Below are 72,089 nucleotides of genomic sequence, written 5' to 3' on the forward strand. Positions count from 1 at the left end.
GAGGCCTATGGAAGGGGAATGAGAGAAAGGAAGAAGAAAACGGTAAATAAATACATTTGGGTTAACTGGCTATGACAACCTCTCAAGGAGACTAAGGTAATTAGCTAAAGCAAGAGGTGAAGAGGTAAAGCTGCTGTCGTGTAGTGGCTTGGCCACTTACAGAAATTTTATGCCTTTTAGTTGTCAAGGTCACTTCAGCAGAGATCTCTGAAGCAAATAGTGCACACAAGAAAACAAGGAAGAGAACCATAGAACCATTTGGCTTGGAAAAGACCCTTAAGATCATTGGTCCAACCATAAACCTAACACTGCCAAGTCCATGACTAAACCATGTCCCTAAGTACCACATCTACACACCTTTTAAATACCTCCAGGGGTGGGGACTCAACCACTTCCCTGGGCAACCTGTTCCAATGTTTGACAACCTTTTCCGTGAGAAATTTTTCCTAATACAAGTGGTGGTCCACACACACATGTACATAAATTCCTTTAAACTCACTTTGCTTGTGATTCTTCTCTTCCGTTCTACAAACAATTTTAATGGCACCTCCTAGACTTAAAGGGGACCTTCCTATATTTGTCCAAGGTTCCTTTAGAATGTGAAAACTGTTCCTTGCTGATTTCTGTCCTGAAAAGAAACTGAAGTTTTATTAAAAAAAGACTGAAGTTCTCTATTGTATTTCTGTGACAAAGAATCTAGTGAAAAGCTGTAATTTTTACACTACCTAATGCTTCTGAAGTTAGGGAAGATATTTGAAAAGTTATAGGGCACAAAAAGGAAAGACAAATGGAAAAAGTCAGGAAGGCATGAAATTGATGCTACCAGATTTTTTTCTATTTCATAATAAAAAGGGGGGAAAAAAGAAAGAAATTTAAATCAGAGTTTGATTTAAAAAATTTGATTTTTTAGAGTTTGATTTAACAGAGTTTGATTTAAAAAAATCACACAGTATTTAGAAGACAAAAATAGATCCACTTTTACAGCAAAAGAAACTGACATGAATTGCAGAGGTTTTTTTATCAATATAAGTAGTGCTTTTTGTGATTCTCCTTCACATGCCCTGACTATTCTGAGCTCTAACTTACTTCTGCCTGTAATCACTTCCTTGGGAGTAACGAACTCCTGCAATCAGCTCCCTTTGTCTCTAACTTCTTTTTCTGCTTTCCTGAATGGGGTACTACATCTTCTTGACTGAGTAGCTTCCTTTTCTCTTCTGGCAGAGAATGAGACATAAAAGGAGTTTTGCTGACTACAAATAGGAACTGGTAATCTGTCAACTTCTTTGCTGCTACTCAAGGCAACAATGAAGGTTACAGGATCTTTAAAAACAAACTTCCTGATTTTTTGTGCAAGTGATAGAATTAGCATGCTGACAATGAGACCAGGAAAGACACACAAGTTACTCCTCCTCCATCACAGGCTTTACATGTTAGTTTATTTTTATGTTAAAGCAGCCATGAGACCTACTCAGGTTCTCATACCTTGTCAATACTTATCAAGTATTAGACAAGTTAACATATTGGCATGTGGCAGAACAGAAAGTGTAGGGATCTTCAGAAGTTTTCAATGGAATATATCAGATTCGAACAAGAAAAAAAAATCTGTAAAACCATCATTCTGTATCAAACATTGCTTAATGCTGATTCCTGTGATATTCCTTTCATGGGATCAACTGGGGTGGAGGGAAGGCAATTTCTACTTGGATATTGGTGTAAGTAAGCAAGAGAGGTCTCAAGACCTGGTGGCAAAGATGAGTTACACAGCAGCAGTAGAAAGAAAGGTTGCACCTCTACATGAAATCTGAGAAGCTGGTAGGATTTTATAGGCCCTGTCACCTAAGTTTCCAGCTGTTTCTGATCAAACTTTAGGAACATCAGCACAATACTCTCTGCATATTTCCACTCACTTTGGGGAAGAACATTTTTGACATTGAGACAACACTGTGCTCTTTACACTGACCAAGCTCATATATGGATAATGCAGTCCCTGTATTAAAGCTAAATTTGCTGGTGTAATTTCTTTTGCCAGACCTTTAGGTTTTAAGTGTATTGAGATCTCATGTTTACTGTGAGGTTCATTTATTTAACCACTTCTTCAATTAGTAATATATTAACATTGTGATAGATTTTGTGGTTTGTGAAATCCATTTGCTTGATTTTGCTTTAGGCAAAGATCAATACTGTACTGTAATGGTATATGGATTCTCAAGAAAGCAAAAACTAAAAAAAAAACTAGTCAATACTGTTAACTGTTATTCTCACATATTAAAATTTATATGCAGAGAAGATCAAACAGGATTTTGAAATAGATGGGGTTTTGGGAAAAAAAATAAATATTTTTTTGTCTTGATGGTGCATATCATTCTCATTATGGCATTATTCCAGACAGACCATCTCTGGTAAGATATGAAATGCAATTGTTCTGAAACTATTGGTTGGTGAGAAACTATAATTTTCTAAATGTCAAGAGAGGGTCCAATGATCATGAATGAAAGAGAGGAAATAGGAAAAACTTCTCATCTTCCAAAGAGATTAGAGATTTTCTTCTCATGAAGTCACACAATATTATTGAAAATTGCTAAATTGGACTAACTTTTCAAAGTGAAATAAAAACAACTTTATGTTGTTGGTACTGTTCACTTCCTGCAAAAATTCAACCTATCTCCTCTCAAGAGTATGTAATATGAAATATTGAATGTTTCACCTATAATGTCAGAAATTAAAATAACGTCATAATGAAATACACAAGAGTGGAGGAAAGTAATAGCTCATTTTTCCCCAAAGGAATTAAAAACTTTCAGTGACAACCACTGAAAGTAACCTGAAAATAACCTTCAACTGGTAGTTTCAGTCTATATCCATAAAATTATTAAGCAAAGAACTTCTATTTGTGTACTCTGCTGAAAAGAAATTGTTAGGAGAATAAATAAGAATTTATGACAAAATACCTTTGTTTAATTGAGCAACCTGGATAATGAATCATTGACCAGGAACATGCTATGGGAAGTGACAATATGACTTCTGACATATCGAATCATAGAATCATAGAATCATAGAATCATAGAATGCTTTGGGTTGGAAGGGACCTTTAGAGGTCACCTAGCCCAACCCCCCTGCAGTGAGCAGGGACAGCTTTAACCAGATCAGGGTGCTCAGAGCCCCATCCAACCTGGCCTTGAATGTTGCCAGGGATGGGGCCTCCACTACCTCTCTGGGCAACCTGTTCCAGTGCTTGACCACCCCCACTGTAAAAAATTCCTTTCTTATGTCTAGTCTAAATCTATTCTTCTTTAGTTTAAATCCATTATTCCTTGTTCTGTCACAACAGGCCTTGCTAAAAAGATTGTCCCCATCCTTCCTGTAGGCCCCCTTTAAGTACTGGAAGGTCGCAATAAGGTCTGCTTGCAGCCTTCTCTTCTCTAGGCTGAACAACACCAACTCTCTCAGCCTGGCCTCGTAAGAGAGGTGCTCCAGCCCTCCAATCATTTTGGTGGCCCTCCTCTGGACCTGCTCCAGCAGGTCCATGTCCTTCTTGTGCTGATGGCCCCAGAGCTGGACGCAGTACTCCAGGTGAGGTCTCACCAGAGCAGAGCAGAGGGGCAGAATCACCTCCCTCAACCTGCTGGCCACACTGCTTTTGATGCAGCCCAGGATACGGTTGGCTTTCTGGGCTGCAAGCGCACATTGCCAGCTCATGTCCAGCTTTTCATCCACCAGTACTCCCAAGTCCTTCTCTGCAGGGCTGCTCTCAATCCCTTCATCCCCCAGCCTGTATTGATCTTGGGGGTTGCCCTGTCCCAGGTGCAGGACCTTGCACTTGGCCTTGTTGAACCTCATGAGGTTCACACAGGCCCACCTCTCCAGCTTGTCCAGGTCCCTCTGGATGACATCTCATCCTCCTGGCGTGTCAACTGCACCACTCAGCTTGGTGTTGTCTGCAAAGTTGCTGAGGGTGCACTCGATCCCACTGTCTATGTCATTGATGAAGATGTTAAATAACACCGGTCCTAGTACAGACCCCTGAGGGACCCCATTTGTCACTGGTCTCCATGTGGACATCGAGCCATTGACCACGACCCTCTGGATGCGACCATCTATCCAATTCCTTATCCACCGAACAGTCCACCCATCAAACCCATATCTCTCCAATTTAGAGAGAAGGATGTTGTTTGGGACTGTGTCAAATGCTTTACAGAAGTCCAGATAGATGACATTCATTGCTTTTCCCTTGTCCACTGATGCAGTCACTCCTTCACAGGAAGCCACTAGGTTGGGCAACTGGACTAACTTTTCAAAGTGAAGTAAAAACAACTTTATGTTGTTGGTACTGTTCACTTCCTGCAAAAATTCAACCTATCTCTTCTCAAGAGTATGTAATATGAAATAGTGAATCCTTTTAACTGACCTAGAAATAAAAAAAATATTATATTTTTTTCCTATAGAAACACAGATTTGGTCTACAGAGATTAGGAGTAGAGGCATTTCATCTTTAAAATAGATATTATCAAAGGTGAGGATGAAGAAAACAACAACACCTTTAATATTTTATGCTTTAAGTAATGGGCATGTAATGCTTTAATCTAAATAAACAATAAATACAAAGAAAAGTACACCCTCCCTCCTGATCACTAACCACTAGTTGTTAACCACTATAACTACTACAGAGACTATCTTGTGGTAGTTTCCACAGTTTACAATTATGGAACAGTACAATTCTTCTGAATGACTTGTTGTCTGAAGTATGCTTTTCACAAGACACTGGGAAAATGCAGTCTCAGTGACAGTTGTTGGCTTTCCTTAGATTTCAGTCTGTGAAAACTGAACCATTTGGAACAAATATTTTTAAACAATAGCTTTAAGCATCTCTCATTAAATTGAACTATTATTTCCCAGCCGTACAAACAATCTTTTCAGTGCATTGGCTATACAAACAGCTATTGAACATGTGTCTGTGTGACTGATTCTGTCATAAGGCATAAAATTAATCCAGTGATTCCTGCATGTGGCCTAAGAACTGCAGCTGAAATAAACGGTATATTCAGAGAGACATAATTTCTCAATTTAACAACATCAACAAGGGGAGGGGAGGGCGGGACGGGAATCAGGGAGAGGCTTTACTACACCCTTTGATAAAGTGCTTCACTTACTGAAGTCAATTTTTGTTAAAATTTTATGATATTTTCCCATTTGTGCTTGCTTACTTCAATCTCCAGCCCCCTTTTATCTTGTTATCTGACACTCTAAGGTAACTGTCGGCTCTGACTTCATGACTTTGCATCACTATATCCATACATAATGTCAGACATTTTTGCCATGACATCACGTGAGCAGATCACACTAACTGGTTAACTGTGAAGATGGTCCAAGTCTTTTCCCGTATGTGCTACTGTGACTGATTTTTCATGCTTAAAACCAATATTTTTCTTTTGCTCTTGCTTTGATATTAAAAGTAGATAATCTAGATCAATTATTTCATTTGAATCATGGAAATAAAGCCATCTGTCTTCGTCCCCTATAAACTCTCAGTTGTTATTGTTAGAAACCATCAAATAGCATTGAACAGAGGGAACTGTCCTTTCATCTTAAAAAGTTAAGTTTTCATTCATATTGTTCTATTTACACTTTTCATTCTAACCTATTTTACAATGCTTATAGGTATTTTAAGTTTACAATATTCACCTCATTAAATACAAGGTAAACACTTTTCTGCAACTGAGTTTCAAACTACACACCTTTTTGTATCCTCCCTAGTTTTATCTATTAGAGTTACTTCTGCTAGCTGCCATCTGAGCAGACACTTTTTATTCCCTATCATTTAATGAATATTCTGTGTATTCCCTATCCTTTCACTTTTCTTTCTTTCCCTGTCCTAAGCCATGGTCATTTACCCTCTTCTTCAGCCTGCAGCTTTTCCTGTTTGGTAACAGTGATACATTCCTTTTCTCTTCATCATAGTGACAAGTTCTTCATCCCTATAAAAAAAGAATGAATCCCTTAAGGGATTCTAAAATTTATGCCTCAGGTACATCAATACATACATATTTTTCCATGAAAAGCAAACACTCAAGTTCAAATGGTAACTAGAAAGACCAGCCAAGAGCAGTCAGAATTAAGTGAACTAGCAAATCATAGATGGGACAGTAAAGACACTAAAACCTTATCTCACAACCAACAGAAAGAGAAATGTTTCATTCAGCTAGACATCCTAAATCAACCTCCCTCCCTAATCAAAGAAATCCATCAAAGATGTGCTGGATCAGGCACAGCTCACTATGAGTAAAGGTTTCCTGCTTTTCATTTTTTCCCACTACTCTGCTTTTCACACCTGGGCATAATATTTTAATGTTTAATTATATTGATGTTTTTTCTCCATTCGAATAATTCCATTTGAATAATGGTCTGTGTGATACAAAATGGAGTATGCTAATGTTGCTTTCTCACCTGAGGCAGTAGAGTTAACTTCTACAAAGAAAGAAATTATCATTGGACAGGAAACATAATAAAGTAAAGGTTATTCTGAATTCCTGCAGGGCATTTGTATCTTTTACACTCATGACATTTTAACTGAAAGTGTGTAAAGCTAATTAGTCAGAAGCAGAATTGTAATCAATACTGATTTATGAATATTTCCCACATGTAACACTACTTGTTTGGACAGAATAAATTGTTACTTGTATCACTTAATCTCTGTGATTCCTTAGTGTTCTTTGTTGATAAAAATGATAACCCTATTTGATTAGAACTGAAAATTTCCAGCCATAGTCATCTGAAACACACATTTTTTCTGCATGTGTATGTACAGATGCCTACGGCTGCTTTGGGACCGTGAAACTGGGCTCAGGGGTCTTTTAATATAAGAGGAAAGAAACCAGATCAGCGTCTGACTGAAGATTGCTTGTGAAGTTATGAAAATTAATGCTAGCTAGTTGCCAGTCATTCATCTGTTGTTTTGCAGATTACTTTGTGTGATCTCTAGCCCCAAGCAAGCCTGAGAGTATTACAAGCATCACAGTCTTATAGGCTGGCATCTCTTTGAAAGCAAGATATTTCTAACCATTTTAATTGCCTTCCCCTTGACCTTTCAATTTCTGCCATAGCTGTCTTGAAACACGTCAATCTTTAATCAGTATTCCATGTGATGGTACATCATTATTTTTATTCTGTCATCTCTTTATTGATAACTTGATTTATTTTTCTGGTTAAAGCTTGCAAGATTTCCATTTGTACTGTTCTATGACTATGCCAGCACGACCACTGATGTCTAAATGGCTTTGCCTGAGTTATCACCACAGAAGATGGATCATACTGTCAAACAGGGGAAAAAAAGCATCTGTAAGAAGAATCATAGAATCATTTAGGTTGGAAAAGACCTTTAAGATCATCCAGCCCAACCATTAACCTAATACTACCAAGTCCACCACTAAACCAATTCAGGGTAGAGTAATAATTAATTTCGTCTTTCCTGGCTTGGTGGCTGGATTATTTTTAATGAAAGTAAAACTTAATGATTATTAAGGTTGGAAAGGACCTCTAAGATCATCAGTCCAACCATCAACCCAACACCACCATGCCCACTAAACCATGTCCCAAAGTGCCAGGCCTACCCATTTTTTGAACACTTCCAGGGATGGTGACTCCACCACCTCTCTGGGCAGCCTCTTCCAATGCTTGACTACCCTTTCCGTGAAGAAATTTTTCCTAATATCCAATCTAAACCTCCCCTGGAGCAACTTGAGGCCATTTGCTCTTGTCCTATCACTTGCTACTTGGGAAAATAGACTGACACCCACCTTGCTACAACTTCCTTTCAGTTAGCTGTAGAGAGACATGAGGTCTCCCCTCAGCCTCCTCTTCTCCAGGCTAAACAACCCCAGTTCCCTCAGCCGCTCCTCATAAGGCCTGTGCTCCAGACCCTTCACCAGCTTTGTTGCCCTTCTCTGGACATGCTCCAGCACCCCAATGTCTTTTTTGTATTGAGGGGCCCAAAAGTGGACACAGTGTTCCAGGTGCGGCCTCACCAGTGCCGAGTACAGGGGGACAATCACTTCCCTGCTCCTGCTGGCCACAGCATTCCTGATACAAGCCAGGATGCTGTTGGCCTTCTTGGCCACCTGGGCACACTGCTGGCTCATGTTCAGCCGGTTGTCAACCAACACCCCCAGGTCCTTTTCAGCCAGGCAGCTTTCCAGCCACTCTTCCCCAAGCCTGTAGCGTTGCATGGGGTTGTTGTGACCCAAGTGCAGGACCCAGCACTTGGCCTTGTTGAACCTCATACAGTTGGCCTTGGCCCATCGATCCAGCCTGTCCAGATCCCTCTGCAGGGCCATCCTACCCTCCAGCCGATCAACACTCCCACCCAATTTGGTGTCATCTGCAAACTTAGTGAGGGCACATTCAATCCCTCATCCAGATTGTTGATAAAGATATCAAACAAGACTAGTCCCAAAACAGAGCCCTGGGGAACACTGCCTGTGACCGGTCACCAACTGGATTTAATTCCATTCACCACAACTCTCTGGGGTCAGCCACCCAGCCAGTTTTTTACCCAGCAACGAGTACAGCTTCCTAGGCCATGAGCCACCAGCTTCCCTAGAAGAATGCTGTGGGAGACAGTGTCGAAGAAAGAGGTCAGAAGATGACTGCTTTTGGTCACACTAGAAATCTAGAGGAACTGTTATATACTTTTCCCAAGTAGCATGTGATAGGACAAGAGGAAATGGTCTCAAGTTGCACCAGGGAATGTTAAGATTGGACATTAGGAAAAATTTCTTCACCAAAAGGCTCTTTCAGCATTGGAACAGGCTGCCCAGGGAAGTAGATGAGTCACCATCCCTGGAGGTTTTTAAAAGACGTGGTGTTTAGGGATATGGTTTAGAGGTGGACTTGGCAGTGTTAGGTTAACAGTTGGACTTGATGATCTTGGGGGTCTTTTCCAAACTAAATAATTCTATGATTCTATGATTCTATACACATGGCTTCTATAAGAGGAATTTTTTCTTGTTGTCTGCTTGTTGGGTAGACAGTACTCTAAGAATTAGTCAAATTCATTCAACTTTGCCATGAATGACAAATTTATGTGTTTGCCATTTCTCACTTTCACTTCATCTGGTCCTTCTAAAGACTTCAAAAATTTTGGGGTACTGTGATCTGTATCTCCAGTCTTCAGTTTGGAACAGAAATATCTATGAGTACAATGCTTCCTAATTTTATATTTGGAGAACAAAAAAAATCCCCCCAAATTTCTGCCATGCTACCATTTCAGTATAAGTGATCCAACAGTTTCCATTCCGTAGATGTAATGGCTTTAGTACACAGCATCACTTTCTGAAAAAATCCTGTGTCTTCATGTTACTCAATCTGTCAGAGGACTTTTCTCCTTAAACTCTAGCGAGTAACTATGAAGGCACTCTAGTTCTTCAGCACCCCTATTTCTGTCTCTTGTAGCTACATGAGATGCCTTTTCACATCATGAATAATCTTAAAGAATCTAAATTTATTCTTTCTTTCCATTACAGGAAGAAACTTTCATGTAATAGCTGACTCGTCAGATCAACCTGCTAAGTTTTCTAGTCCTATGCAGTAGAAAACTGCTTATCAGGAAGTTGCTAAGGAACTTCCTTGAGGCATTCACCTCACCATATTCAATGACACCTTTTTATCAAAAATGTGAAAGTATTTGTCCTGTCCATTATGAAATGCATAATCCCTACATGACATCTAAGATACTTCCTCATATGGACATAGTTATTCTTATTAGATTAATTTCTTGCTTGTCTGTCTTCATGTTCAGAAACATAATGCAAAGCCCACACACTTGATATTGTCATAGCAAAGAACTGGTATTTCACCTGCTTGGGGATGTAAACCTTTGTGTTTACTGTCCGTAAGCACAATCACCTCTGAGATATTGCATGGGATACTGTTTTACACTGGAAGGTACTGCTCCATTATTATTCCAGTGAGGAAAGTTTCCAGACTCTGCCAAGTATCATTTAAAATGCTATTTACTAGGAAGAAAGAGACAATAAGGTAGACAATCTTATAACCCTTTAGATAGGGTGAATGCCAAGTTGTGCAGCATTGAGCAGACCTCCAGTCCACACAGCATGCTGTGTAGAGCCCATCCATGGAAGATAGAGGTTCTCCATTTTGGTCATTTGAGCTACTATAGGATTTTCATACAATAAGTCAGCTCTATTCATCATTTCTACTGTCAAACAAAAAGGATGTTTACACGAGAACTTGTTGCTGCACTCTTAGACAAAGGCAAGACCCCACAGGTGATGTAATTGACAGTACCTGCAGGCACCTCTGATACCATTAACCAGCCAAGTTCATCCTCTGGTCAAGTGATGTGTGCAGCGCAACATGGGTCTGAAGGGCATGCTGTATGTGCAGCGCAGTGTGGCACAGCACAGCACCAGATGCCTGCGCACCTACTCAGGTTACCAGTTAGGTGAATCACTAAATCCTCTGAACTCAAGAGCCTTCCAGTTAGAACTATTGCAGATGCACATTTAGATTTTATTTTTGTTTTTTGTAGTTTTTTCAACTCTATTTCTGTAGCTATTGTAGGTTTCTTTATTGCTTTATTATCTTTATTTTTATTCCATTTATTTTTAAACTTTGGTCTTGTATTTTCTTCAAGGATCTTTCTGCAAGGATCTATGCTTGGCCATCATTCAAGAACAAAACCAGAAAAAGGACATAGAATCATAGAATCGTTTAGGTTGGAAAAGACCTTTAAGATCATCCAGTCCAACCATTAACCTAACATTACCAAGTCCACCACTAAACCAATTCAGGGTAGAGTAGCAATTTCATGTTTCCTGGCTTGGTGGCTGGATTATTTTTAATGAAAGTAAAAACTAAGAATCATTAAGATTGGAAAAGACCTCTAAGATCATCATTCCAATCATCAACCCAACACCACCATGCCCACTAAACATGTCCCCAAGTGTCACGTCTACCCGTTTTTTGAACAGTTCCAGGGATGGTGAATCTATGCATTGGTGATGATGAACATGCATCTAGATGTCTTCCTGCAAACTGTTTACTGACTTATATGCGATTTTTTTTAACATTAACAAAAGATCCCAAAGAAGTGTGTTGCTTTCTTGTGGAGAGTGTGTCTGGAAGAGATTCTTGAGAACACAAGTGGCTTTATTTCAAAAATAGATGTGGAGACTCTTAATGTAAACCTGTTCACTTCTTACTTTATGTCTCTATTTTAGGAACATAGGACTGAAAAAGTCCTCCTGGTTCATCAAACCAAATCCCTTGTTACTGCAGGAACCATTTCATCTGATTCTGTTTATAAGCTTACAAAAACATAAATTACTTTGATTTATAAATGTCTCTGTGACTAAAGAAACCAAAGTGCCCCAGAAGCTCAATTTTACTCATGTTCCTAAATTATACAGGTACTTCAAATGTCTCACTGCCAATTATACTTTCCCCTGTTTATATCTCAAGGGTGAGAGAGCTATAAATGAACCATCATATGCTTAATTCTGGAAATAGGTACCAACAGAGATGAGGAGAAAGATGCTTGTGGGTGGGGTGGGGTAGAAGGTAAATGTTTTCACTGCAGAATGCAGTTTAGAATAAGTATACTTAAACTAGCTTTAAATTACAATGGACAAGAAGACTTACTTAGTGGGTAGACTTACTTTCCCACAAAAGTGGGAAAGAAGAAAAAAATATAGCCTGGAAGCCAATTAATAGAAATATTACAGAATTTAATTGAATTATTATTGGAAGAAAGAAAAAAAAATGTAATAACATCTTCACTGTTACAACCATGGGGTTTTTTTTGTTAGTTGGGTGGGTTTTTTTAATTTTCACATGAAAGTTGGGTGAAGTCATATTGCTGAGGTCTTGAGATAGCTGAAAGGAGCCCTCATGGGCAGTTGCATAGAAAGTGTCAAGGTGGATGGTGCGAAAGGAAATGCAGAGCCTGAGACAGTTAGTGTTGCTGTTAGTCCTTTATGGGTCCAGTTTGATAAGCAGTGAACCTTTTGTTTTACCTTTTCCAGCTTTTCTTGGAACAGTAAACCAGAATATTCTGATTTTGTCTGATAAGACTGTGTCATTGACTTCTTTTTGGGTCAATCTACCAATTGACAGGTGTAGAATAAAAGGTAACATATAACCTATTGTGCAGTAGATGTATTGCATGTGGACTGATATACTATCAGTGTAATATTCTCTCTGTAAATGGCATGTTACAGACAAGCAAAGAGTTTGTCACAGTAGTTATAACATCAGCATTTTCCCTTACTGTCTTATGTCTTCCAAAAGCATCATTAGTTGGTTGAATTAAGAGAAAGACTGCATAGAAACACAAGTAGACTTATGTTGTATTCTTATTTTGACCCAAGAATGACTGTAAATTGTATTCAGGTAATAAGATGTTATAAACAAAACAGAAGAATTTATCCTCAGTAAGAAACAAATAGGAATACTATACAGAATTAACATACAACTGAGACTATAGAGGTTCAGAAAGGATTCTCACTCTGATTGACATTAGAAAACATTGGCTTCCTGAACTTTGAGTATCATTTTCTTCAGGATATGTACCAAGTTATTGTGCCTGTTAAAATCAAAATGCCTTGGAAGGCTTTTAACCAAAATCTTTCATTCTAGATATTTATTTAAGACTGTCTGGATTCATGGGACATTGTTATATTAAAAAAAAAAAAAACCAAACCAAAAAAAAACCACCAGTTACCTTAAAAATCATTACCAAATACTCATTACAAAATCTCATTACAAAATATTCTCTTGAGAAAGAAAACTTTTAAAGTGGATTTATGGACACAGATTTTTGGACAACCTGTATATCCAAGAACACAGAACAAGAGTACTGAAGTATGGAGTCCCTCTCTTAAGAGTATTAGACACAAGAGTTTTGATTTATTCAAATGACTTTTCTATTTCTTCTTTAAAGAATATTTTTCTGTTTCTGTGATTGGAACATATCACCTACCTCCTCTTAGCTCCAGGTATGGTAGTAAATTACAGCAAATTTATTGCAAATCAAACAGAATAATTCATGAGATAGATCTCCCTAGCTCACTCCAAAGAGAAAATTTGGGAAAATTAAGGACTTTCATGACACAGAAATTTACTTTCTACTTATATAAATTTAGGGAATATTTAATTTTCTTTTTTTTTCTTTTTTCCTTTTAAATTTAATCTCATTTTTAATATATATTTAGCCTTTATAACATATAGCAGTTTTTGTGTACCTCAGAATTTCAAAACATGCAGATATTTGGATTAATATAGTGGTAAAACTGAAGCAGAACCAGCCTGTCTGATTAACTAAGCCTCTTTCTATATGAGATAATTACTTCTACAGACATCTGTGAAAAGTACTCTGAGGCAGAATAATTTAGGAACACATTTTGTAAAATATGAGAATAGCAACTGAACATGTTCTGCCCTGGTGACTCTGAAAAAATCAAAGTGCAGCCTTTAAAAATGCTAAATTACAAACAAGGGAGCACAAATAAGAGGTTACAATGGAATAATGAAGGATAATGGAAAAAGCGACATACAAAGCAATCAGTGCAGAAGCAAATACGGTCTTCAGGAACTCCACAATTAAAAGGGGATAGAATGGTAAAATATACTCATTAGTAAATCTAGAAAGACAGAACTTGAGTTGCATGTTTGAGGTTGTCTTCCCTGTCATTCTGTCACTCAGTAACAACTGTCTGTTTAGTGAGAGTCTCAAAGGTGAATAAAGCTGACAATAGCTCACTCCTAGAAAAAAAGAAAAACAATCACAATTAGGATCATATGAAATGGATAGTCAGTTAGCTCTTTAAAAGCATATAGCATCAATTTAAAGCCAAACTGACACTTTACAAGTGGCAACAAATTTTCACTGAGTTTTCACTGAGTTTTCATTGTCATTCACATTGATTGTTGTTTCATACTGAATAAAATATAACCTGTGTTTCAAGCCTGCTGAATGCCCCACACTAATTCATTTTAAGACCACGAGGCTGTGAACTGTCACACATTAACTCTTACTTTTTCTGATTTTCATATAGTTGAACATGATCTATTATCTCTAAAGAAACTTTATCCCCAAGTGGACATATGAAAAGTATCCGGGTGTAAGCTGTGTGATAAAAAATGCCTGGAAAAGTAGTTAAGGCAATTTTGTCTTAGCAACCGTAAGGAAGAGAATTTTCTCTTCTCATTTTTTTTCCCTCTAAAACAATATATACCTTTCCAAGACACTGTAGACCTACTAGAGAATCTAGTCTGAGAGCATAATTCACTTCCTGTCCACACTGCTCAGTGAATGCATCAAAAGTCCCAGAGCCTAGATATTAAGAGGCTTATTCAAACTTTACATATTATTGCGTGTATGCACTTGTGAAAACAGCTGACTCCAGCAAGTGTATTTTGGCTATAGCCAGGACCAATGTATCACTAAATTAGATTACATTTGTGATGCATTTTCATGGCGTTTTTGCATTTGAGATGGCATTGCTTTTTGATTGCCACTATGTAAAGCAGTAGAAACCAAGTGATTTTCAAAGTGAAGAAGCAAAGATTCATATAGCAATATATGTCCTGATATCTCAAGTGAAGAAACCCATCTTTATATGAAAACAAATTTACTTACACTGAGATTTCTAGTTTTGTCAAATTATAGGGGCAGTGGTTTATTATTGATTCATTTGACGTATTCAATGTAACATCAGAAAAGATACTTCTCAATCCAGCAGAGTGCCATTTGAGAGCTTAAAGTAAAACACACAACTATTTCTTTTTCCTGGAAACGTACTACAGAAATTAATCTGACAAAATTGTTTTGTCATACTTAAACAAACAAACAAAAACAATGGTTCCTGTATTTGACTGGAATAATTTCCCTAATTCTCTTAAATTCCTTAGGGAAAATAATAAAAATAAATCAGTGTACATTGTTTTTTAACTTTCATTATGAGATCATTGAAATATTAGCATAATATTTTTCTTCTACTTTTAAAACAGTAGCTGGACTTTTCAATACTTAGATTTAGAAGAGAATATATTACTAAACATTTTTGATTTATGAACAGCATTAAGCATTGACTTCTATTTTTCCCAAATGCAATAAAGGTTTTGAACAGAGATGCTTTTCCACTTATAACAACAAGATCACACAGAGACAAAGAATAATGAAACCAATAGGATAGATGATAACCTGGCCTGGCTATTTGAAATCATAATTTTCTGTAGATGATCTTTCTGTGTAGGATCACGGTCTCTTAAATAAGAATTGTAACTTCCTATGTGGGAAAATTTAAGATTCTCCAGAAAAATGCATTCATATAATGCAAGTCATACTGAGGGAGACCATGCCCTATTGAAACCACTTAGCCTAATAACAAGCATAGCATTCTCCTATGTTTTCTTTGCTCAACCATTTTTTAAAACTCCCATTTGGAATAAAAAAAAAAAGATCTTTGCTGGAGAAAACATGGTTTCCTGGCCCTCAATAGAGAAGATTACATGTATGGCATCCTTTGATGGCTAACTCCTGTAAATATCCATATTGCTATGACAAGTCGTGCTTATGTGAGAAGTGATGACGATGCAGTGCACAGTCTGCTTCTGCTCTTGCTTTCCCTGCTGCTTCTTTGACTCCACTGAGAATACTGGACACTGACGGAGTGTGTTATGGGCAGCGGGAACACTAAATCGTGGCAGCTAGAGAGATGACAAATGATACAATGTTGACATACTCTAAGCTCTCATGTAGTCAGTAACTTTAAAACAAAATTTCAGTTTATTCTGAAACTCGAATTATTCTGAAGCTCACAGATACGACATTCTCTGTTCAGCCCAACATCAGGAAAAAGACCCATATATGTCTGAGCTGTCATGTTCCACTCTGCTTCTCACTTCTCTTGCACCCAAATCAGTTACACATGAGAGCACCTTACAAACCATGCCTTAGTAACATTATTCATTATTTTCTGCTTTGATATGCCTTTTGGGGCACTTCTCTGAGGAAAACAGCACATGCATGCATATGTCCAGGGTTTATTGTCTGAAAAAGGCAACTTCAGCTCAGCAAGATATTATAACTCACATCCTGCAGAGAAAACATTTGCTGCAGACAGAATGAACCTTAAAACTCTCACACATAGATGGCTTTATTTAAAGAGAAAAAGAAATGTCACTATACTTTGAAATCCTTCTGTTTCAGCTTATGTATTTAATTACTTACAAGTCTGAGTTAAGAATGTATTTAAAAGAGTTCTTGGTAACACTCTTCCCAGAAATGACAGATAGATAAAGGTACTGGGTGTTTTTTGAATTGTAAAATATGGAAAGAAAGGGAAAAAAACCCAAACCTTTATGAAGCCTGTCAGTGATAGCACGTTTTGTTAGCTTGATACCTGTGTCCGAAAATCAAAGTCCCAGTGGATAAAGGTAAAAGTCACTTAACTGACAAAATTCCTGAGTGATTGAAAACGGGCATCTGTTCTTTATAGGTTCATCTTTGAGAATTCTCACTAGAAAACAGCAGTTGAAAAGATTATCTTATAGCAGTACTAAATAATAGACTGTTCTGCGACATTCAAAGGTCTGGAGCTCCCTGTGGAACTAATGACATTTGTACAGCAACTCAGGCTGCTTCGGCAAAGGAGGATGGTGGGAGCGGGAAAATGATAGTTTTTTGACAGAATGTTAACCCCAGGTTGCCAGCTTTTCTGAAAGATAACTGCAAAAAAGAGAGCTCTAATAATACTTCCAATAAAAGGCCAGACTCTTAGATGAATTTTAAACTGATACACTTCCACTGATTTTGATGTTCACAGCTGATGCTCTGTCCCTAACACTTTAGAGAGAGGAAATAAATGCTGTGTTGCTGTGCTCGGGTGACAGATCAGTAGGGTATTTTCTCCAGAAGTTATAATGCAGCATTTTATTAAGGGCAGCTCCTTTCGCTTGTCATTGCAACATTTGAAATGGTTTCTTTGCCTTTTGGGGCTTTTTTCCCCGCCCCCAGTTGACTTACCCAAAAGTTTAAAAAGTTTCTCCAGACTTATTTGAAGTAAATATGGCTAATTCAGCCATTAAGCAGGGTCATTGCCTCCAAATGAGGTCTCTTCCTATATTTAATCCACTGCTATACTGGAAAAATATCAAGGAAGAACTAGATCGTAGGCTTTCCTCACCCAGGAGGTGATTTGATGTGTCCTGCATGCCCTTAGTACAAGGCTGTAACACATGAAGGAAAAAATGGAGACGACTTCATCTCTCTGAATCTGAGCAAAATTACAGCTGGGAATTTAAGAGTCACAGAGAAAGAAGGCAAGTAGGCAAGGACAACTTGCTTTTCTCCTGGAAGAGAGAACTCCTCAGCTCCAGACCTCATGCCTGGTTGTATTTGACATCTGCACCTCTTTGGCTCGCCTTCCTTACTTGGGACCTACTTTCTTCAATCTATGACAGTGTAACTTCAACACAAGGATTGTGAATTTACATGTCTATGATATCCCACAATCCTGATGCTGAAGCCTTTCTCCTGGTGTATGGGAGTCAAATTCTTTCAGAACAAGAAGGGTCTGCTGGGGAATAATGGCAGTAGAATATTTGTCACTTTTTTCTGCTGCTTTCTACCACCCACTGTCTGATGCAGCTCTCTGTATGGATCAGCACAATGACCTGTAGTCTTCTTTAGGGATTTAAGCAGAATCGGGCAGCTATCTGTCTGAAGTCATACAGCAAAAGAACTCAGCTGGAAGATAAACCTCTCCTCAACAGGACAGCTAAATCCATGTTTAGGCACTCAGACAATTTCCGCCTCAAGGAACTAGAAACCTAGGCAGTGTTAGACGTAGATGCTCTTGATTAATGTCTGAATCTTGAATTGAAAGCCCAAATTCCCAATTGAGATGGGTTTCCCAGGGTCATATTTAGTCCCATGGGCAGGTAGTGTTGCCTACCTGCATTTGCTAGGTCTGTCACCTCAAAACCTGCTCAGGCTTTCTCACCCTGAACATGGTCAGGCAGAGAAACTGAGACTTACACCACAGAAGGTTTCAGAGAGGTTTTTAATTCTTGTAAGTACTAGCAATATTTCTCACTAGAATTACAAAAGAGATAATAGCAGGGTTTATTGTGCATTAGTAAGAATTTGGCACTTCAGGCTTAGCCTGTACTCCAAAAACTTTTTTATTAAATACTGCACACTTTAGCTAACAGAGTAACAAAGTGTGTGTGTGCAGGGGTCTGGCATTTCAACCAAACAGCTGTTAGATATCTCCAACTATACATTCATGTTATATATGTTAGCTAAAATACAGCCTGAGAATAAAAGCTTCCTGAGGCATAATATGTTACATATATATAGGATACATACATTTTCTCTTCCTACTTGTTTACATGCTCAAAATATTTGGTGTACACAAACAGCTTTTCAGAGATATTGGCCTAACTGATTTACTACGCTGAAACCATCCATGCCCCTCTCTTCTCTCAACTGTCACATGTGAAAATGGTTTCTAACAGTGTAAACTTCCTGAACAAACTTTAAAATTTAACTTTTGTATCTTCTGGTACAGAGAGAACTAGAAATTCAGCAATGCCTTGTACTGCTTAAGTTTTAAAGACCCTTTTTTAGCTTTTCTCTTTTTTCTTTGTGATTCCAGATTGACAGATGGGGTTGTTCTTATGTTGCTGAGATATTTAAAATTAAAAATAGTAAACACTTACTACAATTTTAAAACAAAGCAACCCAAACATTCTGCCCTACATTCCTCTTCCTTTAACAATAACTGAAGAAATCTTTCTTTCCACATGGAAGTATCTGAAAAAGACATGCTGCTTCTCCTTTCCTGTTAAACACTCTTCCTGTATTGCTTCTGCTCAATACATCACTAATTAAATTAAAGCATAAAAGGCAGGAAAAGGTTAATTATTAAATTTAAAAAATCTTAATTCTTCTCTCTCACCAAACAAAAGCTAGAAGCTAATATTATGCAAGGCAAAGTGAAAAGTAGCAAAGTGGATCCACCCATCTTCAGTTCTATTATAACAATATTTTCTTAAAAAATGTACCTATGGTTTCAGTGTTCTACCTGAAAGGTGGGTGGTTCCAGAAGCAAAACTTTATTACAACTATTCTGCACCTCCAAGACTGTGACAAACCAATTTGCTCCTTTAGCTTTACTGGTGGTTACCACATCCCATTAGTCTGCATTGCCTGGATTTGCCTTAAGAGTACAGAAAATGCGGAAATGCAGAGGCTCTTTTCACTTCAGATTGCATCATCAGCTCTTGTAAAACCAGTAGTACCCCCCAAATTCTAATGGTTCAGCACTGATTTCTATTACATACAGAGGTGGCCCTGCAGTTTATTGCCTTTTTCCACCCCCCCACCTTCAGTGTTTTCATTATTTGGGAAATGAAAATTAGACTTTGTGAAGTTTAATCCACAAAAGTTTTAAGCAAATTTCCTTATTCTGTGTTGACTTCCTAATTTCAATAAAGCCCTCTGAAACTGAATCCCAATGTTTTGTTTTGGCAGTTTATAAAAACAATTCTTGGAAATTGTCCTAAAGATAAAGGCCAAAACCCAACAAATTATGTCCTGAGGTTCTTCCAAGCCTCCTACCTCTCTTGATAAATACTGCATCAAAGCTTCTCCCTGTAAGACAAACAGTTCCCCTGCTCTTGAGTGTTGGGTTTTTTGTTTGTTGTTAACAGTTTCTCAATTGAGTCTGCCAGCAGGCCCATGATCTATCCAGCAGCGATAACAGTGTGCAATATTCAATTCTTCTCTATCCAGCTTCCCTGCCTCTGTTTGTCTGTCATAGCTGGCTCTTTATATCATTGGGCAGAGATCCCAAGTCCAGGACCTTAATCAGCTCCAAATTTCAGATGTCTTTGCTGCACCCTTAAAAAACTTTCTGAATTTCAATTCTCAAATAGCTTCAGCGTAAAAGACTGCATACTCTATCTCCATCTTTTCTGCTAGTCTTTTCCCTTTTATGCCCTCTAATAAATTACTCACAGCCACAGAGTTCCCTTTTCTAAAGTGCAGTATACTCTTCTAATTAATTGTAAAAATAAAAAGACCACTTAATTATCACTATATTCTACACAGCTTTAAAATTAGCACTCATTTGCATTGTAGCAGAACATGATGGGCCCCACTGGGACCAGGGCCTTATTGTGCTTAGTGCTGTAGGAACAGAGAGCAAGGATCAGTCTCAGCCCTAAATAGCTATTAGCTGCGACAGGCAAAAAGATTGTTCTATCTTGTTTAACAGATGAGGTACCAAAGTACAGAGATTAAACAATTTGCTCAAGGAAATCCATGGCAGAACTGAACCCAGGTCTCTTAAATCTGAGCCAGATGTCCAGTTCACAAGGCCATTTGTCTTTCTAAGGTTAATTCACATTCTGTAAACATCTGTGTCTTATCTGCTGCCTCAGTGCACCTTGGCTCAGCAGAGATTTCCTATAGCTATCAATAAGAAAATCTTTCCTTTCTGCTCTCTTCTTCACAAAAAACTTTGAAACTTCAGAACAATCAAAACTGTTGAGTTTTATTTAAAAAAATGCAGACTATTCCCATTGCCAAAGCCAATGTTTCATGCCTCACAGAACAACTGGCACAAGCACAATTCATGTTCATTGCTGTAAACAAGACGTAATGGAGCAGCATAGCAGCAGCCACGACTGTCACATATTATCATTGCTCTACTTGCATATAATTAATTCCTTGTGAAAGACACCATTATAATAAAACAATTCAAAACAATCTCCCAACCAGTGTTTCTGCCCTGGAAACAACACATCACAGTCAGGAGAATGGTTTGGGCGAACAACACTCCTCTTGTTCTGTACCAAAGCCAACAAGCTCCATATCCATCAGCACTGCAACCAGCCAACCCACAATAATGAGCTTACTGGAAACGTCTATAGTGGAAACTGAACCTATCATTTCAAGATACTTTAGTAATTAAGCAAGGAAAGAATAGCGCACAATGGAATGTAGAATATTTGTGACAAAGATACTTGTGGGGTGGTCCGTATCTCAGTGTTAATAAGCAAAGCAGTTTCTTAACTCTTCCTGGGGATGGCAGCAGACTGCAACTTCTGTTATGAAACACTAACTACTTGTAAAAACTAGTAATGCTGTTCACAAGTCAATACCTAAAAAATGGAGCATTCATTATACTTCGCAATTATTCCACTTATGTAGGTTCCATGAAATGCAGGAAAAGAGAGGAGAAATGAAAGGCAAAAGGTTCTGGCTATAAAAATATTCAGTGCCTTCTGTATGAAGGTGATATGTCAAACTTTCATCACAACAACAAAAAAAACCCAAAATATTTAATAGGTTGAAGAACTTTGCATTGTTAGATTTAATGTGTTCTTTCCTCCTTATGTATCTTGTCCCCTTATAAGGTACCCACCAGAGAGAGCACCAAAAAAAACTTCTGGAAAGAGATCACTTTCATCATAGTGCTTTTTTATCAGGAGATGGCCATCACTCAGACTCTGCACTGCTTAGTACTGCTGCAAGATGTCCTACACACCTCCATCAACAGTTTTACTATGCAACTAAAATGTGGTTTAAAGATATATTAATAAAAAAAGAAAAAACATCCCACCTCAGAAATTATTCCTGACAGAAAGTCTTTTGCTTTGACTTGCTAACCCCCTGCTACTCCGAATTAATCCAATACTAGATTCAAAGCTGACAACACATTTTCCTTTAGGACAGACTGAAGGATGTTTTTCTGATGCTTGTTGGTGAGGTTTTTGCCATTAACTGCAATACAATATTTAGCCTACTCTGTTGGACTATTTGAGAACAGAAGACTTATAGGCAATTCCAGATTAGATCTCATATTTCTATCTTACTTCTTATTGAAGAAATCTGGACTCTGTTAACCAATTGGTTTTATCCAATCCTGAACAGACAACATTATTGGTCATTGTGGGCATTCAAGAGTTTTTAAGGAAAACCTGGACTATGAGACTATTTTCTGAATTCATACTACCTGGAAAGTGAGCTCCTCAGAGACAGGAAGATCAATATTTTCAATTTGCTTATGCTGTTTTGGATAAAAACCTCTTCTTTGATACCTCAACATAACCGGGAATAACATTATGTTTAAAGTTTTCTTCTCTGACAGTGGTGTTTTAAAAATAGCTTGGACAGAAGTAGACACATCAATAGAGCTATACTGCTGCTTCTACAAATGGTAGTATATTTCTCTGTGCTCAGTGCTGTATTGAACCATCTAGACACATCCTGAAAGCTCCTGGGGTGTCAGAGGGTTGAGGCATGAAATAACGGATGAATAAGGTCAGTTAGGTCAATCCTCTCCTTTACAAGTCATAGAACAGGAAAAAGTGATGCTTGCAGACCTGTAGGGTCTTGAGTAAAATTTCTAAATTGAAGTGTGGTAAATCAGTTTTGAATCCTTCCTGCCTGAAGCAGCCTGAGCCCATGTCATCCAGAAGGATGCTTTACTGCAATTAATTTTGGACTGTGGCATTTAACTGGGAAAGTCCATCTGGAAGAAGTAAAATATTCAGTGGGCAGAATGGCAAACAGGTACAAGCACAAGACTGCAATTTGTTTTGTCAGCCACAAGGAAGAACAGAAGGGGGACGTACTTCTGCTGCAATTATGACAGAGTATCCCCCACAAAATTAAGGCAACTTAAAGAAAGATTTAGAGTATATTCATGCTTCCTTGTGCAAAGCCACATTAGGAATTTCCAAGTAGCTCTGAAAAAAATACAATAGACTTGATTATGCTCTTCCGTGTAATTAGCTTTGGTGCAACTCCCGTGACTAGAGGGTCCTGTTTTGAAATCTTTGTGGTTCTCTCTAACAGCCCAGACAGCAGGATGGTCTGAATGTTAAAACGCTCCCTGGGAAGGTGAAAGAATGCCTCAAGCAGAAGCTGCATTTGAACCTCAACCTCCATTACCGCAGATCATGCTCTCACTGTGATCCACTGGGGAAAGAGCCCCACACTGTTGTGTCTCACAACTTTCCATAGCACCTGAGTGAAGAAAATGTTTTAAAAGGTTGTGCTCAAACTCTGGGAGTCTAATGTATTTCTTGACTGTCTACATCGGTGAACATGCACACATATATTTCTTTTCAGCCTATATTTAGCCTGGAAAGACTGGCTTAGGAAATTTCAAAACTCTGAAATCCTAATACTACTAAGGTAAATGAGAGGTTTACAACTGAATTCCACTGAGTCAGGATTTAACAACCCAGAAGAAGCCAACATTTTGCTCATCTGTGGTTTTGATGAAATGTCAAGATTAAGTATTCGGTACCACAAATAGGAAAATGTGCTTTTATGAAAAGGGAGAACAAACAAAATATAGAGCAATGCATTTTCCTAACTTAGCAGTGTAGAAAACTCAACAATATTTCATGACTATGAAGTTATAAATTTACAAGTACAGTGAAATTGGATTCATTAATGTAGACACTATTACTGAATTCTGTTTGACCACATAAGGCTAGATGGTGCATCATTCGTTTGGTGATTTAAAAAAAAATTGAATATTATTTGCTGATTTCTACTACTCAGTCAAATATACATAAACCTTCATTAGTGAAAATAACAGGAAAACCTACCATATCTTTTATTAGTGATTATTGAATGCTGGAATTTTTCTGGACCTTAACTATTTATTTGCTTTATAATTAATACTTTTCTTTCTTTTTTAATCTTTCCCCAGTGCCTCTCAACCGCATCTAGGACTAGAAACAGAGTTACCTCTCTTGAGAGAGGCTGTACTGATAAAAAAATGCTGGATAAGTAAAAATTTCTAAAAGAGCTGTCCAGATAAGGTCCAGAAGGATCATATAGGCACTGCATAACTCATCACCCAAGTTTTCTTCTCACAATGTATTCAGTAATAATCTTCTCTTATCCCGCTATCTAGAAAATTTAAAAATAAAAATAAAACAGTTCCTAATATCTTTATTCTTTGTAGTAATAACAAGCCATGTTTCTGATTTTTTTGCTATACACTGACAGATAGGATTTCTCCTCTACACAGGATCCAGCCAGAAACAATGGCTCATGTAGTGTCATGGGAAGTAAGGTTGCGATTCTCACATCTGTTTGCAACTTCACAGAAAAGGATGATTGAAGGAAAATAAAAATTTCTTATCTTTTTCAGCTTATAACTGGATTTCAGTAGCCTTTTTTATAGTAGTAATGCCACTGAAGCTGAAATATGAGTTCGGCTTTGCTAACATGGAAGTTATGGTCCAGCAGATTTCTGCGTTGCAAGACCATGCCTTTCAAACTCTCCATAGGAAACCAAGCATTAAACATGGAGTGCCTGACATTCAAAGCTACACTGAGTAAATAAATTTGTAGTTTAAAATGCTGCACATACTTCCATGTAGTATTAAGAGCAATACATCTTAAATGAAAAGTGGGTGTTCATGAATAAAAGGTAACATTCATTTCTCTTGTTGCTAATTTTTTCTGTAGCCATAAAACCCGTATAGAATACGGACAGAGTAAGGCAAGCTCCTTCAAGCTTGTGTAAACATGTAAACACGAGGAGACTGTGGAGAAGATGAACAATGTAAAATTGCACGTAATTGCATATGTATAAAGTACATGTAAATACCAAAACTACCTAGCTCCAAAAGCAATTCTGTCTGAGACAAAGAAAAAAAATAAAATGCATCTGTTAGCTAGGTTGCGGCTTCCTGAAGTCTCAGCCCTGTCCCTGCTTACTCACAGACAGGAAAAAAGACAAGTACAACAAAAGCAAATGCTTTGTTTTTCAGTATATTCCTGGATTGATGTTTGTGATGATAAACCAAGTAATTTCACTTTTCATTTTTATTCAGCCTTTGACTTGTTCTGCCCCTCAACACACCAGTTAATACCAAAGTTTTTTGCAATTTCTTTATTGCAGAGATGAATGCAACATGTTCATGGGTATCAAATACTCTTCATAAAATTCAGTAAAGTGACAGCAAGTTGAAAGCTTCTGCTAAGCTTAAGGTGGAAGAGTCCATATTTCATTACCATATTCCCAAATCACCCAATTCTCTTCTATGCAGCTTCTTAAACTATCCATTCCTACCATTCATTATTTTGCATTATTTTGTGAATGTGTGTGTATATATGAAAGCTCAGTGTGAAAGTAAAATCATGCCGTAGATAACCAGCTATACCTACATTAGTAAATATTGCAGGACAATCAAAGCAGTTCCGTAGACCAAAACAGTTGCTGCCAACAACCAAATGTCCATACTATCTGCATTTCAGGCATGTTACTTCACACTGGCTGCAATCTGGTCCTGTGGACTAAAAGCCCATTAACACCACATTAATTCTTTGAGTACATTTTCTGGTTCAATTTCATCTGAAAGCGATCCATTTTGCACACTTTAAGCTTTTAATGCGATTGAGCCAAACTCAGTCAGCAGACAGAATCAGGAGATTTGCTGCAAAAATGTAATTCTAATCCAAACCAAAACACTAACATAGCTGAAGCCAGTTTCACCTCTTATATTTTGTGCATGATGTGGCTTCCTATAGTAAGGTTGGTGATTAGTGTTATATTTTAATAAAATATATCAATATAAACATCATTATCAAGGAAAGTAGTAAGTTTCAAAACTTGAGTAATGTTTTCTTTTTTGTTTATTAATATTTCAATTCTATCTTCTTTCTCTCAACAGACATATTGATCACATATTCCTGAACACATAAAAAAAGTTCCCTAAGAAGTATGTCTGCCTAGTAAAATATATTTACAATGAGCTAATGCTGAAAATGGCCAACCTGATCTAAAATTCAGCGTTAGCTTGCTTCTATAACAAGCTTAAATTTCTAACATTCAGAGAAACACAATTTTGACAAACTTTACCTAATAAAAATGTTTAGACTAGGAAATTAAAAAATAAGCCAATTGCAAAAAATTGGTTTAACATTGCTAAGTGTAATTTATAATTATTAATCTGGAGCAAGACACAAACTGAAATTCTACAAACGTTTTCACGATTTTCCTTGAATTTTCTTGTTTTCCAAATTGGTGTGTTTGGGGGTTTTTTTGGGGGGGGGGGGGGGGGGGGGGGGGAGGTGTCCTTAAACAAGCCAAATGCAAACTTTGACAACTGCTTTCTACGTTTGTGGAGTCCCATACATTTTGGAAGAACTATCAGAAGACCTGTTCTACACATAACTTCAAAACTTGCTCCATGTCTTCTACCTCTGAGGAACCAAGGCCTATGAATCAGAGATAATAATTTTTTAACAGAACAGGAAAGTTAACTTTGTTGAGTGAGGATGTAATCTGCAGGAGAGGGAGGAAAGATCTGCATCTTTTGAGTATGTAGGACTTCACAAGCAAAAACTGATCTGATCCAGAATCTTCCAAAGTTATATTACATTTTAGCCTTCTTTCTTTCCAATCACTGTTTGATATAACTGTTTAAGAACGAGACGGTCTCAGAATTGGCTCTTCCTCCTCTACTCAGTTCTTAATATCACGTCTATTCATATGTTTTGTATTCTACCTGTAGGAACATTTAAATGGGAAAAAAAACAACCAACCAACCAACCAACCAAATAGAAAGAACCCCATATTAATGTGTTTGACTTCAAACTGCAAAGGAGTTTTAACAATGTTCATTTACACACACACTGAAGTTTAAATTAAGTCAAAAAACCCCTTATATTTTGCCAATAGACTTTTCAGCTTTAAAACTAACAGCTCTAGGCCTTGGTTGGAGTGGGTTTAAAAACAAGCAGCCCACTTCATATTTGGATGTAAATTTACATCAGGGATGATTGCACAGCAAGAAGCACAAAAGCATAAATAATTATGGGCAACTGGTTTACTGCAGATCACTTCATAACACTAGTGTCACAGAGCCTTCCCATAATAAGTAATTCTGCTTTTATGTTATTATTAATACTGTTGTGGATAGTTACATGAATTGCAGGAAGATTTTGTTTGTCATTCTTGGAAACTGTGACTAATATGACTAATTTGTAGGCTTAAAAGAAGCTGATACATCTTTTAAAGGGTTCTTAATTTGTTCAAAATTTTAATTGAACTTTGTTAAATATGGCTTTTTAAAAACTAGCCCTAGAATTTAATACCTTTCAGGTATATAGTATACTAGTCATTATTTAATATCAAATCTATTTAAGCCTTGGAATATATTATCTTATGGCAGTATAGCATGCTCTGCGTCATTGAACTGTAACAATAGAGCAGAAGCAATTCCCAAATTGGCATTTTACCAAGTTCATGCTTTGATTTTTGAATATTTCACCTAATTTTAGTGATGGATGCATGTTTAGGATTATCATGGAAAAAAATAGCACAACAAAAATCACTTTCATGGATTTCCCCTCAGTTTTTTAAGGTTAGAAATAAAATGCTGTTGCTTCTTCAGCACTATCACACAAGCATTTGGTGAGGAGTGGTCCTTCTAGGGGACTAAACAGACTGGAGACATCTTCCAAATCCATTCATTCTAAACAAAAAGGCATTTTCCACCCCTATTTCAGTTTGCTACCGAAGTTCAACTTGCTTTATGCAGCAATTAAGAACCAACACAATATCCACTTTTAAACAGTAGGCAGTAGAGAACTTAGAGTGCAGATTAATTACTAGAGAAAATAAGGTGGAGGGGACAAGATAGAACAGCAATATAATTTTCTATATGGTCAGAAGTGAGTGAACAGAGATCTGATTCAAACTGAAGGGCTGTATAATGATACCACTATTAACCTGAGTACATGTAAATTACTTCTATGCCATATGGACAACAGAGAGTATAAAAGCCTCATTCATCCCCAAGATATGTAGTCCTCTTTACTGTCTGTTACTACAGAATATGAAATATGAATGCCTTACTAGGAGATTAGCAGGTTGAGTTAGTATTTCTTTACCCACAGTCACAGTGTCTCCACACCCATTCTTGATAAAAAGTGGAAGTCTTGTCATGTTTCAAAACCTCTTGTCATGTTTCAAAACCTTCAGTAGATATCCAGCTAGTGGAGAATTCTCATGGACAGCCATGAAGTGACAAACAAAAGCCACTAAGTGTGTATCACTGTATTTAGGTTCATTATCCCACATCTGTTTACTCTGAAATAGACTGTAGTGTATGAAAGACAATAAAAACTGGTCTTAAAAATATGTTAAAATAATTAGTACATTAAAGCCTAAGCACCTTAAAAAAATAGCGAGCCAGCACAAAACATATTCTGTTTGTTAATTCACTCATCTTTTGGCCACAGTTTAAAATTCCTAAAATGCAGTGTAGATAACACAGCTGGTAATGTAATTAACACTTTTCTTCTGCTTTGGTGAAACTTAATTCTCTATTGAATCATATTCAGAAATATCTCCTTTGCTAAGAAACAATCAGCAAAGGCAGCATTCCCAAGTGTGCCTCCTCTTCCCCATACCTAGAAAAACATCAGAGACTATCTCAGTTTTATTGTCAGCAAATACCACCACAGAAACAGAAGACTAGAAAGCAGAACAATCAGAGAAGTAATTCCTTTCCTCATGAGCCCTTCAGAAGGACGTGCTCAACTTACTGTAGAATCTTCAATCAGTCCCCAAAACACCACTGGGATGAGAATGCAGGAACAACCAAGTATTTTAAAAGAATCAGAAAACTTCAGTAACTTAATTTGGGTAACTAACAGAACTGCAAAAACAGATTCTGTGAAGTCACTCAGACCACCAAAAGTTTTCCAAGCTTACCATTCACTACATGCTTACATGCATACAGAGGATTTGTTGCACAAATAGGTGAAGGTGACCTTTTGTGGAAATCTGTTGAGACCAGAAAATACTACCTGAATGAACTGACTGTTCCCTTCATATGAGAACATGAAGAGTAGACAGTAGTTCCTGAACATGCTACAGGACAGACTTTGATCATCCAACAATATTTGCACAACACTAGCAACTAGTACAACCAGAGTTCAACCTTTTCCAAAAATGACCTGATCTGTGCAGGCTGTTCTTCTTGCAGTGAAAAATTCCGTCATCTCCTGCCCACTTAATAAGAAACAAAAGACGTGCAGCTCTGCTTTTGCCAAACACATACAAATGTTTTGACATATTACCTTGCACAAGTACAAGCAGCGCAGAGACCATCTCCTCATATTGTGGCTCCTTAACATTACAGCAAATTACTGCTGCAAAATGATTTATCTCTCCACAGAGAGAGAAACTAGATAGAAAGACAGTTGATGCAACAGAAGCCTAGAAACCTTAAAAACGAATTAGATTTGGAGTCTTTGTAAGATCAAACTCAATGTTATATCAGCTCAAAATAACATTTGTGCAATAGGCTTCTCAAAATCTAATGAAAAATGAGCTGCAAGTTTCATTTTCTTGCTATCCCCATCTTAAGTATCATAATTCTAGATCTTGTGCAATGTTAGCTTATAGCAAGCTAACATCTATCTTTTAAAAAAGGCCTTGCATATGACCTTTAAAATGACCTTGCAACTAATGCTGTTACTAGTCTGTAAACAGAAAGCAGCCTACAACCCATCTTGACTTGAAAAAGCATAATGATTTAGAAACTATTTAAGAACCTACAGAAAATTGTCAGAGCAGAGAAACAGATGCCAGAGAGTAGGTGGCAATCACTTCTGTTGTACATTATAACTTTCAGCCAATACTGCTCAAGCTGCTTAAAATGCAAGCAAAATTATTTTCAAAGAGCAAAACATGTCCTTGATAAAGATTCAGTTTTGTCCCTGTCAGCATTTTCCAAATCAATACGCTACAGAAACTGAAAGTTCTTGCTCTCTCTTCTTCACCAGTTACATGTTATCATTTGCTGAATGAAATCCATTTCCCACTAGCAAGTTTTGCAGGTGAAACACTGTCAGCCACGGGATGAAGACGTTTGAAGCACAATCAGCATAAGCAGAAATCTTTATCATAGATACAATTGTTTCAGAAAAACTACATGTGCCCTGACATAAACTAGACTAGCAAAATTATATTGTGCGCTGTGTTTACAGTGCAATGCTTTATCATTGCAGCACATGGCTTGACTTAATCAAAAAAGTATGCAGTCTTAGTATGTCATATAAAAACAACCTTGAAACAGCATTCAGTTTGCAATTTCCATACAGAAAGGATACATGAGAGAGTGCTTGGTATACCACAGCCTATGTACAAGAGCACACAACAACTAGAACACAGCTTTCTTGATGATGCATTAGCGCAAGAACAAAAGACAAATCCCAGAACCAGACCTTGAGAGGAGACAGAAGCTGAGAATTAGAGATGGTGGAACATGGGAGAAGGAGGCATGAAGAGCTTTAAATCTGCAACTAGATTTCAGGTTTACTGTTGGGTAAGGAGGATAATTAAACATGCAATCTCTGCAGAAATGAAATGAGGATTGCAATAAAGGAAGAGGAAGCAGGAGAGTCTAGTCTGATGTCGTGAAACAAAGAACTGCTTTGAGTTAGGTTGAATAGAAGAGAGAAGTAGGATTGATTACAGAGGGGAAAACAAGAGTTGCTTAAACAGATTGACCGCACACTCATTTTGCAAACACATTGTAAACAACTCAATTCTTACAAGCCCTAATAACTTATGACGTACTCAAGGATGATTTCTGTACAAAGTCTAGCTCTGTAACAGAATAGCACATCTGTTGTCTTGTAGTTCCTTACAGTGATCCATATTGTCTGTATATTGGAAATACTGGAATCACACCTAATACCTGGTTATGCAAATACTCCATTGTTGATGTGATCATTGCTTGTCTTCAAGTTAGAATATTAGTCTTACACATGTTTCAGAATTTGGGTCACTTCCCTTTTCTTTCTTTAAAAGAGATATTAGACTGTCATCATTCTTCCTTGAAACACTTGGAAAGCCTTTCTGTAAAATGTGAAGATTATAACAAGTTCATTTTTCCCAGTGCTTATCAAAATGTGATTTGTTTCTGCTTAGGCTTCTATAGTTACAACAACTACCTATATTTTCTACATTAGAATTTGAGAACTACGTATCTTAAATCTTCAAAGTATACAGGAGCATACCAGTCATCTTGGCTAATTCTACAAATATTTCCAGATTCTCTTGTTATTAATAGTGCAGAATTGCAGAGAGGCCTGTCTTTTGCCTGTAGCCAAAACATGAACTGTTGAAATGTCTTTTTAACTGGGGTGCATCTCATTCCAATAACCAGCTTTAGGTGTTTCTGAAAGCTGGTGAATGGCAGGAGAGGAGATTAGTTACCTTTGAGACATATGGGGAACAAAAAAATAACCTCAGATTTCACTTTCTAGTTGTTGCTTAAGTACAGTACCTCAGTATAGGCATTAATCAAATACTATTCATAAAGTAAAACATAATCTTTGATTGTTCTACCAGAGGAATGCACACCGCTCTAATTTCTGGGTTGCAGATGCATGTATGCTGGGCATGAGAATACAGGTCTAGTGATAAACTCTTGCAGGTTAACAAAGAAACATTTTAACACTGCTGAGGTATCTTAAACTTGCTCAAGGCAGTATGTCATCCCAAAAATAGCTGAGAGCAAGCTAGGTATATCCCCTTTCCTGAGAGTGGAGGAGGCAGACTTTATTTGATTAGAATCATCTTTATTAGGAAAAAAAAAGAATTAACTGTTTTCTTTAATTTAGGTAAGAGATTAAAAAAAAAACAAACTGAGAAATGGGAACAGCTATAGAAGGAAAACATACAACAAAAAAAGGTAATTTTAGTTTATGAGATTTTTTTTTTCTGTATTAAGTTCTGCACGTTATCTAGCCTCTGAGACTGGCACTAAGCTTCCCCACCTCCACCCAGGACTGACTGATTCAGAGAATACTGAAAACTGTTTTTCACACATTACTAAAAGATGGATACCCCTTCTGGAGCAGAAGGCAGTGATGAGAACATTACTTGTTTGGTCCTTCCCTGCCTAGGAATTTCCATTTTTTTGCTTTACTCACTGTTTGTAAAAGTTGTCATCTTTCACAATTGGTGGCAATGCTTCACATAATAACATTGTGATTTTAAGTAATATGCTTCCTTTCCCCAGTCCTCTGAGATAAACATTTTTGATAGGCGGACAAACTTGAGCATTCATTTTCTTGAAGTCCACAATAATAAAACTGTATATACCTTGACATTCTTACAGTTTTATAATGACCCAGCTAAACTCATTTCATTATTGTTATTATTAGGTTGTGCAAAGATTAAAAAATAAAACAACAGATTGTGAAATTAGGAATGAGGTCCTTATAAGGACGGATCTTCCTCTGCGTCTGTTTTAGGGGAACTCATCACAATACTGTTTCTGAAAACACCAGCCATTCCTGTTATTCCCATTTGAAATGATTGGCTTTTCTTCACCTCAATATCTGAGAATAAAGAAGCATCATATCAAGAAAACTAAACTGCAGTTTGAGATGAGATAAAATTCTCCCAGTGCTGTAACACAGAGATGTAAAGTCACTCAAAGAATTTTATTAGAAATGCTGGTTTCGGAAATATAAATCTTGGCTGAAATGTAAAATGAGATTTCCTCATTAAAAGAATAGTTTTATTTTAGATGGACTAAGTAGTTTTAATTAATAAACATAATATTTAAAGACATTCAAATGAGGATTTTACTGAAATAATTATGAAAGTAGCATTCAGTCTTCTGGCTTTAAGAGAAGTGTTAGTCATACTGAATAGCAACTGAGTAATTAGATGTGGTGGCTTATGAGGATTTCTGCACAGAATGGAGAAAAAGCAAGACTGGATCAGTTTTGTGCAAGACCTGATATAAGCAGATTTTGGGTAAATGTTTAACTTCATCTAATTTATGGATTTATTTATTTAACTGAGAGGATACCAAGCTTCAGTTTCAAATTCAGGTGGAATAGGGAAAGTAGCTATCGTATTCACAGAACTTAAACCCTCCTGCTGATTGGAAAAACCCAGTGTCTTCTCTTTAAACCACCCATTTGGTGAATTGTTAAATGAGAGCATCAGTGCACGTTAGCGCTCTCAAACTGAGATTCAAGACAGCAATTGCGAAGAGCTCTTAAGGGAACATCTTAGAATTTGCTGGAAGTTCATCCCTACCTTTCTCACTTTGATGGTATATTATTCCATTTTCTTTCATCCAATCTCTGTGTTTTCAGAGCACAAAACCTTTTATGGAGGAGACCAGTCACTGTAAGATTAAAGCCCAGAAAATTCTGTGCACAACCTGACAAATAACAACGGCTGCTCAGCATCCTCCTTTATCTGAATTAAAACATCTGATACAGCCCTCATGCTTTATTTATTCACACAGTTTCTCATCACCTGGCTGAACAAAAGGATTCTGGTAACATGAACAATTTAAGGTTTAAGGACAAAGAAGGTGCAGCATTGCATTAGTAATTTGAGAATAAAAAGTAGCCTTAACAAAAATTCAGTCAGCTGTCCATTCTCCAGAGAAGCATTGCAGCTTCTTTATTCTTGACTTTGCTGCTACTATTGAATATTGAAAGAAATTCTTTTAGCTTTCTCACTACAGAACTATAAAGCTAAGTAGTCATGTGTGACTCCTTCTTTACTGCCAAACAACTAAAACAGCAAAATCAATACTGGGATTACAAAAGTTTATGTACATACTTTCCCTGAAAGGGAGTAAGACTAGCTAGCGTAACCAGTTTTCTGCATACCTGAACAATCATGGAAAGAAGACACAAAAAAAGAGGACAAGCCTGTTCCACCTCCCATCCAGCAATTAATTCACTCTCTTGGCAAGCAGTCTACTGTATGTCAGTACAGTGTTACATTCTTCTTGGGTCCAGAAGATAAACAAATGCCTAAGAAATGTAAAAAGGAGACATATAAGGAATAACAAGGAAAGAAGTAAGGGAACAATGGAGAAATTTTAGAAAAGAAGAGGAAATTAGTGGAAGGTAGAGATGACAGTCAGAAGTAAAACCAGAAACCATGTTACGCCAGCATCTAAGGAGTCTTGCAGCAGCAGAACCACGCTGAGCTATTCTCAGCTTGGATATTTTAGGTCAGGGGATTCAACCAAGCATAGGTTTGTCAGGAATCTTGTAAGATAACATGTTTTCAACTGTGTGTTATTGTCTATGTCTTAATAAGTCTGTCTGTTAATGGAGCTAAAAAGAAAGCATGTGAAACATCCTCAGTTTTCCTTCTTTTCTAGGCAAACTAGGATTTGTATTTTCACCTGAGCAGAGGGCAATACGTTGCAAGGCTATCAGGATGTTTTTGCAAAGATCCCAATGACCTTGCCACAGTCATTTGTTCAAAATCCCTAAATCAAAATCTGAATCTAGATTTAGAGAAGGTAGGTAATATAGAATACAATTATGCTCCCCCTGTGACAATGAGAAAAATGTTGCCCATTAGACTAAATCTTTAATCTCTCTATCACTGAAAGTATTTTTCTCCATAATTCAATTACAGATTCTTAAGTGAAATAATGTTCAGATTCAGCAAGAAGTCAGATAGCCTTTCTGCTTCCCCACATCTACCTAGTACTTGCTCTTAAATGTTCCTGCTTACAACTTTTCTAGCTTGGATATGGCAAGTTGCTTACTGTACCATTCATTGTTGTTCAGAACTACATTCTCAAGTAGTCTCTACATGAACAAATACATAATTTATGAAAAAAATATTTAAAGCAACTATAGAAATCTCCATAATGGAAAGGATACCTATAGGCACTTGTAGAAAGATGCTGCTTTCTGATCAAATGTGAAGTATTTAAGAGCAGACACATAGGGATTTTTTATTACAATTGGTTTTGACTTCAAATGCATATTGCTGCAAACCATAGAAAATAATTTCTTTTAAGAATTGTTTTCAGCTGCTCCTTAGTACCAGACAAGTGTTTTATTCTCTTTCTTTTTTTTTTTTTTTTTTTGCCTCACATTCATCTGCCTGATCAGGAAGGTCTGGAATTAGGTACTGAAAGATGGCTGCCATTCTTGTGTAGAAATATGGAAAGTGGAGAACAGTCTCAATTCCTGTATTACTTTAGGCACTTTCTGCAAGTACACCCTTCTAAGAGCAATATCCTGGTGCCCAAAAAGTTAATCAGCTATCAATAATGTGTCAACTTCCACTGCTTTGTGAGCTTTCTCTACGTGTTTGATGCCATAAAGGGCTTTATCAGGGCTATATGGGAGCATCTGGTGGAAGTTTTCCCATGTTACCATCTCAGCAACTGCTTTGGTACCAGTATGATGACTAGACACAACAGGATTACAAAGACCTTCCTTTAGAGACCATTTCTGTCTGGAAGATGAATAGACTTGCAGAAGCTTAAGCTGAGTACCCAGTAACATTTTCCTCTCCACCCTCTGAGTCTGCTGTAATGGGAGCTGCACAGTAAGTCCCTCAGAGACCCGCAGCTGGCAATAAGAGCATGTGGCTGCACCGGAGCCAGCACACCGTCTGAGCTCTGGCTGTGCTGGCTCCCCAAGGGTTTGTCACCCTTTGACTTCCAGGCAATGCTTGTTCCAGCCTTTGCTCTGCAGTCGCTTAGCCCTTGTCGTGGTTTAGCCCCAGCCAGCAACTAAGCACCACACAGCCGCTCGCTCACTCCCCCTACCCCGATGGGATGGGGGAGAGAATCGGAGGAGTAAAAGTGAGAAACACTCCTGGGTTGAGATAACAACAGTTTAATAATTGAAATAAAATAAAGTAAAATAATAATAATAACAACATAATAATAATAGTAATAATAATATACAAAGCAAGTGATGCACAGTGCAATTGCTCACCACCCGCCGACTGATACCCAGACAGTTCCCGAGCAGCAATCGCTGCTCCCCGGCCAACCTCCCCCGCCAGTTTCTATACTGAGCATGACGTCATATGGTATGGAATAGCCCTTTGGTCAGTTTGGATCAACTCTTCTGGCTGTGCCCCCTCCCAGTTTCTTGTGTACCTGGCAGAGCATGGGAAGCTGAAAAGTCCTTGACTAGCATAAGCAGTACTCAGCAACAACTAAACCATCGGTGTGTTATCAACATTCTTCTCCTACTAAATCCAAACCACAGCACTATGCCAGCTACTAGGAAGGAAATTAACTCTATCCCAGCCAAAACCAGGACAGCCCTGTAACACGGTGCTGCAATGGCTGCGAACTTTGTGCTGGGTTTGCAAGTCCCGGAGCAGGGACACTTGCCAGGACCCCTCTGCCTCACCAGCTCTTGACCTGCCTGCGGCTTCCTTTTACCTGTAACAGCCATTTCTCTAGTTGACTAGGTCCTGTAGCTCATGCATTTTAATTAAAAAAAAAAAAAAAAAAATCCTTGTATGGTAACATTATGATTTTAAGACTAACATAATTATGTAGGACAGAGAAATACAGGCCAGATGTAATAGTGGAGGCCCTGAAAAGTAGAAATACAGTGTGCAGGAGAGAGGAGTATGGACATGGGATCTTAAGAGATGAGAGATGAGGTACTACCTTGTGCCCACAGCTATAAACCATTTACTAATGACTGAGGAGGTTTTGTTTGGGGTCTTTTTGGTTTTGTGGGTTTTTAAAAAAAAGAAGACCCAGAAGTGGACAAAAACAGTTCTCAGGGTAACAAAGAATAAATAGTATCTAACATACAAAAAAGGCACTATATATAGTAAATTCTGATATAGCCTGGAGCTATAGACCAATGAAGGAATAGAGAGGTGTACAAGCATGTTAGGAAACATGAAAGTGACCCCAAGTAGAAGCTAGAGAGACGAAGAAGAAAAGAGCAACAACGATGTCCATCATATTCCTGACAACAAAGAACTCCAGAGGCTGCTGACCTACAGTGTTGCCCTTTCCAGCAGTGTGAAGCTACCAACTGAAGCTACTAACAACAAGCTACTGAAACAGGCTATCTTTTCATCATTACCAATAAGTTTTATTTTTATTTGTGTGGTTATCACCATTCTCAATTCAATGCAATCAATACAGTCATCTTATTAAACATATCATCTCTCAGTTTGACTAATTCTACCTACCCTATTCAGCACAAGTCAGGGGATTGACACTCAGCTTGGGCTATATATGAGTATCTTGGTGAGGTGGGGTGAAATCACCAAATTAACAAATACCAAGAGTTCAAGCCCCTGGAGGAGATTTTGCTTTGTACAACATTATTTTCCTTCCATTTTGTGTAAATTTTTGTGCATTCACAAAAAAATAGGAAACATCTTTCACTTCAGTTTTGAAAAAGGGGATTTGTTCATTCTAATCTTCAGTGATAGCAAACACCAATGACCAACTGACATTAACTGAAATGTATCCTCACTTCAGACATATTTATAAATTAAAGCTAGAGAAGAGAAATTTCACAATACATGGTCTAGAGATATTTGAAAGGTATAACCTTATTGTCATATTTGCATGTGCACAAACTTCTGTCACAGAAACTTGTCTGCATTTAAAGGCAAATTTTCTAATAACGTATTACACCAAACATTTTGGAGTTGATATCCTACTTAAGTAGAGATGGCCAGCTTTCTCCCTTGAAGGTTTTTATTTCACATTATCCACAGTTTTGTAAAACATGGCATTGCCTAATTTATACAAATATCAGTCTTGTATTTAAAAAAAAAAAGTGTAGCAGCATCTTCATTTTGATTTGAAGTCAAACGTAAATTCACAATATATGGATGTGGTATGGTAACAGGAAAAATTTGTCTTTGCAAATGGAACCAGCTGCCCAGTACTTGCAGCAGAGTAGCTGAATGTACAAGATACAGTTTAGAAAGCTACAGCAAGTAGTTCCTGCACTCCTGAGACAAATGGCACTTTTGAGTTCTACAAATACTACTACAAACAGCCTTATTGAAAAGTCAGAGGGGAGAACTTGCATATATATCTTTTCACTTTATGAAAAATAAAGCCATCTCGTTTTATTTTCCCCAAAAGACAAGAAGGGTGTATTTGTTTTTCTTTCTCAATTAGAAATGTCAGTTCTATCTAGACAGATACAAGTGTCATGAGAAACAAAACAAAACAACAAAAAAAAAACAAGAAAAGAAAAAACATAATCTACTTATTCGAAATTCTTCTTTTGCCTTTGGTTTTGTTGCTGTTTAATGTCAATAGGTATCATACTGTGCTCACAGTGAAGAGATCAGTGAAGAGTCCAGAATGGCAAGGAAATATTATGGCAGAGTTTGAGGAAAAGAACAGAATTCCTCACTGTTTGATGGGCTAAGCACATGTTGTAAGGGGGAGGTGGAAAAAGAAAGAAAAAAATAGTCTTTAAAAATCCTTTCAAGGCTAGTTAAAAGGAAATTTCAGATGAAGTAAGAACAATTTGTAATTTCCATTGCAAGTGTCACCAAGATGACAGAGTTCCAAATATTTTCTCATTTTCAAATTTTATTTTAAGAAATATCATCCTTCATATGCTACCCCAAGAGAAAAAAATGTTATTGTATTCTAAGGTACATTTAGAATCTCTGAATGCAAAAGATCACTTTTGTGCAGGGTATCTAAAAGTAACTCATTTTTACTCAATGGATTTCCTTTTACAATTCCTAATTTACCCCCAAATCTGTGTCTAATTAATCTGAAAGAGGAAAAAATGGAACAGGTTGAAGATGGAAAGAAATAGAATGAAAATAAGCAAGCAAAACCTGGAGACAGCTGAAGCTTTTGTAGCATCCTGATCTCACACAATTAAACTCAATAACAATTGGCTGCCAGACTAAGAAAAGAAAGAAAGGAATTGGCCTAATGTTTCTGAAGGAAATTACTACTTTGGGTTTAAAGCTGAGTACATTTTTTATATTATAGAGATTAGAAGTCAGAGTTAAACAGGTTATAAATTTGTATTTAATTGGGCATATACGATCTATTCTGACCAATTTTTTTTTTTACTTTAATTTTTTTAAAATCTTCTTATACCAACAGTAGAACTGTTGAGACCACATACTTCTGGTATTCATGCGTATGAATGCATTGCCCCACATTGTACTATGGTAAAGAGTGAAAAGTCTGACAAAGGAATTGGTGAATCTCCTAGCACCATTAGTCCATGGGAGCGAAACCAGCCACCCCACCAGTCACCTTCACTGTGAAGAAAAACATGTAAAGAACCAAAAAATGGAAGTCTGTTAAGATATATTACAATCATGTATTCCATTATAATGTATGAAAGAAAAAACAATACTAAATCTGAAATAACTCTCAGCACAAGAGCAAATATGGAATGACTAAAATTGTATGCAGCAGCAGAGGTACGCTCTAAGAGGCTGGCACTTATTTCTTGAATGCAAACACGGACCCTCATCCTTCCAGATTTGCTGCATACTACAAGAAATTTTATTACCTAAGTAAGTGTCGGAGTATAACCTTCAATTAAAGGCAGAACTGTAAATCATGACCCTACACAAAATAGAATGATTAAAAGCTAAAAAGGAAATAAGATGTTATTTTTTGTTTATATCTTATTTTTGAATGAGTTACATAGTGTTATGGAATCTGACTCATCATTTTTTAAATCTTTATATTAGCAATATGTTATATGTCATGGAATGGTTGTAAAAATAGCTGTTAAATATGGGAAAATATTTGAAAAATAATAAAAAACACTTAGCAAGCTGTAAGTCAAAGTTTTTTGTAAGTATGTTTTTAATTACATTACAGATAATTTTTTCCCCTACAGATTTATTTGTATCACTCATTGTCCTCACTAAACAGTGTTCACATACTGAGTTACCATTTGTTTTTTGTAGCACAACACAGTGTGGCTCCTAAAGATTTTATACTAGTCACATTCATCTTTGAAAATTAAGTAATTAATTTCCTCTCAATTTCTTTAGTAGTGCTCCCCACCCTAACACTGAAAGGTTTCTCAGGCATCAGCTTCACACTGTACCAACCAAATTACAGGGGAAATAGTTATTTCATTTTATAAAGGGGGGAAAAAACCCAACAAACCCACCATAGTTGGAATCAAATCAGAAGTATTTACAAATATCTAAAATGAAACACTTAAACACTCTATGGCACCTTATATGATAACAGCTCAGATGTCACTGACCGTAGAAGCAGCTGTAAGTGTTTAGCATTTCTGCAAAACAGATCCTAATATCTTAAATTAGGTATCAGGAAAATAAATGGTATGTAATTAGCAACCACCTGTCTGGTTTAAGAAACAGGTATTTCTTAGGAAGAAGCAGTAATAAGTGGTCTCTAGACCGATATCACTGTTGACTAGGTGACTTTTAGCAAGCTACTTCCTTGCCTCTGTTTCATTATCTCTTTCTTGTAAAGCAGGTGAAGTGTCTTGGTTAAAATTTTTTGGGGGGGGGGGAGGAAAAAAATCAAAAAAAAAAGCCCCACAAAAAAGCTCTACGGTTGATAGTGAGTTACTTCTGGCTTTGCCCATACTCATACAGCATCAGTCAGGTACATGTGTGACTTCTATGTATAAATGAGGTTTACAATGTAATCCTTCAAGTAAAGATACAGTCATATCTTCTGAACCAGTCCTGAACTTCAAACTTTTGGGGAAATGCTGAGGTAAGCAGTGTTTATATTTGTTTGTATGGTTTTGATTTTTTAAATTATTTTTATTAGTACTATACCATGAAGATCTAAGCTGGTTTACAGTAGAGTTTCATCAGCCTAAGGAGTAGTCAAGACAAATCCTAGACTAATAAAAAGGTGAAGTTTGTGATAAGAAGCCTTGGGTGAATACTGTAATACCCATCCAGAAGCACTGTAAAGGAAAATGGTTGATTCTGCTTGTGCCCCATCTGTATTAGTTTAATCTGAGGCTTCTTTGAGGCACCAGGAAAACAATTTTTTACAGCTTTGCATAAAGCTTGGCTTCTGAGTGTTTCAGACAACTTCTGAAAAGTTACCACATGCTGCAGCTTCTATTTAGGGGATAGGGCTCTTGTGGATATGAAAGCTTTTTGTATTCAGAGTTTATCTTGTTTTCAGAATTAGAAGTGGGAAGGATCTTTCTTCCCATGTGCCCCAAGCAACAGAATAGCATTCCCTCTACAGCAGGGATCTAATGCTTAGGATCTCTGGGAAGGGCATCTAACAAGTCTCCTACTATTGCAGTATCCCAGGATACCGGCAGTGATATGGCCCTGTCACGCTGGGGATGCAGCTGATGGAGGCAGCCAACACACACAGCGCAGAAGGGGGCCAGAAGCTCTGCTGAGGGCAGTGCCCACAGGCTGGGCAACAGTCACGACACGTCACGGTGCACAGTCCCCACCACCAACCCTGAAGACAATGCCCCTGGCCTGTCTGAGGCTTCCACCCAGAGTGAGGTCCCAAGGGAGCATGCACGTCCAGGGCTGTGGGGGTACCTGGTCCCCCTTGCTAAGGCTAGGATAGGGCAGGTAGGCTCCTCACCCGCAGGAGGGGTGCACTGGGGGACACCCTGTCGTTCAAGGAAAGGACATCCAGGAGGATGTCAGCAAGCTGCGCAGCAGATGATGAAAAGGACAGTGGATGAGGGAAGAGCAGTGGATATTTTTTATCTTGACTTTAGCAAGGCTTTTGATGCTGTCTCTCCTAACATCCCTATATAAAGCTGGTGAAATATGGGTTAGATAAGTTGGAGAGTTTCTGGGTTCAAAGTGTTGTGATCAGCAGCGCAAAGTCCAGATGGAGGCTGGTAACTAGTGCTGTACTCCAAGGGTGGATACTAGGGTCAATATTGTTTAATGTCTTCACTGATGACCTGGATGATGGGAGTAAGTGCTCCCTCAGCAAGTTTGCAGATGACACAAAACTGGAAGTATTACTGATATGCCAGTTAGCTGTACTGCTATTCAGAGGTATTTTGACAGGCTAGAGAAATGGTTAAACAGGAACATCATGAAGTTCAGCAAAGGTAAATGCCAAGTCCTGCAGCTGGGAAGAAATAACCCCATGCACCAGCACAGGCTTGAGGGCTGACTGGCTAGAAAGCAGCTCTGCAGACAAGGACATGGAAGTCCCTATGGACAACAAGTTGACCATAAGCCAGCAATGCTCCCTCATGACAGAGAGGGCCAACAGCCTCCTGGGTTGCTTTAAGCAGAGCATTGACAGCAGGCAAAGGGAAGAGATTTTTCCTCTCTACTCAACCTCAGTGAGACACATTTGGAGTGCTGGGTCCTGTGCTTTGCTCTCCAGTATGTGAAAAACATGGACATATTGGAGTTGAGTACAGCAAAAAGCCACAGAGCTGATCAAGGAACTGGAGTGGTTGACATAAGAGGAGAGGCTGGGACAGCTGGGATTGTTCAGCCTGGAGAAGAGAAACCTCATGGGGTAATATAACAGTGTGTATAAATAACTGATGGGGGGAGTGAGGAAGGTTAAGCCAGACTTTGCTCAGTAGTACCCACCGAGAGAACAAGAAGCAATGGATGCAAACTGAAATAGAAGAAAAGCCACCTGAATGGAAGGTTCTTTTTTTTTTACTATTATTTAATTTTTTACAGTAAGGGTGGTCAAACACTGAAACAGGTCTCCCAGAGAAATTGTAGAGACTCCATCCTTGGAGATACTCAAACCTAAGCTTGACACTGCTATGAGCAACCTGCTTAGTTGACCTTAGTTTGAGCAGGGGGTCAGTCAAGATGATCTCCAGAAGTGTCTTCTAGCCTCTGACATTTGGTGATTCTGCAATTACAGACTTTTATCTCTGGGTCCCAGGTTTGTCCTATATTGCATTTTAAAGGTAAAGGGGTAGAGATCTATGTACTCTTCAGAACTAACCGTCTAATTTGTTATCTTGAACTGAAAGTAAATTAACTTGGTAGAGCATGGTTTGTCCCATGTTCCTGTTCTAAGACAGATAACTTTGCTTTTGTGATGTTTATAATAGTAAGAGATGCTGTTTAAATAGACAAAGATGCCTCCCTGGTATTTGGAGATTAAATTTAGAAAGAGTAATGAAAACATACAGATGTGGAAGACAGAGTTTGATGGACTCTACCACTTCCTTGTTCTAATGGTTTTAAAGTCTCAGGATACTAGAAACTGAAATTTGGTAGATGCTAACTGAGATCATAAAAAAACCTTGTGATATGCCCCAAATCAGTTGATTTGGGAACTCAAAAAAATACATGAGTAAAACATGCCAACTGCTGGCAACATACATAGTATAAGATGCAGGAAAAAGATATCTCCCTCTTTCTCTGCATCTATGAGGTATAGAACAGCAAAAGAATTAGTATGAGATCCTATAAATAAAGTTTGTATTACAGTAACAAAAGATTCAAATTATGGCATAACAGACCATTGTTAACTTCTGAGTGTTCTGCTATTTCAACATAGGGATGACTTTTTTTTTTATGGAATAAGTATGCACACTGCAGCACAGTTCTTTACCTATCATGGTTGTACTTTGTCTTGTTCAACAAAGGAATGATCAATCAAATTTATCCCTCTAACTGATTAAGGGAAAATAAGGTCATTAATATATTGTGAACTCTGTTGCAGCTGAAAAGGATGAAAATCAAGAGTGAAAACTTTAAAATAATGATAAATAATCCATACCTTCTCAGTAATCTCACCTACCTAATAATTTTCCTTATAACACAGGTGATCAGTTGTTTCTTCTTCTGCACTCAGACTTTCCAGCTTCTTTTTTTTTTCTTCTGAAAAATATCCATATTCTTTGAAACGAACACGCCCTCCTTAAAGCACCTTTATACAATGGCTGTTTGATGCTATGAGGGTGTAATAGAATACATTATACATCTATTCTGAACCCAGAAAGGGTTCATTTGTTTCTCTTTTATTTTAATCTCTAATCTACAAATCTGTCACCAAGAGTGAGCAAGAAAAAAAGATAAAGGAATAAACTAAATACCAAGTCTAAAAGCAAATCTGTTGTTTGAAACAAAGGCTTCCACAGGTGAAAAGCAAATCTGTTGTTTGAAACAAAGTCTTCCACAGGTGAAAAGAGCAGCTAAATTTACCCAAGAATTAGAAGGGAAAAGAAAATCAAAGGAAGAAAACCAATCTCTCTCTTTTTGTTGTTGTGTGAGACTACAACAGTCTTTTGAAGAAAGGTTATTTAAGCTAGAAGGTGGAGGTAGAGAAACAAGATAAATTTTGGTGCTTTTCTCCAGCAACACACTATAGGTGTTCAACATTATAACAGTGTGCTAGCATTGCAACTGCACTTGTTGACAGTCCTGCATGTCTTGCATATGAAGGAGCAGGGGAAGAAGAAGAAGTTGCAACATTCAGATTTATGCACTTAAAATGTAGTTTAAAAGTATCCTAGTTTTCTGAGCCTCATACTTTTATTTCAAGCTGATCAATTTCACTAAATGAAAAGTCATGTGTGATGTGATTTAAAGGGAAATAAGGAGATGAAGACAACATTCCAGTGAGATGAGGTATGAAGGGTGTTCGAGTGTTCTGAACAGCTCTTTATGAAGAACATAGTATGAGAGGTAATCATATTATACCAAGAAGTGATATATTGTAAATACAGTTATCAATTAATTTTTAACTTAGTTTTTAACTACATAGAAGAAACTCTCATACTATTGATATTAACTAGGTAAGATTTAATTCTACTGCAAATGACTTTCAGTACTATCAGGATGCTCAATAGCTTGCTTTCAAACTCTGAAACCACCTGAAAGAGATAAACTTCTCCCTAGGCCCCTTCAGACTACTGACACTGTGCAATAAGCCAGTAGAGAAACCACAGTGCTATATATGTTGCACTTCTAAGGGTTCCCAATAGGAACTATTTAAACTCCTTAGACAGTAGCTGCCAGAATTACAACTTCAAATGCATATCCACGATAGCAGAAAACCTGTGCAGTCCTACTGTTGGAAGAGGGAACCAAAAAGGAGAGGAGGCACTTTGTGATGCTCATGGGGACTCTGGGACTGTGAATGCTTCCCCTAACTCTGCTGTCGAAGTCAGCCTTTCAGCCTCTCCTACATATGTGCCCAGTTTCTAGCTTGTCTATGAAGACTAAAGTGCAAGAGCCTGCTGGTACAGCCTATATGAAGGCTGCATATATAACTCTGTTAAACACAGTTACAGTCATGCTCACATCTGAAAAACAAAATTGGATAAGTATTATTATTATCATAGTTCATTGCTCTTGCCACTAAAGCTATGAACTCCAAATATAACTGCTAAATATATTCTGTAAATAATTGCAACGTGTTGCCTTTCTGGAATGCTAAATTTGCACTGACAGGCTCAGCTTGATAAAATGCATGCTTAGGGACAAAAATAACCTTATTTTCAAAACAAAAAAAATGATTTCATCAAAAACTTTGGGTAAAGAATTGAATGCCCAACTGAAATAAAGGGATAAGACACTGGAAATGGATATTGCTGGAAAGGTTAAAGAATTACTAAAAGGTATTGCTATATCAAAACATGTCTACAGAAGGCTGCTGTAAACTTCAGTAAAAGAAACAACATACCAAGCTTTCATGCATAAATGACTCCAGGTTTCCAGTCTTTCCCTTTCAAGTCTGGCCACTGTTGGGTTTTTTGTTTGTTTGTTTTTCTGTTTTTCTTGATTATTTTGGGCAACGGATTCTACATGTCACCAGGCCTTTATTTCTACAGTGTCCTTCTCAGCTGAGTCTCTGCACAGACACTCATACAAGGTCTAACACTTCAGGATTCCTTCTCTAAGATATTCTTCATGTAATGATTTTCTTCCTCAGGAAATAAATATTTCCTTCACTAAGGTTTTCACAAAACTATATCTTGATTACTTCAGTGCAAATGTCTCTGTCATGAACATAGACAACTTAAAATGATCATTTCTGTGCATATGGATACGTACAGTAAAACACAGAGCTCCTCAGCACCACCCAGTTCAGTGGTTCAAGGAAAAAACTGTGATGATAGGATTGTACCTTGTAATCACTATCAGGAACTCGGGGACCACTGTCAATCTAAAGAGAAGTCATGGTCTCAATAATTCATGGAGGTATAAATTTTGTTCTACCTATGTAAGTGCCCCCTCTCCCACAGAATATGGTGTGCTAGTCTAAAATATCTCTGTGTTTTAGTTTGTCTCACTACATTAAAAAAAAAAAAAAATCACAGAATTTTTTTTTTATAGTAACAGTGCATCATTCAGCTTCGATATGGCTTTGAGTAGAATTCATCTGGGAATGAAATAGAGCAATTAATCACAGAACTTTCCTATTTCCAATCTCTAGAATTCTGCTACTTTCTTTCTAATTTGCCCCACTCATACAAAGCAGTACTCGCTAGGAGCTTTTCTGGTCTCATAAATATCACAAACTATGGTTCCTTTGCTTCATCACCCAGCAACATGTTAAATGGATCCCAGGCCAGAAGTGATTTCTGAAATTATGAATCACCTTCTCCTTTTGTAATTGCTTTCCATTTCTCATACTTACCTTCCTTTTCCCTTTAAATAAGTTCTCTTTGCTATTTATACCCTTCTGTGATTTTAAATTGCTGCTACATGTCCTTCTACATGTCATAATTTAGACAAATTTGATGAAATTTAGGACTCATCTCTTGATCACATCAAATTATTAATCTTTTTTCCTTTTTTTTTTTTTTAAATTTCTAGGCTGTCAGTGTCCTTGCCTCTCAAAGGATCAGTGAAATGCCTTTAGGAGGTGTCTTGATGATATTATCATGGTAGCTTCCAGAAAGGAACATGTGTTTATAAGGCAAATATTCTAGTTCTTTAAGGTTTCAGTCACAAATGTGAAACCTTGAAGAAGTTATTAGCCAAACCAGTATTTTTAGAAAGAAAATATTTGGGTACCTTTACTAATTAATAAACCAATTAATTATCTATCTGTGTTTCTTTCTTCAAGAGAAGCAAGTTACAAGCACAGCTTTTTCTTTTGTCATTTGTTTCTGAAATTGCTTGAATGTTAACAATGATAGAAACCACAACCACCAAAGCTTTCTCTGAGAAATGTTAAGCTTTTAGAACAATTTCACTTCTAAACACATATAAAAAAATTAAAAACTAGGATAGAACATTTTTTTAAAGGTCAGATAATGACTCCATGTTGAAATTCATAAATGGATCATGTCTCTGGTGTGTTTATGATCCCAAGGAAGAAACAAAAGAACATTACTGTATAATTTATACCAAGTTCCCACCTTACTACGTTCCATAGTACAGGTTTGGGGAAGAGTGGCTGGAAAGCTGCCTGGCCGAAAAGGACCTGGGGGTGTTGGCTGACAACCGGCTGAACATGAGCCAGCAGTGTGCCCAGGTGGCCAAGAAGGCCAAGAGCACCCTGGCTTCTATCAGGAATGCTGTGGCCAGCAGGAGCAGGGAGGTGATTGTCCCCCTGTACTTGGCGCTGGTGAGGCCGCACCTGGAATACTGTGTCCAGTTTTGGGCCCCTCAATGCAAGAAGGACATTGAGGTGCTGGAGTGTGTCCAGAGAAGGGTAACAAAGCTGGTGAAGGGTTTGGAGCACAGGCCTTATGAGGAGCGGCTGAGGGAACTGGGGTTGTTTAGCCTGGAGAAGAGGAGGCTGAGGGGAAACCTTATCGCTCTCTACAACTACCTGAAAGGAGGTTGTAGTGAGGTGGGTGTTGGTCTCTTCTCCCAAGTAGCTAGCGATAGGACGAGAGGAAATGGGCTCGAGCTGCGCCAGGGGAGGTTTAGGTTGGATATTAGGAAAAATTTCTTTACAGAAAGAATGGTCAAGCATTGGAACAGGCTGCCCAGAGAGGTGGTAGAGTCCCCATCCCTGGAAGTGTTCAAAAAACGGGTAGATGTGGCACTTTGTGACATGGTTTAGTGGGCATGGTGGTGTTGGGTTGATGGTTGGACTGATGATCTTTGAGGTCCTTTCCAACCTTCATGATTCCTAGTTTATATATTCATTAAAAAATAATCCACCCACCAAGCCAGGAAACATGAAATTGCTACTTTACCTTTAGTTGGTTTAGTGGTGGACTTGGTAATTTTAGGATAATGGTTGGACTGGATGATCGTAAAGGTCTTTTTTGCAACCTAAACATGATTCTATAAATTTCACACTTTTTTCTTATTTACTGCATGCTTAGATAGTCTTTAATTTGTGTTTCTTCTTAGATTTTCATAACAGTGTGGCTAGCCTGAACAAAAGTTGCTGTTACACAGACTTCAGACACATTTGAAAATGCAGATGCTAAATAATTGCTCAATTTGCATTGTTTTCATCCTCAATGTTTTTTGGCATTTGATTCCCCAAACTCAAAACTGTAGTTTCATAGGCACTTGACTTTCTAAGTATATTTTCTCCCACAGGTAGGCAAGGGCCATCAGTTTCTGTATCATAACAAAGCTTCAGTTTATCTGCTATTACACACACCAGCTCTTATTGAAGGTTTAACCTCTTCAAAGGCATAGTATCCCACTCTTAGACAGCTAATTTGGCATAATGTCTATCCTCTTGTAGATGAAATATGGCCTTTCTCTTATTCCTTTCCTATCAATCAAGCTTTTATTTGTTGTCCTGTACTATCTTCCCATCTCCTTTCTTTTCTTCCTATTCTCACATTATGAATTCAGCTCTTTGGGTCAGTTTTATTACTAATCTAATCCCCCCCCCCCCCCCCCATAGTACATTGTCTTTGCATACATATCTGAAAGAAAATTGTCTGCTTCAGCAGATTAGTTATACATCTTTTTACTTTCAGAATTCCCTTGGATGCTTATGGGAATCTCATGTGTTGGAAAGACTCAGGGTTACACCCTGTAATCATAGTGTGAGACTGTAACTGACTAGGGCAGTATACAAGGTCATGTTATGCTTATATTATATTTTTATGTTACCTATCTTGTAGATTATACTACATATTGGACCAAATAGTCACACCACTTTTCTTCTGTCCTTACTGTTTTTCAGTAAAATTCCCAGCAACTTCAATAGGGACAGGTTTTCATTTTTGTTAATCTATTTGAGCTAAAACAGATTAGGCAATAGTTATGTGACTACTATTAGATGATTGTTAAAATAAGCTAAGACCAGTTCAGGCTACAGCAAGCTTAGACAAGTCGTAAGACCCCTGACAGTGAGGTCAACAGAAAGTCTGTGGCCTTTACTAGAAATGGCAAAAGCTTATTTACTGGTCCACAGGTTCCTAATACAGGCACTGGCCCAGAACTAGAAATACGTTAGCATTGGCTATAGACTTTACAGATCTGCTTCTTAACCTTAACAACTTCTGAAAATTGAGCTATATAAATACAACAAAATTATTCATGAGTATGTATGGGAAGCTCGGGGGGAAAAAAAAATACTACATTTGAATACCTTTGCCTTTTGCAAACATTAGGGTTGGCCCTTTTGTTGTTGTTTCAGTATTAAGCAATAATAATTTACCAGAACAGCCTGTAGATCTGAACGTAGATAAAGTACTGAGATAAATTTCTTTGATTTTAGCTCTATTGTGGGTTCTTCTCACAAAGGATAATATACTTATCCATTGAATGTCTATGGTTCTGCTGAGCAGGGTGGTAGATGGATTTAAGAAAGAACCTGTATGAAGTTCCCTGGAAAAAGCAGAAGAGATGAATCCCTAAGGGCAACATGGTTGTGAAAATTAATTGTTCTGCAGGATCTATGTTATTCAGTTCTGTTTTACTGTATGCAAGACATAAAAATTACTAGTAAACCAAGTAGCTAAGAGAAACTGCCAATATATATTTTAAGATCTGTTAAGCAAGACTTAGCTCTTTGGATTGGTCACTACCATGAAGATTTAGTTTTGTTCATCACATTCTGTTAAAGTTAACACAACCTTGCTGTTTATTGGCAAAATCTACTGACAAAAAGCACTTAATAAGTGAACAGCAGCTGAGCGATCTTCACTATTATATTCTAACCAAGATTTCCAGAAATCTAAAATTAGGTCACTAAAACTATGAAGTATTTAAGTGATCTGATTTATAAAAACACTTGAACAACCATCAGATATCAGTAGAGCTCACAGAAATTCAGGAATGTTAACTAAGAGCAGGATTCAACCTATTCAGATGTAACTTAGTTTAATTACATTCCCTGCAGCAAATACAAATTTTCATTTTTCCATGCTGTATATTGGAAATATCTGGATGATCTTACCTCCAAGGGTGCTAGTGGCTGCCATTCTAATAATGTTCTTCATCCCTGTAATACTTTAAAGGGTTGGTTTGTTGGTTTGAGTTTGTTTTTTTTTCTAATATGTTTGCCATGATCTTGTCGCTTGCTTGCGTATCGGGAGCAAATACCACCTTGCCCTTCATTTGCATGGATCTACCAGCTGTAGTAAATCATCTCAGATGTTTTAGAATATAATGAAGCACACTAGATAAATTATGGAAAAAACTTTTTTATTTTTTATTGCCAAGTTTTGGTCAACAGGATTGATACTAAGAAAAGTAACATTGCTGCAAGGAATTCTCAAGGCTAATACACCCTATTTCACGTTCATTAAGGTTCCAAGTTCTTTTTCCCTTTTCCTTCATAATAATTATACCTATATACCACAGAAACCCTTTTTGGAGTGTGTTTGCTCTCCCTGATTGGATTCAAATGAAAAGCTGCCTTTCTCTGTGGGATGATTTCTTTTTCCTGTCTAATCAGCAGCATGGCCTGAATCCTAATTACAGGTTAGAAACTTAATGAATGAACTTCAAGAATATTAATTTAATGCTTGAAACACCAGCAAATAGAGTGAATGTTTTATTTGAGGGCTTGCTTCATGCGGTCTCCTTTTAGTGGTATTAGAATGTAAGGTTTAAAATGAGAACATGGTGAAAAACAACATTTAATCTTCAATGAGAGTAAATTAGTAGACAATTAAAGAAACAGGGAGGTGAATGAAAGTGGGTGGAAAAAAAAGGAAAATAGTTGTAATAAAACTATGATTTCCAAATTAATGGTCTCACACATTTTAAATTACTTTTACCTACAGCAGTAAAATCTAAGCCACAAGAATGTGTATTGCTGATAATCTTTTAGGTAAAACTAATTATTCAAGTGGATTCGAGTTCATGTTTGTTGAACAGTCAACTTACACCTACAGTGTAGTGTCCAGTGAAGGATTTGGGTTTTCTTCTAGAGTATTTTATTACCTGTACAGCTCATGAGAACAAGCTGATGGTTTTGAATGCCTCCAGAAGGAGATTCTGTGTGTTCATCTATTTTAAGTTTGAAACTTGGATGAATACCTCCCTCTAGGGGCATTCAGAAGCATTCATTGGGCTCAGGACATTCATTGGCTGTACGGGTAGCTGAGACACTAAGGAGCAGAGGTTTTCTCAGCACCTGGGAGAAAAAGTTCAATCCACACACAGCTTCTTCTCCAATATGAATTTTCCTGTGCTCTCATGCAACACTACCTGTCTGTAAACATAGGTCTTTAACACAAAAGGCAATTTACTGGCCTCCTCACTGAAGCCTTTTTGTTTCTTTATTAGGATTCTGAAGAAAAAACCTTATTGGTAAACAAACATTGAAATATTTTGATAAATCTACCTTCTTGTTATGGCCTTTCTTTTAAACTTTGGTATAGGAGCTTTATTCACTTTTTATTCATTTCTATGGATTTTTTTTTTTTTTAAAAGAGCAGGGAAAGAAAACTTCTTTCTTTCTGTGGTGGTTGATGAAAAAGGAAAAATAAGAGAGGAAATCTGGTGCATCAGGACTTGGCTACCACCAGCTTTAGAAATTAAGCAGACACCAGTGGGATCAACTGCTAAAGCTTAGACAGAACTTTTACAAATGTTTTTCATTAAGTATCCTCAGCACTTGGAACTCTTTTTCTCTTGGAGAACTTCCTGGTCACCATAAAAAAAAAAAAAAAAAAACAAAACTCCTTTTTCTCTTTAGTTTGTGGGGGGGTTTTATGAAAAATTAGCATAGTGTTGCACATAGTAGGGAGATGAGATTGTTCATTTGTCAAGGCACAAGGACCAAGCAAGGTCTAGGTGGAATGATTAAAAAAACTAAACTAAATAAGTATTTACCATGGGGAAAGTTAGGAAAGGAAATATGTTTATGACTATGAACTCAAACATATTCATTGGCTAATGGGAGTTAACATAGACTCAAATTGCAGTTCTTCTCTACAGAGGAACTTCAGTCCCACATGTTCCATTTAATTAACTCTGATCCATCTTTGCTCTTGAAGAATAGGAAGGATTTTTCTTCTTCTTTAATGGTCTTACTTTTAAATTTCATTCTATGGGCAGAAAGAAGAAGAGAAAAAACTCTTAAAATTGACAATTATTGTTAAGAAATACGAAAATGTAGACATTCCTACCGCTATGCCCTTGCAGCTCCACTGTGGAGTTTTACCCTTGACTGGATTAACTAAACCCATTGAGTTAGATTTCCATTCACGTTTTTCATAAATTTCTGTCTTCAATACAATTATCCCATCCCTCAGATGCCATTTAAACCCTCAAAGTCTATTAATATCACACAAAAGAAGTCTGTGAGCTGCCTTTGACCTCCTAAACAAATCAGGTAACTATTTCCAGATAAACGGAATGCTGTCCTTCAACTTGAGTCCATAGATTTATAGGAATTACTGCAGATGGACAGTAAAACACTTTAAACACAACTATGACACAATTTATTTTAACTGTATCCATCTGCATTTAATCTGTCCCACTGTCTTGAGCAATCATGTATATTTGCTTCTTTCAGGTGACACTGAACTTTTTTCTGCTTGTTTAAAGATTTTTTTTCCACATTCTGCTTCTCTCAGAAGAGCTCTTTGTTTCTGTATCCTCACTAGAAAATAATATCCATGCTTTAAAGTCAATGGTCCCTCCAAAATTGTTTCTTATTACACAAAATTGAAAATAACTTTGTACTACAATTGATTGAAATTGGAACACTACTCATGGTTATCTAAGTTAGGGGAGTGAAAATATAGGTTGAGTTAATAGATAGCTAATATGGTCCTTTTGAAAAGTGTTATGACTTCAAGCATCCACAGATTCTTATACAAAACAGCTGTTGAAAAGACTAACCATAAAACTATCAGTGTTTACAAGATTTTTATTATACAAAGCTAATGGCTCCCATGGTTTTAATGCACTGCAAAATAGAGTCTTTCTTATTCCTTATGAACACAAAGCACATCTCCCTAAAGGGACTTTTCTTCCTACAAGCTATCAATGCAATCAAAACTAGTGATGCATTTTATTACATTACTGCTTCTTGAAGAAACACATTTTTATTGTAATATTTCATAAAAGTCTCCTGCTGGCAATGTAAAAAGTAGCTATCTAATAAAATTTAGTAGTGTTTCTTGCAAACACGATTAAAAAAATGTATAGTAAGCTAGTGAGTATAGCTTCTGTTTTTAAACTTACCACTAAAAAATACCTTAGGGCTCAGCTACTGAAAATAGCTTCTACTATCCTGGTTTTACCTTGTGCATCTCTTGCTTTCTCACCAGAAAAAAATGTGCAGGATTTTCTTGCCGAAAAGTGCACAAGAACTTGAAAGTCATGTATGATCTAAAATAAGCTTGGTATGTCTGTTATACTGGATATATACAGTACATATATATTTATAAACACCATATTAATGCAACAATGCATTAATGTGTAACTAACAGCTTTAGAAAATTTGGTGATGAAAATTACGATGAAAAGAGATAAAACTTTCTAAAATGTAAAAGATTATTTTTAAGAATAAAAAACAATGGGAATAGCCACAAATGTTTATTTTAGCCTACTAAGGTTTATCTCCCTATGTAACATCTATTCTCAATAGAAATAAAAGATTACTCTAGAGGACAATTAAGAACAGGAAACCAATTCAGAGCCTCTGATGTTATGCATGCATTAGCAAATAGCAACACTATTTGCTCTTACATATACAAGTAGATTTGTGCAGCAAAACAATTGGTGCTGAGGACTTGATGTTCACAGTATGTGCACTTACAAGGTTTTTATTTCACAGTATCTCTAGTCTGGTCTTGTAGGTTGAACGCCCATTAGCAGTTGGAGGGCATTAGGCACAGTTCTGTAGTTCATCTTTCCATTTAGTTTAACCTGAAACACATCCAGTCTGTGTGCTCTGAGAGAGCTCTGCAAAGTGTTACAAGGGGGAAGAATCAGGACATTAATTTCAAAAGCAAACTCTTAATTCTCACTAAAACATTGATGTTAGATTCACTTTGAATTTCTCAAAAGTGCACTTTTGGTTAGATAGCTAAGGGAATAGTTTATTAACATCACATGTAGGATGAATAACTGACCTATAGAAAATACAACGGTTTTGGTTTTGTGGGGGTTTTGTTTTCTTTTTTCTTTTTTTTTTTTCTTTTTTTTTTTTTTAGAGAGAGGGGGAGAGATTTTTATTATAACTTGAAAGAACTTTTGTCAAGGGAAGAGCATTTATCCAGCATAATAGTCTGGAATCTGTTCTTAAACACAAACCTGTTCCAATTGGCTCTGGATGCTAACTTTCCCAGCTGTCCTCCTTAGGATAATTGGGCAATTAGCCTTTGTCTCTCAGACTGATTACCAGCTCAGCCTACCTGGCTATTTCTCAAAGAAACCCAGACAACCATGGGCAGAGAAAAAAAGAAAATAAAACCTTCCGTGAACATCAAATACATACATACATACTGTTTACAGGGCTACCCTCTCACAACCCATTTGTAGCGAAGGCACAGGCCAGAGCACTTGACCAGAGAGGTCTACCTGGGTAGTTAATAATGATTATCTGATTAGATGTAACTTTCTGCCATGTGAAAATACTAGTAGTTCTTAATCCTGCTCCAGGTCTGGGCAGGAACAGCTCATTTTTTACAGAGGTCTGGTGGCAATGCTTGTGAGCATGTGTTTGGGAGTAGTGAAGTGATTTTAGAGTATTAGAATATGAGTCTGACAATAGAGACTAAGACGGGGGTGGAGGAGGGATGCAGCGGAGGTTATATTCCTTCATGTATACATGTTCATCATTCCTTGTGGAGCTGAGAGAAGCTGCTATTATTGCTAAGGCGGGAGGGGGTGGAGGGGAGCAAGATCCTTCTTTCTCCCTGTCTCCCTGCACTCACCCACCAAAGACAGTTTCTGGGAATCCTTATAAGCTGGAGAGAACAACAAAATAAATTGTGTCAGAAGAGCAGGTTGAACCTAAATATTTCTGATTTTTCTGTTCCCCTCTTGATTCTTCAGTCCCAGCAACAACTTGGCAGAAAAAAAATTAACTGTATACAAGTATTTCACTTAGTATCACTTTTAAAATACAGTGCATGTAGCTCACCAGTATAGATAGTCTTTTGGAACATCACAATAAAACCTAGTTAATATTACAGAGATGTGCATGGGGATGTTGTCTACAGCAGGTACGAAGAAATAATAATTAGGTTGACTAACCTTTGTTGTTACTTTAGAAAAGAATGAGCTGCTTTGTGCTAGCATTTTTCTTCCCACATTGACTGTATGGAGCTTTTATTGTATATGTGCCTGCCTTCCACATGTGCCAGGGAAAAGTAAGTCAATTCAGCCTAAATCTTTCTGAATCAAAGGATATTTTTATTTGCCTTTTTTTTTTTTTTCTTTTAATGCTGCACTTTAGATCTTCAAAATGCTCCACTACACAACAGTGGCTCAATAACATCACAAGCCCCTGCAGAGTAAGGCGGGCTGCATGCTTCAACAAGCAGGACAGAAGAGAGGAGCTCTCATGGGGAGTACTGTAGAATTCACCAAGTGGTCAAAGACAGGGTTCAGTAACCCTCGTGCTCCTTGAGGAATACATTGCAGAAACTGATGAGCCTTTCTATAAATTTTATAGACTGTTGAGGTGAGAGTGGAGAGATGGGGTCAGCTTTTCTAATGTTCTTCATGCTGTTTTGCCATGGAGATTGCGTTCAATTGGTTGGTTTGCTCATTGTAAGCCAGTGGGCTGAAACATGGGCAAGGTCATGGTTTGTAATAGTATACGGATCAACGCTTGCTATTTAGAAACTGGGCAAACTGGGATAAAAGATGCTACAAAGTATGTGTCTGGTATACATGCTCTGTTTCCTCTAATATCAGTATTGTGGATATTGTTGTTGGTTGGGTTTTGGTTTGGGATTTTTTTTAGAAGTAATGCAATAGAAGTGGAGCTGAATAATAATATATAATACATCTGTTTAGCACAGATAAAATTAATAACTTGATAATGGAGCTATATAATTTGGAATAACTTCTTGAAGTTAACATAATAGACTGCAGGTAAACTTCTTTGGGTTTTGCCATGCTAGTTAAGCTTAGCATTTGTTTAACCAAGAGAGGTGCCCAGATCCAAGTTGTCAGTATATACCCTGATCAAATTGCTGTGCTAGTCAGTCCAGTGGGATCAGTACGTCTTGAAATCATAGTTCTCTAGGAATAGAATGAGTTTTCATGTCAGTAGGCATATCCTTTAGGTGTGGATCCTCTCCAAGAGGTTGCTGTCACTGAACTCACAATGTTCCACAACTCTTGAATTCACTGCTGGAGGTGAGTCCCCCAGGCCTGTGTTTGCATAGTTTTATTATCATTGCACTGAATTCTAAAGAGATGGTCTATCTCATCCTGGAGACACACAGATTAGAACAAAAATAAGCAAACACTGCACACGTTTCTTTGTCTTAGTTTCAATATTCTTTCTGGATTACTCATCTAAAAGCTGGAGTTAAGTTTTCTGGCCTAATCAAGCTTGCTTATCATTCTCGTGGCTCACTGTCCCAGTTCTGGAGACTTTCTGGTTCAGCTCACATCTTTGACTTTCTTTGTGGTTAGCTCTACATTAATGGATATTGTCTTCTCCTCCCCTTCCACAAAACTATATTCTCCTTTCTTCCCTTTTCCATCCCAAAACTGTGCTATGTTGGCTTCCATGACTAATATGACTCTCTCCTGCCTGAATTTCTTCCTTCTGTATATGGTAATTTCCATTATTCCAAACCTACTTAATGGAGACAAATAAGAGAAAACTCATTCTGTAGCATTTTGGTTGTACCAAACACCCAGACTTCCCTAAATAGAACAAACACTAATTTTACACTATAGTCTAGGTCTCTGTCAGAAATGTTGTCTTTCTGTGCAGGTGGCAACATTTAAAATAATAAAAAAAAAACAACCAGGCAAACAAAAAAATCAAAAAAAACCCCAACAACAACAAAAACTCCCAATGGTCTTAATTTTATTATGTTAAGTAAACAGGTGTCTTTTATACAGGCGTAGCAATGTGAGTTGATTCACTATGTGCAGCATACTGGTCTATATAACCTAGAGTCCTGTTTCAGATGACTTGAAATGTCTTTTCTCTGACCATCAGTGACTCATTAAGGATTACACAAACAGACTGATCTCTCCCCTCTTAAAATTTCCCACCGCTAGTGTTTTAGATCCTGTCTGAGCCAGAGATTGTTCAAACCACTTGCTTAATAGCTACATATCTGCTAATTTACCTAATCCCCTTTTGAAGCTGTTTTGGTCCCCACAGGATCCTACTGCAAGAAAGTCCACAATTAAATTATGAGTTGTATGAGAAAGTACTGCTTCATGTTTGTATTGAATCTGCTATCTGAGAATTGTGCAGTGCACCACCAAGTCAATCTTATATGAACCTTACTAACCATATTTGATATACTATTCACAATGTTTTAGCCTTCCTCCTGTTTTCCATGCTGAAAAGGGCTCTACAGTTCTCGCAGTAGCTGTGATTCTGAGCAGCATATTTCCCTCTTTTATCCTTGTTCACATTTTGGTGTATCTTCTTAAAGACCACATACAATGTTAAAGGAAATGGTGGGCCATGCATTTACACAGGAGCAGCATGATATTTTCTATTTATCTTTTCCTTTTTTGATAACGTTTCATAATCTATTTGCCATTTTGACTGCCATGCAACACTGAGTTTGATGTTCTTGGAGATCTGACAACAACAGGATAACTGAGAACATATCATTGTATATATCTACTTGGAATACATTTATTCAAGTACGCTTCTTAACAATGAATTTTGTCTGCTCATTTTGCCACTCAATACCATGAGATTCTTCAGTCAGCTTTAGACTTGACTATCCTGAATAATATTGCATCCTTTGTAAGATTTTTTTTTCATCAGTCTATTCACCCCTCCTTCCAGGTAATTTACCAACATATTGAACTGTGCAGGCTCTTGTGCAGATTCCCCAAACCCTCAAAGCTAGTACCTAGCACAGTGTTGCATTCTCTTTCTTTCTCTTATGGCAAGGGAGCTACATCTGGTCATCAAAATCTATGATAGAAAAGCTTGCTTATTATTCACAGAAAGCCTTCTCATTTACTGCTGTAAATATAATCCTCTCATGTATTCAGATACACTGTTAGTTACCTGGACGTCTACAGTCTCTCAAAGTGTCCAGGGAAACAAGATTATTAAAACTGTACATAAATATATTTCAGTGTTATACATTGTGAATATCATGCATATCATGTGATTATTGTATACTTTGCATAAGAAGATTCTCCATTACTATAAACAAATGTAAAATGTTGTCTTGTTTTATGGCAAACTGGCTGTAAATCTCTGACCCTACCCTGAGACTTCTACTGGTTTAATTATTTTGATTTCAGTGACTCGATTTAGATTCAGTTATTTCCAGGTCAGGCTTCTGAACATAAGATCCAATGTAGTCATTTTGTTATATAACTCTCTATATAATAGTTCATTTCTAAATGGTGCTCCTAAGTCATGGTGACAGAGATGAAAAATCTGTTCATAATTTTTTTTTTTTTATAGAATTTCAGTTTGCTTTTGGAGCTTCTCAGTGGACTCTTCAAATATGTGGATGTTTTGTGGTGTTGGTTTTTCTTTGGTTTTGTGGTGTGTTTTTGGTGGTGGGGGGCGGGTTGGGAGGTTTGTTTGGGGGTTTTTTGGGTTTTGTTTTTTTTAAATCAGTGGCAGTACTATGAAAATCCAGAACTGTTTCAGCCAAAATTAACTGATTAACTGTTTTGCCCCCAGAACATCTAGTAAATGCAAAGGTCTGTGTTTTGGACACTGTGCCAATAAGAAGTGAGGTGGGTATATATCAGTTCCCACTCTATTTTGTGAAAGTTGTCAACATCCCCAGGGTGTTTAGGAGCTAGATTCAAAATGCTTCACTTAGGAAAAATTTTAAGTAAACAATATCAGCTACTCTGAAGTTTGTTTCCTTTTTTACTTGTTTGAAACAAGTCAATAAGTTCAACCAATACTCATAAATGTCTGAACTTAAAACCATTTTTTAAAGTAATAAGATGTTTAATTACCTGAATTGTTCCAATACCTATTTTAGAGTCAGGATATGCAATGGAGAAATAATTTAAGTAAAAAAAGCATTCTTTTCAAATTATGCTATTGCACACAATGACAGTTATGCAAATTGCCTTTATTTCATCTATTGGACTAGTGAAAATCTGGACCTACTTCACTGGAATGAGGGGAGCTAGATTAGATTGTCATGATACCTTGTTAGATGAAAAATAGAGCAAAATCTTTCTTTTCATACTGCCTCAAATTTAGGCTTATGTTAAAATATTGCAACCCTATTAGTCATAATGGGATTGCACAAGGGTTGTTCATAGCAGAAATTTATCCAGCATATCAATGGTCCATTAAAGATGTTTTTAAAATGCTGATATCTTTGTGCAGTCTTCCCATTAGAAACCCAATAGTGTGCAATGCTATTTACCTCCTTCAAAGTTAATTTTTTATCATCTTTTACAGTTACAGCAGTACATTGTAACCTTGCAAACATGAATCCATTTACCTTACAGCAGTGCAGCACTAGCCTCCTCCAGTGAATGCGTTTCCGGTAGCATGCAAAGCTACAACACTCTGTGACTGTTCTAGATGGGAACAAAAGTGTAAAAATCATAAATGTCCCTTTTTCAAAGCAGTTGGGGAAGGTGGAGATTATACGAAAAACTGAAACAGAGATATCTAAAAATAATGCATCAGCCAAAGTTTGCTTTGTGCTTCCTTTCCCTTTTCTCTGTTTTGTTTTTCTTATCATCCTTTTGTTAGTGCAGAACAAAATGTGGTATTTCCTTCAGGGTGCTTTGATTACAGGAGAAATTAAGTGTGAAAAAGACTGTTACAATCTGATAAAATTCTTGTTAAACTGAGGGGCCATTTATATCGTGAGCCATTATCTCTTGGCACTTGAACTTTCTCATCTTGAAACCACCTCTTGGCAGCACTGCTTATTATTAAGACTATTAAGATTGATACTAAAAATCATGGCCCTTGATTTCTGATATTGCCATTTTGGACTATTATTAAGAACATAACAGAGAAATTACCTGAAATGCTGGGAGGCTGTGGATAGATATTACAAATGGGGAGGAAAACAGGTAATGTAAAAATGAAATGGGAAGAAAAATTACATGTTGAACAAAAGGCGGCATTTACAGGCTAAGAAATATATATCATGTAACAGAAAATGCAAAGATAATAGTCTTTCTAATCTGAAAAGCTATGTGAGATGAAAGGATTAGAACTCCACAGATTTCTCAGTGAACATTTGACAAAAATCTAGACATAATGCATTTTTGAAACATGAAGGAAACAAAAATTACTAAATCCTATATTTTCTCACATACTGACTCATACTTTGCCATTTACTGTGATGATTATTTACTATAGTCTTAATTTCAAGACTAAATTTTAGAATTGTTCTCAGTTCAGGTTGTAAAGATGGTTATAAGTTGTCCTTTGGACAACAAGGATCAAGTTCAGAGATCTCACTCCTACTGAAGATACTTGCAATTTCATAGGCCATGTCATTGATCCATGTTTAAAATTCCAACTACTTTTAAGGGGAATTCTATATTCTATACCAGCAATAGCCTGGCCTGGCAATGGTGTTGAAGTGACTAAGGGTGTGTCATATAGGTAATATATAGACCTTGTCTTAAATTGAATATTGCTCTTATCAAGTTTACATCATTCAGACTAGGATTATTTATGCTGGGTTTCCACATTCCAGATAAAATCAGAGGAATGCTGTAAATGAAATACTTCAGGTGTTCAGGAAAAGGATTAGAGACCAGTACAAACTCTTGCCCGTTATTCAGTATAACAAAAAACTGTTGATGACCTTTCCCAAGTAATTTTCTGTTGCTTGCTTTGGAATATGGCAGAGGTCATTCATGTTAGATATATTTTTGCCTAAATTTGACTGGTTACATTATTTTTATAAAGGTTTTTTGCACGTTTGACAGAGACTTATCAATTTGCAGCTATAATCTTTATTTTATATGTGATAGTTGCTAATACATATAAGGAAATAGATATCTGTCTTTAGCTATTGACTAAATAAGATTTTTTGGAGTGAACAGATATCTTCCAGTCTGCATTGCATTTGTTGTTTATATTTGACAATGTCCAAGGTTATAAAGATTGCTTAGATAGAAGGAAAGTTGAATGCTGGAGAATGACCTATTTCACTGCTGTGACAAAGGCATTTGGTGTGAGGGACAGCCACATGAGACCGCTGTCTAGATTTGAGCACAATGCGATACAGTACCAGATCATATCACCCAAATTTTATTATTCTTGTGGAAAACACTCCTGTTTAGCTGTTCTATTCACACCCTTTATTTATCTTTGGCAGATGCTTCCGTCAAGCCAGACTTTAACTCTTTCACTGACTCATTGGCTACACAGACTTTGAATAACCTGTTGTGAAAAACAGAAACCCCAATAAGCACTTTTCTTAGTAAGATGGTTTTTTATGTGTCCTGCTAACCAACCATGTTAAATTCTGCTTTTTTCAAGAAAAAAAGAGCACTGAAAGTGTAGGCTGTCTTCCCCTATTGCCTCACATCCAAGAGTCAGAAAGCTTGTTTTTAAATATTAAAAGTCAGGACAATAGAGCCAGAAGGAAAAATGAGAAGAAAGATTTTCATGAAGACTTGAATTTGAAGACTTGGGACAGTAGAGGTTGTGAGGGAAGTGAGACAGAGGAGCTCCAGAAAGGGAGAAGGGTGGAGAAGGGTGGAGGGAAACAGAAGTGGAATTTGGAATGGGAAGGGGACTAAAAACTAGCCAGAGGTAGGAGGGAGACTATGAGGAGAAAAGATTCAAATAAGAAATTATGATGAACAGATTTGAGGAATAATACTGTAGGAAGCTGTAGATAAGCTACCATTTGTTGTCTTAAAATCAAGATTGGGTGCTATTATGGAAGATATCTCTTAGTAAAGAAAAAGATACTGTTCTCTGACCAGTGGGCAAGAATACTGACTAATATGCTATGCGCAAGGTGATGCTTTGCTTTTCCTTGTGATCTCTGTTTAAAGTTTATAAATTCCTCCAGAAATGTCAGAAAACCTATTGAATGTCATGTCATTCACAATCTGGATGTTGGAAATTGAAGTTACAAAATTATGGGATTCAACATTTTAAGTAAAAAGTTTTATTAGGGTTTCTACTATTTCCACTTTAGTTTAAAACCATATACAGCTATGAATATAGACTAGTATCACAGAAACAGTCAACATATACAAGATGACTTTTTGAATTAGTTATGCGTAGATTAGGAAATTTCAACTGGACAACTTTCTTATGGTTTCTTTCTAGAAAATAAAAAAATATCTATATTGAGGACCTAATCCTTCTTTCAAGGAGTTGTAGGTAGGTAAAATCAATACAAGTAAGAGACAAATTGAAACTTTAATCCCAGTTTGAGATCTATATTCAGAAAAACATTTATTTAAATACTTAAGTAAGCACATGGATATGTCCACTAATTCTGAATTTACAGAAATGATAAATTATTCCAGGGAGAACCTTGGAAAACCTTAAGGAATTAAACCCATCAGTGTTTTTAGTCTTGTAAGTGCAGTCCTAGTGTTACAAGTACAACAAGCTGCCCAGATTATCACATTTTATCCATATCAGGGCTATATTCTGATGTGGATGGAAAACTGACTGAATGTCTGGGCCCAGAGGGTGGTGATCAGTGGCACAAAGTCTAGTTGGAGGCCAGTAACTAGCTGAGTACCGCAGGGGTCAATGATGGGGCAGACTGTACCTGCAGCAAGTTTGCTGATGACACTAAACTGGGAGGAGCAGTTGATATTCCAGAGGGTTGTGCTGCCATCCAGAGGGACCCTGACAGGCTGGAGAAAAGGGTTGACAGAAACCTCATGAAGGTAAACAAGGACAAGTGCAGAGTCCTGCACCCGGGGAGGAACGACCCCATGCACCAGTGTATGTTGGGAGCCACCCAGCTGGAAAGTAGCTTGGTAAAAAAGGCTCTAGGGGTCCTGGTGGACACCAAGTGGAACATGAGCCAGCAATGTGCCCTTGCTGCAAAGAAGACTAATGGTATCCTGGGCTGCCTTAGACAAAGTGCTACCAGCAGGTCAAGGGACGTGATCCTTCCCCTCTACTCAGCACTTGTGAGGCCACGCCTGGAGTACTGTGTCCAGTTCTGGGCCTCTCCATACAAGAGAAACATGGACATATTGGAGAGAGTCCAGCAAAAGGCCACAAAGATGGTTAAGGGACTGGGGCATCTCTCCTGTAAGGAATGACTGAGAGAGCTGGGACTGTTCAGCCTGGAGAAGAGAAGGCCGAGGGGGGATCTCACCAATGTATATAAACACCTGAAGGGAGGGTACAAAGAAGATGGAGCCAGGCTCTTGTCAGTGGTGCCCAGTGGCAGGACCAGAAGCAATGGGCACAACCTGAAACTCCTGAGCATCAGGAGACACTTTTTCACTGTGAGGGTGCCTGAGAACTGCCACAGGTTGCCCAGAGAGGTTGTGGAGTCTCCCTCCTTCAAGGTATTCAAAAGCCTAGTCCTGGGCAACTGGCTTTAGGTGGTCCTGTTTTAGCAGAGGGGTTGGACCAGATGACCTCCAGAGGTCCCTTCCAATATCAACTGTCCTGTGATTCTGTGAATTTGTCCTGTTTCAGAGACAAAATAGAAGTGAAGAATTAATATTAGAGAAATTTAGACGGGAAGCAACATTTCAGTGCAATAGAATTTTTCAGATCATCCAATTTAGCAAACAGTACTCTTTTTGGGGATAGAAAGGAAGACTGGAGACCACGTTTGATCACTTTTACTATTGCATTGTCTTTTTTAGGCCTTAAAATGGAGGGACAACCTTTCAATCAAAATATACTACCTTGGCTTCCGCTCATAATTTCCAAATGGCTTATATTGTTTCTTAGAATGTTATCTCCACATTTAAAATAAGGCTGCAGATGTAAACAAATCTAGTTGGGAATCGTAATGGTAGAGGACTTCAATGTTAGGTTTTTCACGCTAAGATATATGTCCCAGTTTTCTGATTGAAGAAGACTTGGACTGGACAGAAAGGATTAAATGGACTGTTATTTCCTTGTTTACTAGCCTCACAAATGCCTGTTCTCACTGGAAAAAAAAATTATATGTCATATTAATATTTCATATATATAGCAGCCTACTGCATTCAAACTTGTTCAAGACTGTCAGGCTATAATTCCCAGTACATACTTGCTTTTTACAGCCAGACACTAATAAAGGAAAAATATAAATATATTATACTCAAATGTTCTTATAATGCTTAGTATTTGGTTCATTAAAATATTAAATGAGGGTACCGTAAGGAAACATAACTTTTATTTATTGAAATAATAAGTACTGAAAGGAGCTATTGTGGGTGAAACAGGAGCATAGGACTTGAGAACTGATTTGTAAGGCTCATGCTGGTTTCCCCCCAATGTTTTCTTTCTAGCACTGATTTAACTTACAGACTTTTGCATTTGGACTTTTGAAATCAGAACAAGAATTTTCTCCCTGTGACACTTGTATGCCTCTGGTGTGCTACATGGCCTTAGAAAAGCTGAGGTTGATCAGAAAAAGTTGAAAACAAATATGCACCCACATTTGTTAAGAACGCACTGGATCTGTAAGTAGCAGACAGTTTTAATATAACTTTTATTACCAAGAGTTTTATCATTTTGGAGAGTCACAACTAAAGCATAATTTCTCATCTGGTTTGATTATAAGTAAACTTTTCTTATTCTGCATCTTAAAAAGCAAGTTTTATACTTTCAGGGAGATGAATGGTAAAATCTTACTGTACCATTTCATTAATGAGTGCTGCTTCTGCAGAATATGATGTGCAGACACACCCAAGCTACATGTGGTAGCATGGCACACCATAGGGATTATTTTATACTACTCTTAGGCTGACAGAAAGGGAGTCTGCCAAGGTTGAGCTGTTTTATCATGCAAACTGACTCAGAAAAGTCAGCTCCTGTTCCCATTTGCTGTGCATCCTGTGCAGAGCCAGGATCAGAGCCACCACATATGAATGTCCCAGGAATCTCTGTATTCTTCCTGCTTCCAGCAATTCAAAGAGCTAGTCTGCTTTCAGCCTGTATGAAACAGCGCTCTCATCAATTTTTTTTGTCTGTTACAGGAGAGTGAATCAAAATAGCCTGCTTTGTGTATCTGCAACACCTCAGTGTCCCAGCACCACTACCTTGCACACATTACTAATCCCTGAGTAATTCTGTGAAATAGAGAATGGACACACTAATGCAGAGATCATGATTCTTGAAAGATGCCTGTGGTGGAGCACGGGTGGGCGTTACAAACTATTACCTGTATCGCCATCCCTCTCACCCTCAAAAGTCAATATATAGTGGCTCAACTATAATCACAAAGTAACCTTGCAACTATAAGCTTTTACTTCCCTCACAGAGTGAAAGCTATGATCTGTGAGCTTTACCTCTTCCATGTACACCTGCAATGGAGAAATTACTGCAAGCTACTAAGCTCTGTATTGTCCAGTACCCAAATGTCCCATAAGTGTTCTCCTTTGCCAACATAGCCAGCCTTTGTGTAGCAGGGATCAATCAAGAGTATTTAAATGTATGCCATACCTGCAGAACCAGTAGGGAGCCTTTGCTCATATGTGATGAAGCTGTTATTTTCAGTCTGTGGTTGCATGACATGTAAGGATCAATGGAATATGATGGACCACCATACAAGGTCAATGAAGAAATGGATGATCAAGAGAAATAAGCTTACTTTCATTCTATAGGGTAATAATCAATAAAATCACTGGAAGATATAATAATATCTCTTTCAGCCTAGTTCCAACTTTTTTTCTTATCTTGCACCATACAATTAAGAAAAAATATTCTACACGAAATAGAAAGAAAATTATACCAGCTTCAGTGGCATAGAATAAGAATATAGCACTTATAACATATATAATTAGAATTGCTGAGCAGAATGACTTCATACTAATTTGAAAAATAAGTAGCTGTTTATTTCTACGTTACTGTTCCAGCTGCTTTAAACAATTTTGCGATAATGGATTATTAATTACACTGTTCTTGTGTGTCAGTTGAGATGAAGGAAATGTTTACACTTCTAAATAATTTGTGTATAGAAGTGGTTATGCAAAACTCAGTTCTTTAGAAGTGGAAATCCCAGTTGTCTAATGCACATAAAAAAAGAATTACAGATAGGCGGATCTTCAATAAGATTTAGACTGCAGTTCACCTTTGGTAATATTATAAACAACAATCTCTTCTCACTACGTTAGCTTTAAGTATTTCCTTTGCTCAGGAGGCTGTTCCATTAACCTATTGTTTTGAATTTGGAGCAAACTAAACTGCAAAAGAAAATGAGACTCTATTTCATGTTCTCACAGGGCACTGATTGCTTCTGCCATAATCCACCATTTTTTTCCAAAGTTCTTACCTAATAAAATAAAAAAGGTATTCAAAGATGCTGAGTGTGCCCATGTATTCTGTACTTTACACTCAAGAGACTAATTTTTTATCACCAAAACCTTTTTGGAGTGGCAAGGAGGAGAAAGAACAGCTTGAGTGAGACAGATAAAAGGCAGAATATTTTATCATTAGTGGCAAGCTTTGCCAAAAATATAAGCCACTGATAGCTAAGACATGAGAGATTTTAATGAGAAGCATTAGGTGACCTTAATATAAATGTCACTATCTCTTAGCTGCTAGAAGGAGAGCTGAAGCAATAGTGAATTGTCAGAATTCATTTGAGTCTGAAAAACTAATTTCAAGTAGAACTTGTTTGAGATTCTTTTGGGATCACTTTCCATGAACAGTTAATTTTAAGTAGTCAAAATACATTAATGTAGAACCTAATTCTCCTCTCATTTACTTCAGTTTTCATTTTTATAATTTAACTAACTTCATGCAAAATTATCCTAGTTTAATGCAGGAACAACAGAAAGGAAAATCAAATTCCAAACCAAAACCATGTGTATGGACGTTAAGCATTTACTTATACCATTCATGAACAACGTTTTTTTTAATATTATGCTAATTCACATTATTGGTATCTTTTCAAAGAATTCTCCTGAAAAGGTGAATGGGATTTTTAAAATTATTTGTATTACTTATTAACATTATGCAGACAGTAGAAGAGCAGAAGTTTGTATAAATTATTTAGCATGACTCTTTCTTATTCTAATGGATCATCTACTTTTTATGTTCCCCCACTGTTTCATGTGCAAGGGTCATCTGATTCTTCATCACTGTTCAGCTCTGTGGCCTCTCCCACTGCTCCTAACTACTCCACTGTCGTTCGCAAATTTTCTTTTAGTGCAGGTGGTGAGTGGATGAGAAGATATGGTTTAGCTTATGGGACCTATTTCACATTGCCTAACCTGAAGCGTAAGCTAGAAGAGGAAAAAAATTGATCTGTACCTGAAAAGCCTGTTGGCTGAAGGAATCATGACACCTTTCAACTAAAAAAATCCCAAAAGCCAAGAAATTATATAATGCCATCATCACTAAATCTGCTAGCTCTTTAATTCCCTCTGAAATGTCATTTATGAGAGGTGTTCTTCATCATTTCATGAGGAAGGAATCCATAGAAAATATTGGCACAGCACTTCACAATCTTGCACAACTCTATAGCTTCATAAACAGGTTTAATGATAGAAGATTATTATTTAGGGTAAGGGAGCCTGCTGAATGACACTCAGACTGAAGCTCAACAGTGATCTGACACCCAAGAAAGCAATAGGTAGATAAGCCAAGAGTAGCAAGGAAAGCGATATAAGCCGTACTGCAGCTCCCACACTCAACAGTAAATAAATTGTGGTGCGATACTGCCTTAAGCAAAGAACAGCCACTTTTCCTAGTCCACAAGAACTTCACAAACCATTTCAGAGGGAGAATAATGATAACGAGTCAGTGTACAAACTGCGTTTGAACAACACTAGTCATTCACATGATTCATTTTCCACTGAGAAAGATGTGTAGCAGATAGCATAAGTATGGTATTTATGCAGAAAATCCATCCAGGGTGCAAATGTCCCACAGGAAACCTACATGATGGAAAGACTTCTCAGCTGTAAGGTTTTAGTTGTCATAGGTAAGCAGAGCCTTTGGAGTGTGGATATTATGCTCTAAAACACTTCAAGGTGCACCAATGCTGACATGGTGCCTGGTATCACCATTATGATGAGAAACTATACAGGTCTGCCTTGCCCCATGTCATGATCTACCATCTAATAAAAAACTTCAGATGTTTTAGAAACAAATCCCTAAAAAAAACCCCTATAATACTATCTGGCTGTTTACTGCTCAAGATTATATTTATAAGGGAAAGCATTGTACAGACAAACACTTAAGAACTCACTGTGAAGATATAAGGCAAGCAAAGAATTAAGTTTTATTCTGAGGCTGAGACACATTGAGATCTCAAGTATGAAAATAAATCATTCCCAAAGTTGCTGCACAGACTGAGAAAACTAAAAGAGTCCAAAACCATCAAGCTTAAAATTTCAGCCCAAGCTTTGAAGTACTAAGCAAAGTAGTCTATAACAACTGGTACCAGTTTATCTTCAGTATGTCTTGACAGTAATTGTCACAAGTTTCAATTTGTGTTAGGAGGTATTTGGTAGAGTCTTTCATGTCCTTTACAGGATCCACCTCACAGCAGATGCACTGACAAGATACCCTCTGCCTAAGACAAGAGACTGAAAGATGACTAAAGAAATAAATATGTACATGCAAACAGTAGTAACTTCATCACTATACTCAGGCTGAAATATGATTAACACAACAAAATGATCTGACATGCCTCAGCCTACCAGGCTGAGGCGCTTGTCTTCCTCATCAAGGTGTGCACCGGGAACACCACTAACAAATTTTCCTGCAGTTGCAGATGTGTCTTCTGATCTTAAGTGTATATAGGTTGAAACAATCAAAGTATTGTTTAATATCAATGCATCACCCTACATCAGGCCTATATTTGACAAGTGTTCTGGTGGCCAGGCATATTGTCTCATCTCAGCTTTGTTAGACAATCACAGTATGCCAGAGCAACTTCATGCCATGAACACTTCATGCCATCAGCTTTGCTTTAATGCCATCAGGGTATTTAAAATTACAATTTTCATCCTTCTTCATGTGTCTGATTACTGTTTGTATTTTCGGACAAGCCCAAGCTTCAAGATCTTTTTGAGAGCATTGCTATAAATCAGGGGGAGCTGATCTCCTCAAAACATTGTACTTGAGAAGAGATTGTACTGATAAGCAGCCAGATCCTGACCTGTTCAAAAAGTTTCAGTTTACTGCGTTTGCATTTTACTGTTGCTTTATCTCTGTCACTTCAAGACATTGCTCTTCAGATAGCTGTAGGTTCATAGAGATGAGAATAAGTAAGCCATTTCAAGAGTGGCAAGAACAAGTACAGGTTGGTTCTGATTTATTATGCTGCAGTTCTTACAAGCAGTGTCTGCCCAACTGATTTGCTTGCTAGCAAGCATCTCCATACTTTGGTTCAGGGAAGCCCATTAGAGGCAATACAGTACATCCTTGAAAGCTTCACTCTTCAGGAAAAGACGACTGATTATTTAGATCAGTGAAAGAGAAATGATGACAGACATCCTGAGGCAAAGATATCTTCTGAGCTCCAAGTGTGGCTCACCAATGTACATGCTCATGCCTAGTCATGAGGAGTCTCTTCCCCGAGATAATATGTTGTAAATTATACAGCAGGAATCCAGCGGAATTCAATGACTGCCTTCTGGCCCTGCATTTGCACTGCCTGCTCCACTTCATTCAGCCACAAGTGGTCATTAGGTGGAACCACCCCCGGCACTGACTTCTAAACCCATTTGTGTCTTGCTCTTATTCTTTTCCTCTAAATCTCAATTCAGCTCTGCAAAACAAGGATACATGTATTAACACAATCTAGAGTAAAAGCTTCCAATTCAGGCATATAAGGATTTTGTTTTGCCTTCTTCCAGAAAATATTTCACTTCATCAAACTGGTATGGTGAAAAGTAAAGACACATTTCACCAGAGCTGCAAAAGGAATTTTTATATAAACACTAAAAATGTTAATTCCACCTCTGTATCTGTCTCAGTTCTTTCACTTCTAATTTTTGGGACTCATGACAAGACTGGCCAAGCAGGTAGTATTTCCAGCATTGAGACGTGGAAAGTTTAGTACCCAAATCAATATTTAAAAAAGGGAGGTGAAAGAGAGAGAAAGTTGCCTTTGGATAATCAGAAAACACGATATCATGCACAGCTGGCCAAAACAGAAATGGCTTATTACTAACTGTTATGCTTTAGTGTGCAAAATAGTCCCTACAAAAAAACATATTCAGTGGCAGAGACAGGGTTCCAGTTCCAAATGTTTTTATAAATCAACTAAATCCCATGAATTGCTGGAATGTGAATGGGGATGCTGACATGAATTACTGTCTAACAGGAATATTGAATCCTTAAATGAACTGTACACTCACATTTTTAATGGTAGAAAGCTGAAGCCAGGCATAATAAAAATAATTGAAATGAGGTTTTGAATACATTAATCTAGATGAGAAGTGCTTTAAAGAATAAGTGAAGCAGAAAAACAGCCAGAATGTATATGGCATTTACTTGTAGATATCATTTGCTTCCAATATTATCAGTTACCATTAGTAAAATGTGAAAAAGTAGAAGGCAAAAAACTTGTAAAATATTTTTTTTTACATGGAGATTAAGGAAAAAAGTATGAAAGTATTGCCTTGTATCAGTTTATCCTCTTGTATCGGGGATAATTGCATTCTGTCACAAGCCAAGTCGTTCCTTAGAGAAATAGGTGAGGGGAAGAAAGGAAAGAACCAAATGCCAAAGGGGGCACTGGCAAACCACTGGTATTCTGGAATATAACTACCAGGTAGCTACCTACAAGAGACTACAATGAAAATGTAAAAGATCAGTCTGATCTTCTGATCACAGAAAGGAATAGTGAGGATTTTCTTAGTTTAGAAGTTCTAGCATTAACAGAGATCCTTTCCAGACCACTACTGTCTGCAGTGGTAAAATCACTTATGACCACACAGAAAACAGAGAACTGATGATATCATTCAAGATCAGAAAGATCATCTAATGAGCCAGAAATCATTGCCGAACATTGCCAGGATGGTTGGATTTCAAGTTTAGACTTAAATACCTACATTTAAAAAAAAAAAAAAAATCATTTTAGACTTCCAGACATATTTTAGATCCAGCCATACTTGTTTTCTATAGTCTGAGTCAGTATTTTATTTTCAAAGTAGTTCAGTTCTTTGCAGGCTCAGCAAAGAAGCTGTTGAGAAGCCATATCATAGCAAAAGGACCCACTAAATAGATACTGTGTGCTCAAAAGAGGTCTATTTGTATGTATGTACATACATGTTTCTGTTTCTTAAATTTGCCCTGCCCAGAAGACACTGTCAAGGGCAAGATTTCCCTTCTAAATTCATATATTTCATCTTTCATTTTGGATCTATGAATAGCTTAACCCTCAGCTGCTCTTAGTTCCTGATCTTAGAATAGCTGGTAGCTACATTATGAGAAAATCAGAATGTCAATATGTGTATTTCTTAGGAGCATTCAAGCCAGACACATGATTTCTAATTTAAGGCCAGCACGCTCTTAAAATAGAAATCTCCTCAAGCTCTGCTAGATCTGAATAAGTGAATTGTTCAATTCACTTATTTCTAGGCTGGCCTGAGTGAGTCAGGTATTTTAAGAATGGCAAGGAGGAAACAAAACTGTGAAAATCCTTTAAATACCCCTATGATTCTACAGCACTGTATTTCGGGTTT

The sequence above is a fragment of the Pelecanus crispus genome, chromosome 1, assembly GCF_030463565.1.
Source record: "Pelecanus crispus isolate bPelCri1 chromosome 1, bPelCri1.pri, whole genome shotgun sequence".
In the NCBI taxonomy this organism is placed as follows: domain Eukaryota; kingdom Metazoa; phylum Chordata; class Aves; order Pelecaniformes; family Pelecanidae; genus Pelecanus; species Pelecanus crispus.